This window comes from Pantherophis guttatus, chromosome 1 (genome assembly GCF_059756535.1).
Source record: "Pantherophis guttatus breed Tessera chromosome 1, ASM5975653v1, whole genome shotgun sequence".
NCBI classification, from domain to species: domain Eukaryota; kingdom Metazoa; phylum Chordata; class Lepidosauria; order Squamata; family Colubridae; genus Pantherophis; species Pantherophis guttatus.
Genome location: NC_142063.1, coordinates 317,723,070 through 317,776,391, shown reverse-complemented (window position 1 = coordinate 317,776,391; position 53,322 = coordinate 317,723,070). Strand labels below are relative to the sequence as shown.

The 53,322-nt window shown below is 40.1% G+C and overlaps 2 pseudogenes; both read right to left on the bottom strand.

The window, feature by feature from the left end:
- Positions 1 to 11,343: 11,343 nt before the first annotated feature.
- On the bottom strand, positions 11,344 to 17,040 carry LOC148116950 (uncharacterized; annotated as a pseudogene).
- Positions 17,041 to 19,250: 2,210 nt separating this feature from the next.
- Positions 19,251 to 32,497, bottom strand: LOC148116949 (uncharacterized; annotated as a pseudogene).
- Positions 32,498 to 53,322: the final 20,825 nt, after the last annotated feature.

Genomic DNA, 53,322 nt, shown 5'->3' with positions numbered 1-53,322 from the left:
TATAGGTGGTACCTGACTCAATAGTAGTAACCATGAGAGGGATCTTGGAGTCCTAGTAGATAATCATTTAAATATGAGCCAGCAATGTGCAGCAGCTGCCAAAAAAGCTATCACAGTTCTAGGCTGAATAAACAGAGAGATAAAATCAAGATCATGTGAAGTGTTAATACCAGTTTATAATGTCTTGGTAAGACCACATTTGGAATGCTGCATCCAGTTTTGGTTGCCATGATATAAAAAAAGATGTTGAGACCTAAAAAGAATGCAGAAAAGAGCAACAAAGATGATTAGGGCACTGGAGGCTAAACCATATAAAGAACAGTTGCTGGAATTGGGTATGCCTAGTCTGATGAAAAGAAGGACTAGGGGTGACATGATAGCAGTGTTCCAGTATCTCAGGGGTTGCCACAAAGAAGAGGGAGTCAAACTATTCTCCACAGCACCTGAAGGCAGGACAAGAAGTGATGGATGGAAGCTAATCAAGGAGAGAAGCAACCTAGAACTAAGGAGAAATGTCCTGACAGTTAGAACTATCACAAGTAATCAGTGGAACAAATTGCCTCCAGAAGTTGTGAATTCTCCAACACTAGAAGAAGAGATGAGGCAACCATTAGTCTGAAATGGTATAGGGTTCCCTGCCTAAGTAGGGAGTTGGACCAAAGACCTCTAAGGTTCCTTCAATCTATTCTATACTAAAACTGGGTACTTAATCCATTGAATGGATCTTGCATTTTTAATGTTGAGGGCAGATTATTGAGTTAATGGACCAGTGGTGGGTTTCAAATTTTTTTACTACCGGTTTTGTGAGTGTGGCTTGGTGGGTGTGGCTTGGTGGGCATGGCAGGGGAAGGTTACTGCAAAATCCCCATTTCCTCCCAATCAGCTGGGACTTGGGAGGGAGAGACTAGATTGGGGCACGGCCAGTCAGAATTTTTACTACCGGTTCTCCAAACTAGTCAAAATTTCTGCTACTGGTTCTCCAGAACTGGTCAGAACCTGCTGAAGCCCACCTCTGTAATGGACCATTGTTGGATCAATCATAGTAATATTTCTCTATGGTGAGTGGTCCATAGCAGAAAGTGAGAATCTGCTCAGAGCTTTTCACTAATGTATGATAGAAAATGCAATTGCCTAAGCTGAATTGATGTCAGCATGTCAAGATGCATTTATCCTAGTGCTGACATTAGAAGGAGAATGCAAGTGTCTGCAACGGCACGGTTGCCTTTCACCTACTTATTTTAGCTGGAGATAATGTCCCCTAGGAGATGGATGGGAGGGGGAAAATTCTTTGAATTGGAGCAGTAGATTAGGGGTGAATGATTGGGAAGATGGCCAATGAATGCAGAGGAGTGGGGGAAGGAAGAGGAGGGATTTTGGGTCAGCGTGTCAGTGCTGGCTGCATGGAGTCAGTGTAAAAGTTGCCGTGCTAAATAAAATGGAAGTTTGTTTCAAAAAAGACTTTGTTTGAGACACAATTTATTTGAAGACGGCCTGAAAACCTGACAATTGACAATTGCGATTGTAAGCTAAAAATGAGCCAAGGGTATCCATAGAGAGGAAGTAAGCCAGGAGTCCTGTAGATCAGGGCTGTCAAACACCTGGCACATGGGCTGAATGCCTCACATGCTGGGCACGCCCATGCCTGGTTTAGCGAAGGGGAAAAAAGTCCCAGTATGTCATGTGATGCCGCCATGATGATGTGAGTTTGACACCCCGTTGTAGATTTACTTCAGAAGATAAATGAAATGTACCAGGTTGTTGGGAATCAAAGGATATGTATAAGAAATATCAGAAAATGGATAAAAGTGGCACTTCTGAGAAAGCAATGACAGACTGAAATGACTCTACTCTTTGCAGAGCCTACAGGCAAAGGAAAAGATCGGGGATCACTCACAAGAGTTCCATACAAAGGGTTTCAGTTCTTACCTTAGATTAGTTTAAGAGACATGTTACACTTATAAAGGAGTTCCTTTAAAAAAGACAATGAAAAAATGAAAAGAAATAAACTTTTTGGACACTATTTAAAAGAATGAAAGAGCAACATTTTTAAAAGTAAAAAGAACAAATATAAAGTTGTCTTATTTGATCAAGTTTAAATTATAAGTGTAAAACTTAATTAATTTTTCTTAACAAAGACTAACTATCAAGGCTTTAAAGATTTATTTATAAAAAGAGATAAGATATGGAAAGCAGAGCACTTTTTATTGTATTTCCAGTGGAAGCAGTAAGCTATTGTGCTAAAAATAAAGGAATACAAATGTATTTCTAAATTTTAAGGTGCTTGATGAATTTATTTAGAGAGATCACCTTCCATTCACCTATAAGATTATGTAAAGAAAAAGAATTTAATTTGATGTTAGAAAAGGAAGTAAAAATATTCTTTCAGATAAATAAAATAGAGGAAACCTCTTTACAAAACACATGGGATACTTTAAAAGCATATATAAGGAGCCTAGTAATAGCATATACGAGGAAAAAGAATAAAGAGAAGAAAAAACAATTAGATAAATTAGAGAAAGACCTAAAACAAATAGAACAAAAACTCCAGGAAAAGCCCCAGAACAAAACAATAAGAGAAGAATGGGAAATGATTAAGCATAAATTGAATTTGATAAACCAAATAGAACTAGCCCAAAAAATAAAAATGGCGAAACAAAACTATTTCGAGCACACAAAAAAACGGGCAGATGGCTAGCCTATAAACTGAAAAAAGAACAGAAAAAAAGAATGATATACCAATTGAAAGATGATAAAGGAGAAATTTAATATAGTAAAGAGGCCAAAAAAGATATTATTAAGAAATTTTATGCGAATCTATATAATCAGGGGAAAATAGAGGAAGATAAAATAAAACAGTACATAGAGAAATCAGGAATGCCAAAAATCACAGAAGAACAAAGAATTACTCTCAATAGGCCAATAACCAAATTAGAACTAGATGAAGTACTGAAAAAGCAAAAAAACAATAAAACACTGGGTCCTGACGGGCTACCGGTAGAAATATATAAAACAATGCAAGAAGTATTGGGAGAGAATATGTTGCGATTATATAATGAAGCTATGGAGAAAGCCAAGATACCAAATTCATGGACAGAAGCCATAATAACAATCATTCCAAAAGAAGACACAGATCTCCAGTTAATACAAAACTATAGACCTATTTCATTATTGAATGCCAATTACAAAATATTTGCAGCAATCTTGGCAGAAAGAATTAAATTAGTATTAAATACATATATACACCCAGACCAAAATGGATTTCTGCCGGGACGCCAAATAAAGAACAACATGAGAATAATACTTAATGCTTTAGAATACTATGAATCACACCCGGAGAAGCAGGCAGTGTTGGTTTTTCTTGACGCCCAAAAGGCCTTCGATAACCAAAATTGGAAATTTATGATTGAACAACTACAAAATATGCAAATTGGGGAAAAATTTGGGAAAATTATAGCAGAAATCTATACCAAGCAATCAGCAAGGATAATTATGAATGATGACATAACAGACAAATTTAATATAACAAAAGGAGTTAGACAAGGCTGTCCACTTTCTCCCTTACTATATATTCTATCATTGGAAACCCTGTTGAAAAAAATTAGAGAAGATCAAGGAATTGAAGGTTTAAGGATTAATAGAGAAGAATACAAAGTTCAAGCCTTTGCTGATGACTTAGTGTTTTTGACAGAAAATCCTATGGAATCTATACCTAATTTGTTCCAAAAAATAGAAGAATTTGGAGAAGTGGCTGGACTAAAAATTAATAAAAGTAAATCGAAGCTAATTGTTAAAAACCTTACGGAAATCCAAACCAAAGATTTGATAGATAATATACAAATTCAAACAACAAAAAAAATAAAATATCTAGGAATCTGCTTATCTACAAGAACATCAGCAATTAAAGAAAACAATTATGATAAATTACTAGAACAAACAAAGAAAGACTTAGAAAAATGGGAAAATTTACACATTTCATTCCTAGGAAGAATTTCGGCCATCAAAATGATTATATTACCTAAATTTTTATATTTGTTTCAGGTCACCCCAATTAAAATAGATAAACCGTTTTTTGAAAAGCTGAATAAAATAACATCTAAATTTATTTGGCAAGGGAAAAGGCCACAAATAAAATTTAAACTGCTTCAGGATACAAAAGATAGAGGAGGAGCTGCACTCCCTGACTGGGAGATATACTACCAAGCAGTAGTACTATCGTGGGTTAAAGATTGGATAGAATTAAAGGACTCTAGAACTTTAACAATTGAGGGACACGAACTTCAAACTGGCTGGCACTCCTTTATGTGGGATGAGAAATACAAAACACATTCATATTTTAAAACACATACAATAAGGAACTCACTATTACAAATTTGGCTTAAAATTAAAAAACAACATTATATGAAGATACCAAATTGGCTAGCACCGGCTGAATCAATTAGACACCCAAATTTAACAGATAAGACAAAAATAATTAGATATAAAGATATAATTGACTATCAAGGCAAACTAAAGACAAAACAACAATTGGAGACAGATTTACACAGAGGAATAGACTGGTGGACTTACACTCAAATACAATCCAAATATAGAGAGCATATAAAAACATATGAAATTTATAATCAAAAACAAGAAATAGATAAAATTATATTAGATTCAGAAAATAAATTAATTAGTAGAATTTATAAATTTCTCCTACGCTATAAATTGGAAGAAGAGACAGTCAAAGTAACGATGATTAAGTGGGCTCAAATATCAAACACACAATACCTTTGGAAAAATGGGAAAAGTTCTGGCAGGTAAACCTAAAGTTAACGAAAGCAACGGCGTACAAGGAAAACCAACTGAAAATGTTTTATCAGTGGCATATGTCTCCAACCAGATTGGCAAAAATACAACCTAAAAATAGCCCAATTTGTTGGAAGTGCAAAAAGGCACAAGGGACTTTCTATCATTTATGGTAGACGTGCCTGGCAGCAAAGAAATTTTGGTCTAACATCAAAAAATGGTTGGAACAAATAACAAAAATACAGATTGAAAAAGAACCAGCAACATTTTTATTAGGAATATTTAACAAATCATACCCTAAGGATATCAAATATCTTACAATTCACATATTAACTGCTGCAAGAATAACCTACGCAAGAAATTGGAAGCAAGAAAAAATACCAAGTGAAACAGAAGTAATAGGGAAAATTTTAGAATGCGCTGAAATGGATAGGTTAACCAAAGAATTACAAAAAAAAGAAGAATCAGACTATTATAAAATATGGAATAATTGGTATAATTGGTTAAAAATTAGAAATATACAAAAAATATAGGGGATATATTACCGATTGATACATATATATGTAATAAAAATATTATTAGATTACAGAAAGGTGAAGGAATATATTATAAGTAGAATTGTAGAACGTCACTCTGAAAAAATGCTTAAGAAGAAATTATATTCTTTCTGTGTATATGTTGTATAAATATTCGTTGTGTATATGTTACGTATGTCTTTTTTAATATTTATGTTGCAATATTTTTAGGATCAGACTCAATAATGATAATAAAGATTAGAGGTTCAAATATATCTCTTTTTAATCTTAACAGGCATTCTATATTCACTGAATATTTACAGATAGAAGCGAGGGAAAAGGTGAGGGTGGCTCCTTATATATACAGGGGGCGGAGTCAAGGATGGGAGTGGTGAATTATGAATACATTAGGAAACAAAGAATAAGTTAACCCCTGATATCCCATATATACATTATTTACAGATTAGGGAATAAGGCATTTACATCTGACAAATCCCCCTCTAAATGCCGGTTCGCTATACAACACCAATTACATTCAGATTCAGGACAATATAATACATATAATTTTGAAGTTAAATATTTGTGCTGTTTAGAAGGTAAAGGCTTCGTTAATATGTCAGCTAATTGTTCAGAGGTATCACAATGCACTGCTTTGATAAATCCATCTTGAGACAATTGTCTCACATGTTTGAACTTTATATCTATATGCCTGGATCTTTGTCCAATGGCATCGGATCTGGATATTTCAATGGCTGCTTTATTATCTTCATGCATAACAAAAGGTAAAGCAGGTTTTTTCCAGACATCTGAAATCAAATCATTAAACCATACAAGGTTATTTGCAGCTTTGGATAAACAAACATATTCCGCTTCTGTGGTTGAAGTGGCTACCAGTTCTTGTTTACCAGTGTACCAGTAAACTGGACAGTTATTTAATAGAAAAATATAACCAGAAGTGCTCTTTCTGCATGATATATCTCCAGCCCAATCCGCATCTGCGTAACAAGTAAGTTTTGGCTCTTTGTCATTACTAGGTTCTAATACTAAACAAAAATCTAATGTACTTTTTAGATATCTTAGAATTCTTTTGACAGCTTCCCAATGATACATAGTTGGTTTACTAACATGTCTTGACAATAAATTGAGAGGTAATGCAATATCTGGCCTGGTCCAATTAGATATATAAAGAAGTGAACCTATGACTGACCTATAGAATGTATTATCTTTAAATTCAGGGGAAGACTCATCATTGTTTCTAAGGAAATCAGTTTGCATGGGAGTGTCACATGGTTTAGCGTTGTTTAAATTGCATTTGTTTAGAAGTTCAATAATCTTATCTTTCTGAGTGAGTTTGAATCCCCTTCTAGTTTTGTTAATTTGTACACCAAGGTATTTGTTTACTTTACCTAGAGATTTCAACGAAAAATGTTCGTTTAGCTTATTTACAAAGGTTTCTCTTCTCTCCTTGTGTTTTCCTATATATAAAATATCATCTACATAAATTAACACGAATTCAATGTGATCATCACTTTTTTTTACAAAGAAACAGTTATCAGCGGTGGTAGCGTTAAAATCCATGGTCTTAAGTACTTTTACCAAACAATCATACCATCTTTTGCCAGATTGTTTTAACCCATATAGACTTTTGTTCAATAGCCAGATTTCATTCTTATTAGTGTATTGACTGTGTGGTGCCCTTACATATATTTCCTTATCTAGTTTCGCGTGTAAGTACGCAGTCTGTATGTCATATTGGAATACATCAAGATTGAGTGCAGATGCCACTACCAGAGCTGTTTTAACACTCTCTGTTCTCACTGTGGGAGAGTATGTGTCAGTATAGTCCTCCGGATATTTTTGTGCATAACCTTGTGCAACTAATCTGGCTTTGTATAGAGTATTGCCTCCTTCTAGATTCTTAATTTTATAAATCCACCTAGTACCTATGATTGTTTTATCCTTAGGTGCGGTCGCAGGTGTGAATACATTTAATCCTTGCAAACTTTCCATCTCTTTTTTCATAGCTAGTTCCCATTTTTCTTTTTCTTCATAAGGGAGTTTTAATACTTCCTCATATGTATTAGGTGTTATTTGTTCACCATCCATATACATTATATAATCTCTGTATTTACCTGGTATTTGATTTCTATTGTTTCTAATAGCTCTTTTAGGTTTGCTATGGTTGTCATGCAAATATCTTGCTTCCTTTTTTGTTAATGTGTCTGTCTTTATTTTGTGCTGACTATTTGTCCAAGTTTTGGTTTTGTTTGTATTTTTGTTGATATTTTGATTCTCTATTGTTCCTTCCTCACGAGATTTCGTATCTTTGTATTTATCTGGAAATATTTCATTAAGATGTAATTTAGACCAATTTGCTTGTTCATGGAACACAGCTGTTCTGGAGACTATAAATTTGTTATTATTATCAATGAATCTGTACCCTTTGGTGCCAGTTTCATATCCCATAAATCTTAATCTTCTGGATACGTTTTCTCCCTTTCTTCTCAACTGCTTAGGTATATGTACGTCTGCAGTGACTCCAAATATGTGCATGTGTGTTAATTTAGGTTTCCTATTATACATCACCTCATATGGTGTTTTATTCACAATACTGGACCAGGTTCTATTTTGAGTGTAATTTGAATAATGTAAGGCTTCTGACCAAAATTGTTTGCCTAAACCAGCATCCTCTAATGTGCATCTAATCATGGTTTGCAGTGTGGAATTTTTTCTCTCTGCAACCCCATTTTGGAATGCAGAAAATGGACTAGACGTGAAATGTAGCATTCCTCTATTCTTTAACCATTGGGAGAATTCTTTAGACATGAATTCACATCCCCTATCTGTCATAATTTGTTTTATCCTGATATTATGTTGTGTTTCTATGCGTTTGTAGAATTCCTTAAATTTCTGAAAGGTTTCATCCTTGTGTTTTAATGTGTAAACAAAACCATAGCGACTATAGTCATCTACTATTGTTAGGAAGTAACGCTTTCTATAAGTGATTGATGGAGTTAATGGACCAACTAAGTCCATATGTACTAAGTCAAAGATTTTGTTAGTCGATCTGTTGGATTTTTTTGGTCTGGGACTAGTTTTTAGTTTAGTGGATTTACATACTGAGCATTCCAAATAATTTTCACAATTTTTTATTTTGACACCTTCTGCGTGTTCAGTCATTTTTTGTACTACAGGAAAACTTGCATGTCCTAACTTCCTATGTAAGATGTGAGCACACTCATCATGAATTGGTTTGCCTATTCTTGGTCTCTTCTCTTTGTGTGTATTTGTGTGATCATGAGATATTTCACATTCATCATTGTCACTGTTACTAACATTTTCATCATCTGCTTCAATACAATCCTCCATATTTGAGTCAATGTTATGTAACCATCTTTCTTTTGTTACTAGATAGGGTAGACCTCCTTTAATCATCACAGTACCTACATTTGTTTTGTTCTTCTCTAAAGTTGCTTTCCCCTTTGAGAAAACTACATTGATATCAGAATCTCTACTTAATTTTATGACACTTAGTATGTTATGAGGTATTTCAGGGATTAACAATACCCCCTCTATTTTTCCTAGACCAGGCAATGTTATGTTTCCTCTGCCTAATACTTGAACTTTTTCTTGATTAGCCACCTTTATTACAAACTTATCTTCTGTAAATGAAGATAGAATATTTTTGTTATTAGTGGTGTGATTGGTTGCCCCAGAATCGATAAGCCAATTATTGTTCTCATTTTGTTGTGTTTTAATGTTGTCTTGTTTATTTAGTCCATTCAGTGAACCAGATTTTCTCTCTTTTGAATTTTCTCTACCCCCTCTACTCTCTCTGTAGTTTGGTGGGCTTCTATATTTATATCTATCTGTGGAAGACTGTCTATAATTGTATCTGCTTCTATATTCTGGTCTATGTCTCTCCTTTGATATTTTGGGACAGTCTCTTCTATTGTGTTCCCTGGACCCACAATTGTGGCATTTAAAAGTTTCATTGTATTTTTCTTGGAAAGCTACCTTCCTAAAAGATTTGTGTTCTGTGTGATTGCTAGAACGATTTTTTCTTGAATTGTCTTCAGCTATCAATTTGTTAGATAGACTCTCTATGGATAAATATCCAAGATTGATGGTGTCTAAGTGTGACATAAAACTATCCCATGATGAATCAAGTGAATTGATAATAACACTTTTCATTGTTTGATCTGAAATCACTTCCCCCCTCAGATGCAGTTCAGCTCTTATTTTGTTTAGAGATATCAAATGCTCACTTATGGAAACCCCTGGTTTTACTCTAGAAGAAAAGAAATCCTTAGACATTCTCGTAGTGGTAGCTACACTGTCGCTGTGGAATAGATTAAACATGCATTGAATTATTTCTGAGACAGTTAGGTTTGGTTTGATACTATGATACATTGCAGGAGATACGCTAGATATTATTAAGAAGAATGCTCTATGATGTAAACAATCTATTTTTAAAGTCCAAGGTCTTCTTGGAGGACTAGTGATAAAGAATAGTAAATTTTCTTTCATAAAGACAACCTGGAGCTGTTGATACCACTCTTGCAAATTAATGCCATCAACTCTAAGTTTTGGGAAGTCACTGGGTAAGTTTCCCACATTATTTTGTCCATTACTTACAACCTGAGGTAGTCCGTGATCTCGCAAGTGCAGGAAATTGCAAAACGGCATAGGGATGCTCGCAACGAGTCTGCGCGGTTCTCTGGCCAGTTCAAGTCTTTCCGGACCGTCTGCGTGGTTTCGCACATGCGCGCTGCTCATTTCTTCTTTGGCATCGTCGTGGAAGGTTCTCTCCATTTCAGCTCGTTCGCTCTGCTCCTCTTCAGACGAGTCGGTCTCTGGCTCGGTTTTAGGAGTTCTGATGGCAGCGGCTGTTCTTCTCTTTCTCCTGTGTGCGTTGATGTTTGATCCGGTCTGCGGCGTGGGGCGGAATCGGCATGGCTCTCTGGGCTCGGGCGTCGTCGCTCTCGAAGTCAGGATGGGAGCGTGTAGGTCTTGAGGTATCGGCTTGTTCTTTTGCTTCTTCGTTGGCGCTTTGGAGATTTTTAATTTTGGCCCAAATGCAGCAAAAAGCGTCTTCATTGCTGATTTTATTTGGGATTTGGCAAAATCGTCTTCGCTATCTGATTCGGGTTCTTCTGGAGATTTCGAATCTTCCTTTTCGCTTTCGTTGTCTGATAACGTTTTTCGCGCCAGAAATTTTGAACTGAGCATTTTGATTGGCTCTGCTTCGCTCCCTTTGGAGGCTTGTTGAAACCAAGATGGCTGCCATTCAAAATTTCGCGCGGCATCACATCTTTTCTTTTTCATAACGACTTTCTCTGTAGTCATTTCACTCACAGTTTTTTGGTCTTTGGGTTTCTCTTTGACGATGTTTTTCTCTCTCGCTGCTCCGCTGTTTTTCAGTATTTCTTGGAGATTCGCGATGAGACTTTCATCATTCTTCTGGCTTTTTAATATCTTTAATATTTCTGACCTGAGTTCGTTATTTTCTATTTCGATTTCCTCCTGGTCATTATTTTCATTTATTAGTTCTTCTTCTTCTGTGGTGTACTCTTCGGATTCTCTCGAAATCGCGTTTGTGGATTCGTTGATTATTTCTTGTTCAGTTTCTATTTCTTTGCTGTAGGCCCTGGTGTTGGGCCTATCTTTCTTAGACATTTTTAATTATTTATTGAGTCAATTAACCATCCTCTGCTACCAGTTTGTTGCAATATTTTTAGGATCAGACTCAATAATGATAATAAAGATTAGAGGTTCAAATATATCTCTTTTTAATCTTAACAGGCATTCTATATTCACTGAATATTTACAGATAGAAGCGAGGGAAAAGGTGAGGGTGGCTCCTTATATATACAGGGGGCGGAGTCAAGGATGGGAGTGGTGAATTATGAATACATTAGGAAACAAAGAATAAGTTAACCCCTGATATCCCATATATACATTATTTACAGATTAGGGAATAAGGCATTTACATCTGACAATTTATATTCAATAAAAACTATTTTAAAAAAAAAGAAATGCTTTAAACTGAAGAAAGGGAAACAGAAGAATGAAGCAGGACTTCTATATTGAATACTACTCTACTATATTTCCTCCTATTCATATTAGAGAAACAGTAAGTAATCTTCGGCCTAAAATATGCATTTGTTAAATGAAAAAGATTAAAAGAGTTGGAGATCAGAGAGAAAGTTCATTCTAATGTTATAGTATTTAAATAACCAAATGGTATTGTATGTGAGGGAAAATTTGAACTTTTTAGTATTAGCTTTACAGCATTAAAACTATTAAAATTAGATTATAATTATTCATGGTAACTGAGCATTTTTTATGTTATTATGCTTTTTATGCTGAAGCTCCCTCTTGTGGCTGAGAGAGAAAAAAAAATCAAAATAAACAATAACTGCTTTAGCTAGGCTAAATTACTTATCTGATTAGCCGAAAAAAGATGCAGCTATTTTTAGTTGCTTACTACCTTTCCTCCTTTCCTAGAATTCTTGCTGGCTTCCACGTCATTCCTCCAGGTTGCCAAAAATTAAGCCACCTTTGACATCTTGTGCTTCTTAAAGCTTCATAAATAGCTGCAGCAAAGAACTGCTCAGTACCACTTGGCCCAACTTAGAGACTCCTGCCTCTTGAACTGGTTGCTCTGAGCTTCAGCCATGAAGGCTTTTCTCCTCCTTTTTGCCATCTTCTTGTTTTCCCACCAGGCAGTCACAGGTAAGGAGAGAACTAAAATGATCCAGATGGTCTAGAGGAGAAGTATACTTGAGACTAATCTCAAATGTTTTTCACAATGATTCTTTACATATTTTATTTTTGGTATTGACCACCAGTCAAAGAGCGTTAAGGGTATTTCAATCTACAAAAGTTAAGAGGGCTGTTCCCACCTTATTTTTCCAACAAGAAATGTCTCAGGGGGATCATATCTACCTATCTTCTATAATAATGCTGTGCCTTGTTTAGAGTTTGCCGTTTCTTTAAAAAAAAATCCCTTTTCTTTTTTTTCCCATCATGTCTGAGAGAGATACTGTTGGAAACAGAATAAATAAGATAAAATAATATCTTATTTTGTGAATGTATCTTCAGACTTTAATCCTGAGGCTGGTCTCTAAACAAAGATTTTTTTCTGGTTAATGACAAAATGGGCCTAATTTATTGGATGTGCCAAATCCATTAGAATAAAGCATTGATATCTCCTGAAAAGTAGAAAAATTGTATTGTTAAACATTATTATATCTATGGGAAGACTCATTTGCAAGTCTTTCAAGATGAATGTCTGAAGATACACTCACAAAATATTATTTTATGTTATTGTTATTGTTTTGTGGTACTGAACTGCATTTTTACCTACATGCTGGTCTGGATATAGGGGATATAGTTATTGAACCCCTGTCATGGTCGGACCATTCTCTCCTGAGACTGGACCTTTCGACCGCTGCACCCCACTGCAGGGAGGCGGAACCGACCAGGTGGTTCCGCCCCAGGCGCCTGATGGATCCTGATAGGTTCCAGAGGGAGCTTGGGCCAGTTCCTGAAACTCTGGCACACGACTCGGCTGAAGATCTGGTGGCTGCCTGGGATAGGACAGTCGCCGGTGCTCTGGACCGAGTCGTGCCTTTGCGGCCTCTGACCCGACGCCGAACCTGCCCGGCCCCTTGGTTTTCCGAGGAGCTGAGGGAGATGAAGCGCCGGAAAAGACGCCTAGAGAGTGGTTGGAGGGTGAGTCGCTCCGAATCCGACCGAACACTAGTTAGGTCTCATATTAAGACCTATCTAGTGGCGATAAAAGCGGCAAAACGTAACTACTTTTCCGCTCTTATTGCATCGGCAGATAACCGCCCAGCCGCCTTGTTTAGGGTGACCTGCTCCCTCCTACATCAGGGAGCACGGGAGGACCCCTTGCAAGGGCAGGCTGAGGATTTTGCACAGTATCTGCACGATAAAATCGCTCAGATTCGGGAAGGCTTGGACTCTGACTGGGTAGATCCCGGCGGGGTGACTGAGGCTGGTCTTGAGAATGTTACCTGGGATGAGTTCGACCCTGTGACTCCTGAGGACGTGGACAGGATCCTGGGGAGATTAAACGCAACCACATGTTTATTGGACCCCTGCCCCTCCTGGCTGGTACTGGCCACCCGGGAGGTAACACGAGGCTGGCTCCAGAGGATCATAAATGCTTCTCTGAGAGAGGGTTTCTTGCCTCCCGCCTTGAAAGAGGCGGTGGTGAGGCCCCTCCTCAAGAAGCCTTCTCTGGACCCGGCCGTTTTGGCAAACTATTGTCCGGTCTCCAACCTTCGCTTTGTTGCGAAGGTTGTGGAGAGTGTGGTTGCGCGACAGCTCCCACAGTTCCTGGATGAAACCGTCTAACTAGATCCGTGCCAGTCCGGCTTCAGGCCTGGGTACAGCACGGAGACGGCATTGGTCGCATTGGTGGATGATCTCTGGAGGGCTCAGGACAGGGGTTGTTCCTCTGTTCTGGTCCTGTTAGACCTCTCAGCGGCTTTTGATACCATCGACCATGGTATCATGCTGCGCCGGCTGGAGGGACTGGGGGTGGGAGGCACCGTGTTGCGGTGGTTCTCCTCCTATCTCTCTGACCGGTGGCAGGGGGGCACAGGTCGACCTCGAGGCGCCTTGCTTGCGGGGTGCCGCAAGGGTCGGTCCTCTCGCCGCTCCTGTTCAACATTTATGTGAAGCCGCTGGGTGAGATCATCCGTGGTTTTGGGGTGCGATGCCATCTGTACGCTGATGACACTCAGCTGTACATTTCCACCCCAGACCACCCCAATGATGCCCTCGAAGTGATGTCCCAGTGTCTGGAGGCCGTGCGGGTCTGGATGGGGAGGAACAGGCTTCGGCTCAACCCTTCCAAGACCGAGTGGCTGTGGATGCCGGCGTCCCGGTATAGCCAGCTGGTGCCATCGCTGGCTATTGGGGGCGAGTCACTGACCCCCACAGAGGGGGCTCGCAACTTGGGCGTCCTCCTGGACACACGGCTGTCTTTAGAAGAGCATATGACGGCCGTGGCCAGGGGGGCTTTTTATCAGGTTCGCCTGATACGCCAGTTGCGCCCCTTTCTGGATCGGGACTCCTTGTGCACAGTCACTCATGCCTTGGTTACGTCACGCCTGGACTACTGTAACGCTTTCTACATGGGGCTCCCCCTGAGGAGCACCCGGAGGCTCCAGCTGGTGCAGAATGCGGCCGCACAGGTGATTATGGGAGCGACGTGGCGCTCCCACGTAACACCTCTCCTGCGCGAGCTGCATTGGCTCCCGGTGGTCTTCCGGGTGCGCTTTAAGGTGTTGGTTCTCATCTTTAAAGCGCTCCATGGCTTAGGGCCAGGGTATTTGCGAGACCGCCTGCTGCTACTGATAACCTCCCACCGGCCAATACGCTCTCACAGAGAGGGCCTCCTCGGGGTGCCGTCGGTCACGCAATGTCGGCTGGCGGCCCCCAGGGGGCGAGCCTTCTCTGTGGGGGCACCCGCCCTGTGGAATGAGCTGCCTCCTGGAATACGATTGATCCCGGATCTCCGGACCTTCCGTAAAGCCCTGAAGACGTTTTTATTTCATCAAGCCGGCCTAGCCTAAATGGTTTTTAATTGGGATTTTAAATTTTATGGATTTGGGGTTTTAAATTTGGGTAGCCAATGATTTAATTCTTTTAATTATCTTAACTTTTGCATTTGTATGTTTTTTAATTTTGGCTGTTCACCGCCCTGAGTCCCTTCTGGGAGAAGGGCGGTATACAAATTAAATAAATAAATAAATAAATAAATAAATAAATAAATAAATGCTATACACTTGTTAGGCAATACTGTTCAAATTATGAAGTTTCTTGAAGTTGTAAGCATTCTCTCAGGTGATCCTATTTTAAATTAATCAAATAAATATAGAGCCTACAGCAATGTTTCTTCTTCTTGTTGTTCTGTTGCTAAATTTTGTCCAACCCCATGGATGTTAATTCACCAGGTCACCCTGTCCTCCATTATATCACAGAGTTTGCCCAAATTCATGTTCATTATGTCAATGACACTATCTAAATGTGTCATCCTCTGCTGTCTCCTTCTCCTTTTGCCTGCCATCTTTCCCAACATCAAGGTCTTTTCAATTAGTCCACTCTTCTCATTTGGTGGCCAAAGTATTTGAGCTTCAGATTCAGTATCTGTCCTTCCAAAGAACAATGAGGGTTGATTTCCTTTAGGATTGACTGATTTGATCTCCTTACAATCCAAGAGACTTCTCCAACACCACAATTTGAAAGCAAAAATTCTTTGGTGCTCTACCTGTCCACTAGTCCAACTCTCATAGCCATATATTACTGCTTTGAAAACTATAGCTTAGACTCTGCAAACCTTTGTTGGCAATGTGATATCTATGCTTTTTAATATGCTGCCTAGATTTGCCATAGCTTTCCTCCCAAGGAACAAGAGTTTTTTAATTTCATGGCTGTGGCTGCCATTGGAAGTGATCTTGGAGCCCAAGAAAATAAAATGGTCACTGCTTCCATTTCTTCCCCTTATATTTACCAGGCAATGATAGAAGTGGATTCTATGATCTTAGTTTCTAATGTTAATTTCAAACCAACTATGCACTCTTCTCTTTCACACTCATCAAGAAGCTCTTTAGTTCCTCTTCACTTTCTGCCTTTAGAGTAGGATCATCTGCATATCTGAGATTGTTGATATTTCTCTTGGCAATATTAATTGTGGTTTGTGAGTAATTCAGCCCAGCATTTTGCATGATGTACTCTGCATATAAGTTAAATAAACAGAGTGACAATATATAGCCTTTTAGTACTGCTTTCCCTACTTTGAACCAATTGATTGGTCCATGTCCAGTTCTAACTGTTGCTTCTTAACCTGCATAAAGGTTTCCAAGGAGATAGGTAAGATGGTCTGGCACTTCTGTCTCTAAGAACTTGCCATGCTTTTGCAATCCATACGATCAAAGGCTTTAGCATAGTCAAACAGAAGTAGATGTTTTTCTGGAATTCCCTTGCTTTCTCCATAATCTAGTGAATGTTATTAATTTGATCTCTAGTTCCTCTGCTCTTCAAAACCCAATTTATACTTCTGGTAAGTGGTCAGTTCACATGTTGTTGAAGTTTAGCTTATGGGACCTTGCTAGCTTGTCAAATGAGCACTATTGCCCAGTAGTTTGAATATTCTTTGACATTGTTCTTCTTTGGGATTGGAATGTAAACTGACCTTTTCCAATCCTTTGCCCATTGTTAAGTATTCCAAATTTGCTGGAATACTGGAGTGCTGTAGTGCAGCACTTTAACAGCATAATCTTTTAGGATTTTAAATATATACTATCATCTCCACTAGCAATTTCTATATAACCATCCAATTTCCATAGGTGAGTATGGGCTTGAATCTAGGTCATAGATCCTCAAATTATGTTCCGCAGGACCAATATAGCCCACCGACTCAATCTATCCAGCCCATTCATAGTGGTGCTTCAGCCCCGCCCCCTCTCCTCCCAGCCACTCCTTGCATGGCTGCCTGCGCTGCCTGCATATCCCCTCCTCCAGCCTTCACCCTTATCTTCCAGCCTGCGGAGATCTGCTCACTGCAAATGTAAGGGCAAAGGGCGAGGTTAAAGTCTGTTTTCCGCAAAAGTAAGGCTAAAGGGTGCAGGCTGGCGGGTGGGCAGATGGGCGGCTGATTTAGGGGCAGTGCTGGCAGCACAACCACGTGGTCCCTGGCCATCCCCAGCAGTTGCGTTGTGGAGAGTTCAGGTGGATATGCAAGCTGGCAAGCAGGCTGAGAGCCATCAGTCTTACCTTCCAGCCTGCAGGGCTTGCAAAGTTCACCCCGGCTGTCCGCGAATGTAAGGCTGATGGGTGAGGGAAGGAGACACGCTCTATGACCTCTGCGCTTGGCCAAAGGGTATGGGCTGGCAGGTGGGCAGGGACCAGAGAACTGCACAGAGATGACTCGTCCAAAAGAACTAGGGCAGAGCCTTGCAGCTTTTATCTGCTGGCTGGCCTTTGGGTAAGGTCCCTCCTCCTCTTCCTCTCCCTTTCCCCTTTCCGCACTGTCCTGTTTTTTCTAAACACCTGGGCTGGACCAGGCAGCAATTCCCAGGGAGGCACCCTGACCGAAGAGGCTCAGACTGTATCCCGTGGCTTGCCCATCGCATAAACTGCTCCCGCCCCTTTTGAAACAGCCACCTGGTGCTTCCCTCGGGCACTCAGGGCTGGCAAGTGGTTCTTCCAAGAACTGAGGGAGGGGAGGGAGGCACTCCGGCAGAGGAGCCTGGCGTTGGTTGCCTGAGTGACTGGCCTCGGCTGTGGTTCATGGGCACTCTGTCCACCAGTGGAACCAAAGGCAGCCACTGCGAATTGGGAAAAGCTCGATCCCCACTGGCGCCTTGGCCACCCAAGCACAGCTGCCTCCCATCTCTGCTTAGCCAGGGAGAGCCGAGACCCACCCTGCCCTGAGAGGAAGCTCCAGAGCGCTTCTGGGGCACTGCCCAACTGACATAGCCCTTGCCTGGACTGAAGGCAGCCTTCTGCCTTGCAGCCCCCCCCCCCAACATCTCTGTTCTGAGCTGAGGGTTGCAGCCAAATTTCCCACTGGAAATTTGTTCTGGGAATGAGTGGCTCGAGGATAAAGGGGCTTCCCTCCATGTAAGCAGGTGAGTCGGTATGGGGCTGCCTGAACTGATGCCCAAGGTTCAAAGGCCCTCTTCCTCCAGCCTTGGGAGGGGCGTCGCTTCCTACCCCACCCCCCTTTGGGTAAGCCCAGCTGGGCGCCATGTGTTGGCTCTGGTAGCAGGTGGGAAAATGCTGCGCCCTCATCCACTTCCTGCAGACCTGCTGGTGAACCGCCCCTCTCATGCACCCACCATTGCATCAGGTGCGTGAGGGGAACTTGCTCCATGCGGGGGAGGGAGACATGCTCCACACCTATTGTGCTCGGCCAAAGGGCACGGGTAGGCAGGGAAGTAGCTGCAACCAGCTGGCAGAGGGGTGATGCTGGTGGGTGGACTGATGCATGAAGGGAGGGGAGTGTGTGGGAGATGACAGTGTCAGAACCCGCCCTGGCTCTTCCCCAAAGTGCCTCGCATCAGCTGAATCCCCTGCCCTATATGTCACTGCTGCTGCCACTTCACACCTTGCTTGAGATGCTTGTGGCGGCACTTTGGACAGGATGGTGGCAGCAGTGGGAGGCTTCCTGGAACACTCCCTGGCTCTTCCCCAAAGTGCCTCACACCAGCTGAATCCCCTGCCCTGAATGCAGCCACCACTGCTTCTCACCTTGCTCAGGGCGCTCACCCTTCACTGCCCAGTTCCGGTGGGGCAGACAGAGTTTAATATCTGTTCCTGGGGAGTCTGCTGAAGGGGAACTGGAGTGGCCAGTTCCCTTCCAGAAGGCTCTTGTGATAAAGATGGCCCATCACCCCACTTCGCCTGTCAGGTGGCAGCAAGGTAACGTCTCTGGCGGGAAACCTGCCCAACCTCTGGCTCTGTAGATGTCACCTCTGCTGTGGACAGTCTTGCACGGGAGCAGGAGCTCTCCAGTAAAGGTGGTTTTCCTCCTCCCCACTCAAGAAAAGGGTTTTGGTGCAACACGCACCAAAAAAAGGCAGCATTGTACATTTTAAGTTTTCTTAAAATGTGTTCCCCTATCCCTCTTTGTAGGTTTCAGATTGAGCTATGGGCTCCATGATCAAGAGTGGGGCTGAGAGAAGCCAGACTTAATTTCAATAGACAAATTGGGGGTGGGGAGGGGGAGAGAGAGGCAGCACTTTCTGGGAAGAGAGTCGGTGTAAGGTCTCCTGCTTGGGCAGGGGGTTGGACTAGATTATCTACAAGGTTCCTTCCAACTCTGATAATCTGTTAAAGTGTAGTAATTCCTCATCTTCCTTTCCCTCACCAATTAAGCAGGCAGGCTATTATACTTGGTAGTCTAGCTCAGCCCAGGAAGGCAGAGGAGGCCCTTGTGCCAGAAGGGGCTTGTCTGGGTCTCATGGTTGCTGCTTCAGCCACAATGAAACATGTTATCTTGGCAAAGGAGCTATTGGGGAGGGGGCAGAGGAATCAAGCCCAGAGGAGAAGCACTCCTTTTCCTTCTTGTCTGTTCTGGCATTGAGCAGCAGTGGAGGGAGAGCAAAAGGAGACCGTGCTGGTTGGGGGACTTGGCCGGGGAATGTCCCAAGTATGTGGGAGGTTGCTGCTGAGGGGTGACTGTTTCCAGGTTCTGGAGTAGACATAAGGTCTCTAAGGAGGGCCAGTTCTTGGGCCCCTTGACCTTTGAGTCCCTTGCCTCCCACCCACCCAAAACAAGGAGAGGCAATGCTTTCCCTGGTTTGTTCTACTTGTTGATTGTTAGCTCCTTGGGGTTGAGAAGAATTGCTGCAAAACTGAGTTTCCTGAAATGGACCACTAGACTCCTAAATAACTCAAAAAACGATCTAGTAAAAATAAAAGTCAATCAAAAGAGCAACATGCAAACAAAAGCAAATAAAACACACCCAAATTAAATGAAAGTTTAATTTGCGTATATTGTTTAATGGACTGCTAAATTGGCCACACCCACATGACCACCTAGCCACGCCTACCCAGTCACATGACCACCTACCCGCACTCACCCAGCTAGTCTGGCCCCCCAACAATCTGAGGGACCGTGAATTGGCCCCGTTTAAAAAGTTTGAGGGCCTCTCATCTAGCTCATATCACTTCTTAGTACAGCATTAATACCATCATCAACATCTTATTATTATTGGTTTGTTGGATAGTCAGCCAAACGTTTAGACTAGATTTGGCACTTTTATCTACCTATCAAGTCTTTCCCAATGAATGGGGGTAGGCAGATATTGTTTGATGTTATTAAAGGTTTGTCACAAGATTTAAGCTGTTCCAAGTAAAGCTGCCTTCTCCTATAACTATTGAATGATCGGGATTTTGTCAATGCCAACAGTGTTCAAATAGCGTTCCTAATATTTTGGGATTCTTATTATTATTATTTGTAAAATGAATGTAAATCATGAAACATGTAAGGTTTATGAAAAGAATAAAATATAATTAGTAATAATAAATAAATACAGATACTAAAATGCCCATGGTATTTCCCCCCATTTTTTTACACAGCAACTGATCTAACTGACCCTCTTGACATTGCTTGTGACAAAAAGGCTGGCTCTTGTTGGTCGGGATGTCCACGCCCTAGCGTAGTTGCAGGAAGGTGTTCCCGTCGTCAGGTTTGCTGTACATGATAAATCAACATTTTATACCTGACTCTCTTAATCTGCTCTAAACAAATCCAGCAGTGTCTTTTTATATACGATTTTTTATTGAGGAAATGTTTTTGTGCAGGATTAAAAACTACGGAAACATAGAGCTAGGAAAGATTTAAAAAATCATGAAAAATTAAAAGAAAATATTTAAAGAAGTAATTTTTGATCTTCCTTGCAGGAGTACAAATGCAATAGTTTTAATTGCCAGGAAACATTTTTAATTTAAACACTACTAAAATCACTTTGGATTTTTCTTTTTCTTAAAATGCATATCTCTCTAATGTAATGGTGTTGAGGAAGTCTTTAAGAACCTAGTTATTTTCCCAGGCTTCTGAGTAGGGGGCTCTACAGCCCTTTGGGTTTTATGTTTTGTAATTTGTTGTTAGTTGCACAGTCGTGTCCAACCCATTGCGACCCCATGGATAACATTCCTCCAGGCCTTCCTGTCCTCTACCATCCTCTGGAGTCCATTGAAGCTCACGTCTACTGCTTCAGTGACTCCATCCAATCACCTCATTCTCTGTCGTCCCCTTCTTCTTTTGCCCTCAATCTTTTCCAGCATTAGGCTCTTCTCCAGTGAGTCCTTCCTTCTCACTAGGTGGTCAAACTATTTGAGTTTCATCTTCAGGATCTGGCCTTCTAAAGAGTTGTCAGGGTTGATCTCCTCTAGGACTTACCAGTTTGAGCACCTTGCAGTCCAGGGGACTTGCAGGAGTCTTCTCCAGCACCATAGTTCAAAGGCCTCAATTCTTTGGTGCTCAGCCTTTCTTATGGTCCAACTTTCACAGCCATACATTGCAACTGAGAAAACCATAGACTTGACTATACACACTTTTGTTGGCAGGGTGATGTCTCTACTTTTTAGTATGCTGTCTAGATTTGCCATAGCTTTCCTCCCCAGGATCAAGTGTCTTTTAATTTCTTGGCTGCAGTCCCCATCTGCGGTGATCTTGGAGCCCAGGAAAATAAAATCTGTCACTATCTCCATTTCTTCCCCACCTATTTGCCAAGAATTGAGAGGGCCAGATACCAGATCTTAGTTTTCTTAATGTTGAGTTTCAAGCCAACTTTTGCACTCTCCTCTTTCACCCGCATCAAGAAGCTCTTTAGTTCCTCTTCGCTTTCTGCCATTAGAGTGGTATCATCTGTATATCTGAGGTTGTTGATATTTCTCCCGGAAATCTTAACTCCAATTTTTGATTCATGTAGCCCCAACTTTCTCATGATGTACTCTGCATATAAGTCAAATAGGCAGGGTGACAGTATACAGCCTTGCCAGACTCCTTTCCCAATTTTCCACCACTCAGTGGTTCCATGTCCAATTCTCACTGTTGCTTCTTGACCCGCATATAGGTTTCTCAAGAGACAAATGAGATGGTCTGGTACTCCCATCTCTTTAAGAACTTGCCACAATTTGTTGTGATCTACACAATCAAAAGTTTTAGCATAGTCAATGAAACAGAAGTAGATTTTTTTCTGGAACTCCCTAGCTTTCTCCATGATCCAGCATATGTTGGCTGTCAGTGTTGGAATCCATATTAGGCCGGAAGGATTTAGGGGGATTTAGAAGGATTTAGGGGGATTTAGTTTTACTAAATTAGGGGGATTTAGTAGAGGGGTTGGTTGTAGACATAATAGCATTCTTCCTGTCGGTCAAGGTCAGGGTGAACCAGCATCTGGAGAAGGAGTGGTCGGAGTGCTGAGTCGAGATGGGACAGATGTTGATTGGAGCATGTGATGACTGAGGAGTGAGGGGATGGTTTTGGGGGGTTTGATTTACTGAGGGAAAACCCGGACATTTCAGATTCGGGTTTTCCCAGACATGCCAGTTTACCTATTCTAGTAAAGAGAACTTTGGAAAATGCTTTCTTCCATGTCTTTACTCGGAGTTGAGGTTTTCTGGAACGTTGACACTGGCAATTTGATCTCTAGTTCCTCTGCCTCTTCGAAATCCTGCCTGTACTTTTGGTAGTTCTTGATCCACATACTGCTGGAGGCTAGCTTGTAGGATTTTAAGCATAACTTTACTAGCATGTGAAATGAGTGCAATGGTGCGATAGTTTGAACATTCTTTGGCACTGCCTTTCTTTAGAATTGGAATGTAAACTGACCTTTTCCAATCCTGTGGCCACTGTTGAGTTTTCCAAATTTGCTGGCAAACTGAGTGTAGCACTTTTACTGCATTGTCTTTTAAGATTTTGAATAGCTCAACTGGAATACTGTCTCCTCCACTAGCTTTGTTGTTGCTCAGATTTCCTAAGGCCCATTTGACATCATTTTCTAGGATATCTGGTTCAAGGTCAGTGACCACCCCATCATGGTTCTCAGGGATGTTAAGATTGTTCTTGTATAGTTCTTCTGTGTAATTTTGCCACCCCTTCTTAATCTCTTCTGCCTCTGTTAGGTACCTGACATTTTGGTCCTTTATCATGCCCACTTTGCATGAAATGTTCCCTTCATATCTCCAATTTTCTTGAAGAGATCTCTGGTCCTCCCTATTCTATTGTTTTCTTCTCTTTCTTTGCACTGTTCATTTAAGAAGGCATTCTTATCTTTTCTAGCTATTCTTTGGAATTCTGCATTCAATTGGGTGTATCTTTCTCTTTCTCCCTTGCCTTTCGCTTCCCTTCTTTCCTCAGCTATTTGTAAAGCTTCCTCAGACAGCCATTTTGCTTTCTTGCATTTCTTTTTCTTTGGGATGGTTTTAATTGCTACCTCTTGTACAATGTTGTGAACCTCCGTCCATAGTTCTTCAGACACTCTATCTATCAGATCTAATTTCTTAAATCTATTTGTCACCTCTACTGTATATTCATCAGGGATATGATTTAGTTCATGCCTGAGTGGCCTAGTGCTTTCCTCTACTTTCTTCAATTTAAGCCTAAATTTTGCAACGAGAAGCTCATGATCTGAGCCACAGTCAGTTCCTGGTCTTGTTTTTACTGACTGTATAGAGCTTCTCCATCTTTGGCTGCAGAGCACATAGTCAATCTGATTTCTGTGTTGACTGTCTAGTGATGTCCATGTATAGAGTTGTCTCGTGGGTTGTTGGAAAAGAGTGCTTGCTATGACCATCGTATTCTCTTGACAAAATTCTATCAGCCTGTGCCCTGTTTCATTTTGTACTCCAAGGCCAAACTTGCCTGTTATTCCAGTTATCTTTTGGCTTCCTATTTTAACATTCCAATCCCTCATGATGATAAGGACATCATTTCTTGGTGTTAATTCTATAAGGTGCTGTAGGGCTTCATAGAACCAGTCAATTTCATCCTCTTCAGCACCAGTGTTTGGGTTATAGACTTGGACTACTGTGATATTGAATGGTTTGCCTTGGATTCTAACTGAGATCATTTTGTCATTTTGGGGATTGTATCCCAGTATTGCTTTTCCTACTCTTTTATTGAGTATGAAGGCTACTCCATTTCTTCTGAGGGATTCTTGCCCACAGTAGTATACCTGATGGTCATCTGAATTAAATTCACCCATTTCTGTCCATTTTATTTTGCTGATTCCTAAGATGTCGATGTTCAGTCTTTTCATCTCTTGTTTGACCACGTCCAGCTTGCCTTGATTCATAGATCTTATATTCCAGGTTCCTATGGAGAATAGATCTTTATAGCATTGGACTTTCCTTTCACCACCAGATACATCCACAGCTGAGTGTCGTTTCAGCTTTGGCCCAGTCGCTTCACTTTTTCTGGTGCTACTAGTACTAGCCCTCTGCTCTTCCCTAGTATCATATTGAACACCTTCCAACTTGAGGGGCTCATCTTCCAGCGTCATACCTTTTTGCCTTTTGGTACTGTCCATGGGGTTTTCATGGCAAAGATACTGGAGTGGGTTGCCATTTCCTTCTCCAATGGATCACGTTTTGTCAGAACCCTCTGCTATGACCTATCCATCTTAGGTGGCCCTGCACAGTATAGCTCATAGCTTCATTGAGCTATGCAAGCCCCTTCGCCATGACAAGGCAGTAATCCATGAAGGGGTTTGTACTTAGTATCTCCCTAAATATGTAGTCTCTTTATTATTGTTTTTATTCTGAGTAATGTAAACCACCCACAGCCTTATAATTATACCAATACCTATATCCAGGGGTGGTTCTACTTACCTTTACTACTGGTTCACAACAGGATCAAATAACTCTTATTCTTCTCTTCATATTTTTCTAAGAGCTTGTTCTCCTTTTTAGAATATTTTTTATTTCCCGCTTAGACACTATTAGAGATCCCGGATCTGCGCACCTTCCACTGTGCCTTAAAGACCTTACTATTTCACCAGGCCGGCCTGGCCTAATTTTCCCCCTCTTTTATAAAAGATTTTTAAAATTTTAAATATCTTTTAGTATTTTATATATTCAATTTTAAATTGGTTTTAAAAGTTTGGGGTTTTAAATTTGTCGGGGCCAAAATTATTTAATTTGATTTTATTCTATTTTTTAAATTTTGTATTGTATGTGTTTTTATTGTTTGGCTGTGCACTGCCCTGAGTCCTTCAGGAGTAGGGCGGTATAGAAATCTAATAAAATGAAATGAAAAAAATGAAAGAGAGCAGAAGTGTCTTCAGAATCTGATGATTTCATCGAAGTGACAACGTAAACATGACAACAGAGCAATGTGAATGCCACCAATGTCATGATTCCTGTACAATAGGGGAATAGCTGTTATCATAATATGATGCTCTTGATATCATTTTCCCTTCTTTTACCCCAACCCAACAGAGAACATCTCCAATAAAACAAAAAACTGTATTGCCTTTTTGGTTGATTCTTTCTTACATTCCTGTTGAGCATTATTTTTTATAGTTTGAAATCACTTTGAAATATTAGAATGAGATTTGTCCTTCTTGACCATTAAGACTTTTTCTCATACTCCCTTCTTTAGTTGCCCTGTGTGTTTTCCCATAGAGTTCTTTTAAAATAATTGATCAATGAATGGTTTCTCTCCCTCTCTTCCTTTATCTTTCTACCATGAACTTTTTTTTCAATCAGCTGCACTATTTCCCATAGTAATGGTAATTGTCTTGGATATCAGAACAAATTCTGAACAAATGCTGCTTTTAAGGATGGGGTACCTGAATCAATAAAATATATAACAAATGAAAAAAATACACAAATAAGTTAATAACTCTAGAACAGTGATGGTTAACCTTTTTGCCATCGCTTGCTAGGAGAGAGGGGACGGGGGAGGTTCACATGCGTGCCCATACCCATAATTCTATGTGCCCTGTCCTGCGCACACAACCCCCCTCCCCACCCCGCTCCTGGCACGCGATGGCCCAGTAGGCCCGTTTTTCTTTCTTACCTGGCTCCAGATCCTCTCTATGCATCTGGGAAGGGTGAAAACAGCCTTTCCCACTCTCTCAGAGGCCCTCTGGAGGCCTGAAACGGCCCATTTCCCAACTTCTGGTGAGACAGAAAGTGACATTTTTTGCTGGCCCCAGCCTCCAGAGCCTCTCTGGGAGTCTCTGGAGGCTGGGGACAGCAAAAAATGTCATTTCCTGTCCCACCGGAAATTGGGAAATGGGCCCTTTCAGGCCTCCGGAGGGCCTCCTAGGGAGTGGGAAAGGCTGTTTTCACCCTCCACAGATACAAGAGAGGATCTGGAGCCAGGTAAGAAAGAAAAATGGGCTCCCCCCCCCCCCGGCCCTCCGGAGGCAGGAAACAGCCTGTTTCCCTACTTCTGATGGGCCCAGAAGGCCCGAAAATCAGCTGGCTGGCATGTGCATGCACACCAACCTGAGCTGGTGCGCCCACTGATATGGCTATACATGCCACCTGTGGCACACATGCCATAGGTTCGCCATCACAGCTCTAGAACAATATGCTGATGTAGGCTTTTATAGAACATTGTCTATTAATACTTAATTTAAATTTTTTAAATTTTGTATTGTATGTGTTTTTATTGTTTGGCTGTGCACCGCCCTGAGTCCTTCGGGAGTAGGGCGGTATAGAAATCTAATGAATAAATAAATAAATAAATAAATAAATAATACAAGTATTTTCAAAATTGATTTGCTGCTGACTTATGGCTCTCTTTCATTTCTAAATCTGCAATCCTTGTTTCTTTTTTGAAAAAAATGTCTATAGGCCTCCCTGGGGTATAGCATAAATTTGAAGAGTCTGAAGAGTCCTGAAGAAGATATTGAAACACGGTGGTTGGAAGGTGTGCAAGCAATCTTCCTGAGATACAAATATTTTGATTAAATGTATAATCTGGAAAAAGATAACTGTTGATTTGTATATTAAAACTCTATAATATAAGTGACGGGAGCAGCCTGGCGCTCCCATGTAACACCGCTCCTGCGCGAGCTGCACTGGCTCCCAGTGGTCTTCCGGGTGCGCTTCAAGGTGTTGGTTATCACCTTTAAAGTGCTCCATGGCATAGGGCCTAGCTATCTTCGAGACCGCCTGCTGCCACCGACGATCTCCCATCGACCCGTGCGCTCCCACAGAGAGGGCCTCTTCGGGGTGCCATCAGCCAAACAGTGCAGGCTGGTGACCCCCAGGGGGAGGGCCTTCTCTGTGGGGGCACCTACCCTCTGGAATCAATTGCCTCCAGAGATAAGGAGAATCCAAGACCTCAGTGCCTTCCGCCGTGCCCTTAAAACCTTCCTTTTCCAGCAAGCCGGGCTGGCCTAATTTTTTAAGTGTTTTTAAGTGTTTTGTTTATTGTTTTTAATTAATGGGGCCAAATTTATATATGTATATTTTAACTGTATTTTAATATTTGTATTTGATGTTTTTACTTGGCTGTTCACCGCCCTGAGTCCTTAGGGAGAAGGGCGGTATACAAATTCAAAATAAAATAAAAAATAAATAAAATAATAGCAATTGGTAATTGGTAATTATTATACTCCTTTACTGTATCAAACTGGGATTAAATACTAATTAGAAAAGGTTGACCAAGCTGAGATTAATAACATGACAAATGTATAATTTCAATGTGACTAGGTGGAAATTACCTAGAAATTACTTAGTATTACCTTGAGTACTGCATGTGCTTCACACTCTTTTTGTTTAACTTTGAGTTGGACACAATTTTACAAAATTTGAGATAATGAATATCTCAGAGTTCTGTAGGGGGAAATGATCATTCTCATGTGAATAGCAGATGAATTTTCTAAGTGCATAGAGGGGCATTTCTAGTTTTCAAGTCTAGAAACTGAGAACAAAAAAGTTATTTACATGCTTATTAATATTCATTGGTTAATCTATTCAGATATTGTCACATACAAGCTAACATGTATGAGAATGCTGGCATTCCAAGTCATTCAGTGTAAGATGCATGTGTACAACTAAAGATAACACAAAACACTTAAAAATCAAATGTAAATGATATTTGGGTTAAACTTTTCAAAAATTACTCTTTAAATAAAAACTGGATCCATTTGTGATGCCACATGAGATACTTTGAAAGCATTGCTAGGTCAAAAAGTATGGAAATTTCCATAGGAATCCATAGGAATTCCATAGGAGGATTCTGAGCCTGGTTGATTGCTATCCTAGTCCATTAAATGTTCAGCCTATTCAAAAACCTTATGATAACACTTTGGTTCTCTGATTATATAAAGTTTTGCTTGTTTAGACATCATAGCTGCTGATTCCAGGCCCAAATGATTTTCCAGTTTTCTCTAGGGAAAAGTGATATTCACCAATGATTTCTTCAGCAAATTTTGAAAATTGAAAATTTTTTAGATGAGAAACCCATATGATTTCTCTTATGATGTAATATCTACAGTATCTATCTACCTATCTATCTATCTATCTATCTATCTATCTATCTATCTATCTATCTATCTATCTATCTATCTATCTAATGTGTGTGTGTTACAATTATATCCCATCTTTAACTAGGGGCTCAAGGCAGCATACATAGCATTTCCTTTTCTAAATCTTCATAGTAGCAATCCTGTGAGGTAAATTGGATTGAAATATTTCTTTGATACAATACACAGGACATATTCCATGAAACATTTAAGGCTCAGGCACATGTTTTGTTCCATTGTCAATTCAGTATTCTAGCTTGTAGACCCTGACCAGAAACATCTAATAGACTTTAGTAACAAACAAACCAGGAAAGCTAATCAAGAAGAAGACTTTTGTTTTGAATTAAAACAATACAATTGGATCAGAACCTGGATAGGCTGTCTACTACTGTTTTTCAAAAAAAAAAAATTCTAAATAGACAAACAAATTTGATTTTATGGACAAGTTCAATCTGAATTTGTAAGAATATACTAGCAAGATTGACAAACTTGGAAAGAGAAAGAAAACATAGAAACAGAAGAAACAGAAATGAAGCAGTAGAATGACCTGTCAATTTTTGCCAATTTAAACGTTTCTTGGTTACCAGTTGAAGATTTATTTATTTATTTATTTATTTATTTATTTATTTATTTATTTATTTATTTATTTATTTATTTATTTATTTATTTATTTATTTATTTAGTTAGTTAGTTAGTTATTGGTTCGATTTATATGCCACCCTTTTCCGGAGACTCAGGGCAGCTTAAAATGCGTTAAGCAATAGCCTTCATACTTTTATAGATGGCATTTACCACCTACAAGAATCGCAAAGATGTTCCCAAATAATGACCCAACATGTTGGAAGTGTAAGAAAACCCACAGAACCTATTACCATCTATGTTGGACATGCCCAGCGGCGAAAAAATTCTGGACAAATATAAAGAAATGGTTAGAAAAAATAACAGATCAACAGATCTACCAGAAGAAAACCAGAAACATTTCTACTAGGAATATTTACAAGAACATATACCAAAGAAATAAAATATCTGATCTTACGCATCATAACAGTGGCCCGAATAACATATGCACAAAAATGGAAACAGGAAGAAACACTGACAGATGAAGAAATGATAAAAAAAGTTTTAGAATGTGCTGAGATGGACAAGTTAACGAAAGAAATTAAAGAAAAAGAGCCAGATTACTATACAATTTGGAACAAATGGTATGAATGGCTTGAGAGCAGAAATAAAGAACAACACAAATAGGGGAGAATATAAAATGTAAAATATGTATGCAAGAAATATATGGGATGCAGTATCCTCCCTCCTAAATGCTGCGGTAGACCAAGTGTCTGGATAGAAAAACACTTAATCTCTCCCCTGGCTCAAACTGATGAAGGGAGGAGAACTTGTGGCTCAGAGGTTAATACAACTGCATAACATGCAGGTAGCCCAAGTTCGAATCCAAGTAAGGGTATGGCTAGCTGATGAAAGCTAAATAGCTTGAAATAGATCTATACTAGTCTCCTTTTATTTCTTTATCAGCGAAATATAAATTTATATATATTAGCTCAATTGTTTTAAGGGAAAAAAAGTTAAGCATTAATGGGTTTTTCAGGCATCTGAAACAAATATATAGACATGTATAAAATGAAGGCTATTAGGATTAGAAAATACATTGTAATCAATCAAAAAGGGGACAATGAAGAAAACAAAACAATATGAGAGACATGGGGGGGGGAAGGAGGGGGAAGTCACAGTGGAAAGCAACCACAAAGAAACACTTGTTAAAAAGAGAATATCTTCTTATATTGTATGTTATGTGTTTGTCATAATGTGTAGTAATAAAACAGTAAAACTTTTTTTTAAAAAAAATAAACGTTTCTTGGTTGCTGACACATTTTTTCATATAACCAAAAACAACACCTATGTGCATGAATATCACCAATTAAGCATACAGAAATCAAATTGATTATATTTTTGGTATAAGAAGGTATAAGAGTCCAGTTACAACAGGAAAGATGTCATGATCTGGTCATAGTTAAGTTACAAATCAAGCTAGAACAGAACAAAGCCAACCAGTGTTTATATACAACCCGGTGTGTACAATATATCCACCATTTTCAAAGCATCCATTAGGAATTGCTTTGGAATCAGTCTTCCAGTAAAAAAAACTGAAGACAAGTCCACTAAAAATAGTAAGGTTATACATTTAGGCAAGAAAAACCAAATGCACAGGTTTAAAAATCGGTGGTACTTGTCTCAATAGTAGTAACTATTAAAGGGATCTTGGAATCCTAATGAACAATCACTTAAATATGAGCTAGCAGTGTGCTGCAGCTGTCAAAAAAGCCATCACAGTTCTAGGCTGAATGGAGAGAGAGAGAGAATCAGGATCATTTGAAGTGTTAAGTGCACCAGTTTATAATGTCTTAGTAAGGCCATACTTGGAATACTGAATCCAGTTTTGGTTGCCATGATATATAAAAAATGTTGAGACTCTAGAAAGAGTGCAGAGAAGAGCAACAAAGATGATTAGGGGACTGGAGGCTAAAACATAAAGAATGGTCGCTGAAATTGGGTATGTCTAGTTTAATGAAAAGAAGGACTAGGGGAGACAGGACAGCAGTGTACCAATATCTCAGGGGTTGCCACAAAGAAGAGGGAATCAAGCTATTCTCCAAAGCACCTGAGGTCAGGACAAGAAGCAATGAGTGAAAACTAATCAAAGAGAGAAGTAATCAAGAACTAAGGAGAAATTTCCTGACAGTTAGAACAATTAATCAGTGGAACAAATTGCTTCCAGAAGTTGTGAATTGTGTAACACTGGAAGTTGTTAAGAAGAGATGGGACAACCAGTTGTCTGAAATGGTATAGAGTTCCCTGCCTGAGCAGGGGGTTTGACTAGACGACCTCCAAGGTCCCTTCTTAATCCATTGAATAGATCTTGCTGTCAGGGTTCCAAATAACAGCCCATATGAAATCAAAACTCCAAGGCCAGAGGCTTCCTCAAAGTATAGATTTATTAGGCATGTCGTATTGGCACAGCTGGTGAAAACCCAACTCTGAATGTCCCCGAGTTTTTCCCACCCAACTCAAAAGCTCTTTTCCCCACTACACACAACCATCAGATACCCTAATCAGATCACAGTCTCAAACCCAGATAACTCCCATCCACACCCCGCCAGGTGCTGGTGAGAGTGTCCTTGGTTCCCAGAAGGAAGAATGTTATTTTGGCTACATGTTTCCCCAGCTATCTCTACTTTCCCCTCCCTTTCCCACAGCTCTATCCAGTCTCACTTTGGCAACCCTGAAGACATTCCAAGATGGCTCCAGTGTTGACAGGTTGCCTGTTCTCAAGCGAAAAAGACATCCTGTAAAAGGGAAGAGAAAACCACAAAGAGTTAAGCTACGCCTGCTTCAGCCTCCCCGACCTCCCCCCCAGTGGCTCCTTGGGCTTCCCAGGATACTTGTCGTGAAATTGCTTGACTAATCTGTCAGCTTTCACACCCCAACTTTTCACCCAGATGGCTTCAGACAGGGGGTAGCCCTTCCAGTGGACTAACTACTGCAGTTGATCCTGATGCAAGCATGAATCCAAAATTTTCCTCACTTCATAGTGGGTCTCTCCCTGCACTACCATAGGCTTTGGGGCTGCCCAGTCAACCAGCCTTAGCTGGGAGCCTACCGCCGGCTTTAACAAGCTGCTATGAAAGACCGGATGCACTTTCCCTAGCAAGCATGGGAGTCTTAAGCTGAACGGTTACAGGGTTTATCACTTTCACTATTGTAAATCACTTTCATTATCCAGAAATTTAGGCCCTAGCTTTTGATTTGGTAACTTCAATTTCAAGTACTTTGTTGACAGATATGTTCAAGTACTTTGTTGACAGTCCTCAGAAAGGAGTTTGGAAGAGTGGCGCTTGTCATCTTGTGCTTTATACATTCTCACCACTTCCACCAGGGCTTGTTTGGTATTTTCCCACCCCGCTTCAGGGATTCCATCCAGTCGGTTAGGGACATGGATGATGGGGGCTCCATGGGCAGTTCCGGCATGGGGACAAATTCCATGCCACTGGTAATCTGGAATGGGGTCAGGCCGGTGCTACTATGCACTGCATTGTTGTAGGCTACCTCTGCAAAAGGCAGCAGTCCAGTTGGACTGCTGATAGTCCACATAGCACGTCAAGTACTATTCCACCATGGTGTTTGCTTGTTCCGCTGCCCCATTTGTACTTGGATGAAAAGCTGAGCTGAGGCCCTGGGTGGACCCTATGGCCCCCAGGAACTCCCTCCAGAACTTTGCTGTAAATTGGACCCCCCTATTGAAGGTAATCCTGCAAGGGACCCCATGCAGCCTATAGACTTGTTTTATAGGCATCCTGGCCAACGTCCTGGCAGAGGGCAGACCCATGCAGGCAGTGAAATGGGCTTGCTTCAACAATAAGTCAATCATGATTCAAAATGATGATGTTCCCACCACTTTCCAGGAGCTCGGCTATGAAATCCATGGCAATTTCCTCCCATGGATGAGTTGGTTCTGTCACTTGGTGAAGGAATCCAGAGGATTTCCCTAGTCTCTTTTTCATGGCTGTGCAGGTAGTGCAACTTTTTACATAATCTTCCACATCCTTCTTCATTTTTGGCCACCAGAATTGTCATCTGGCTAGGTGCAGAGTTTTTAAGTAGCCAAAATGATCAACCAAATTAGTGGTTGTGGTGTAGGACCTGGAGTCTCAGGGTGGTAGGGACATACAATTTGGTCCCTTTCCATGCCAGTCCATCCTTGAAGATCAAGGCTTCTTTGTTGTCATTGAACCAGGGGTCTGTGGAGAGGGCTGTTTTTAACACCATTGTCATTTGGTTGTCTCCAGTGGGTGGTTGTCGTTGGGCTTGGCCTTGGGTGGTGACTTGGGCCGTCAGCTGGGAGGTGAGATGATAGCATGGATGATCTCCTCTTGGCGATTGTTGAATTGTGGCTTTCTGGACAAAGCATCAGCAAGCAGGTTCTTTCCCCCAGGATGTATTTTAATTCAAAGTTGAACCATTTGAAATATTGTGCCCACCTGACTTGCTTGGGGGAGAGTTTTCAGGGCATTTTCAGTGCCTCTAGGTTTTTGTGATCAGTCCAGACTTCAAAGGACACTTTACTCCCCTCTAAATGTGTCGCCAGGTGAGGAGAGCCCAGCGGACAGCGCAAGTCTCCCACACCGTCCAGCATCTTTTGGTGTCAGTGAGTTTCTTGGAGGTATAGGTGCAGGGTTGGTTGCAGCTGGTCTTGGGTTGGGGATTTGCTTATAGCAGTACCACCACTAAGGCCATGTCACTGGCATGTGCTTGAATCATGAACGAGGAAAATATAACCCAGATTGAGACTGTTGAATGTGGATTTTAAAATGACAAGTCACAATACGTAATGATATCAAAAAAGATATCACACAGGATTTACAAATGAAACTGGCTGATGTCTTAATAACTAAAAGGCACAGACAAATAATAAACCATAAGAGTGGCTCAGGTAACTTTCTTACCTTATGTAGATTAACATAGAAGATTAGCAGAAGAGATTAAAAAGAGGTGGCAATAGAATAGGGAGGACCAGAGATCTCTTCAAGAAAATTGGAGATATGAAGGGAACATTTCATGCAAAGTGGGCATGATAAAGGACCAAAATGTCAGGTACCTAACAGAGGCAGAAGAGATTAAGAAGGGGTGGCAAAATTACACAGAAGAACTATACAAGAACAATCTTAACATCCCTGAGAACCATGATGGGGTGGTCACTGACCTCGAACCAGATATCCTAGAAAATGATGTCAAATGGGCCTTAGGAAATCTGAGCAACAACAAAGCTAGTGGAGGAGACAGTATTCCAGTTGAGCTATTCAAAATCTTAAAAGACAATGCAGTAAAAGTGCTACACTCAGTTTGCCAGCAAATTTGGAAAACTCAACAGTGGCCACAGGATTGGAAAAGGTCAGTTTACATTCCAATTCCAAAGAAAGGCAGTGCCAAAGAATGTTCAAACTATCGCACCATTGCACTAATTTCACATGCTACTAAAGTTATGCTTAAAATCTATAAGCTAGGCTCCAGCAGTATGTGGACAGAGAACTACCAGAAGTACATGCAGGATTTCGAAGAGGCAGAGGAACTAGAGATCAAATTGCCAACATACACTGGATCATGGAGAAAGCTAGGGAGTTCCAGAAAAACATCTACTTCTGCTTCATTGACTATGCTAAAGCCTTTGATTGTGTGGATCACAACAAATTGTGGCAAGTTCTTAAAGAGATGGGAGTACCAGACCATCTTATTTGTCTCTTGAGAAACCTATATGCGGGTCAAGAAGCAACAGTGAGAACTGGACATGGAACCACTGATTGGTTCAAAATTGGAAATTAGTCCAGGAAGGCGGGACTAACATAACCTTAACAGCCTTGATGTCAACGCTGAAAGCAACCTGGGAGAATGTCAAGAAAGCAGCGCAAACCTATAAGAAACAGGCAGACAAACACCGAGCCCCGCAATGGCCATTCCAGGTGGGGGAGAAGGTCTACCTTTCTACAAAATACCTGAAGTTAAAATCCCCAGCAAGAAACTGGGGCCAAAGTTTATGGGACCATTCCCCATAGTAAAGATCATCAACCCAGTCTCGATGTAATTAAGATTGCCTTGACTGCTAGGGAAAATACACCCAGTATTCCATAGTAGCCTCTTAAAACCCATGGTCAGTTAGACCCTGAGGCCACTATCTCGTGAGCACCCGGACCCCTGGGTCATAGGGGGCCAAACCTATTACAAGGTACAGCAAATCCTCGACTTGAGGTGGCACAGGAGAGAACTCCAATACTTAATCAAGTGGAAGGGCTACCCCTTATCAGAAGCATCCTGGGTAAAGAGTAGGAACATTCAAGATGACCACCTCATAGCAAAATTCCATGCAGGCAACTCAAACTATTGCAGCAACTATTGCAGCAACAATAGCAGCAACTATTGCTGAGCATATTGTAAGCCGCCCTGAGTCTTCGGAGAAGGGCGGCATATAAATCAAATTAAAAAAAAAAAACAAGCCTGTGGGAGTGTCTTGATTGCTCTTAATTGCCCCTCACTGATATCAAGGTCCTCATAAATTTCATGCAGAAATTAAGGCTTGATGCATTTCCAAATTGCATCTTAGATATACTGCTCATATTTGTGGCAAGTTGGACAATAGCACATCAAGTTTGATGTCTGATGCAACAGCATTTGAATTTGTATGGAAGGCAATGCTCATCTAGTGGACCCACAAAGGCTTGCTTAGTGTAGTCTGATAGATGCTTCTGTTACATGGACTTTGCAGAGGCTGCTCCAAGAAAGTGGAGCTTATTTTAGCCATTTGCATGATGAATTTGATTCTGAAGAGGTATAAGTTTACCAGGAGAACTGGCATGGACAGAACATGGAAAGATTTGTCTGATTCTAATTATGAGACAAAATGAAATAAATGCTATGAATATTTCAGTTTCTGCATCTTACACTTCGCAGCAAGGCACGTTGATGTGACATACTCCTATCTCCTGGTGATTGGGAGGACATTGTGCTTTGCAAACTCCTTTATTTTTATCACATTTTTCTGAATTCCTTTTCTTTAAATTAAGTTTTTTTTTATTTTTTCCAATATAAACATACATGTTTTGTGGACAGTGCATTGATTGGGTCAGGTCTTTTTTATACAACATTAACAATAATAATACAAATAGTATGTAGAATTCTAATCTTTCAACTTCAAACAATACTAATCTCATTTCATATTCCTTTTACATTTTCCCTTTAATTCATTTAAGCATAAATAACGTTTCTTCGCACCCTGTGTTTATTATCCCTTAGTAAATGTTGTCATTCAATATTTTAAAAATCACTCATTATTCCACCATAACATCAATATTCCAAATGTGTAGGATTACTAATAACACTAATTATTAACAATATTCAATCCATCACGGGACTACATCTCAAAGTCCCCACCATTTCTAATCCTTAATATTTTAAATTCACAATATCTTTTAACACACTGTTAATATTAGTATTTCAGTTAAATTGTCTAGCCTTAAATTACCATCTACTAACCTAAACTTATTAGGGTTGTGGTGTTTTCCCATTTTATTAATATATTTTCTCATTATCCATCATCTCTTAGTCTTTCTAAAATTCCATCGTTTATTGATTTTTTTGGTCAGCATTTTTATCTCTTTCTCTTGGAATCTTGTATCTCTTTTTAAATTTTTTGTGTCTACTAAACTTTCCCTTCAGGGTGCCTTTTGACTCTTTCTGCTGTTTTTTTTTTTTTTTTTTTTGAATACCCATCCACAAAACGTCCTTTTGTTTTTGTTTTTTTTTTAAGTGGGGGGGTTTCTCTATTCTCTCTGTACCCTTATAAATTGTGATGTTATGTATTTGTCTTCTACTTATTAGTCTCTTCTCCTCTTTGTCCCTAACTTCTTGCTTCTCATTTTTATTCTCCTCTTCCCCTTCTAGTTTCTCATCTATTTCTTGAATATCATGTTCCTCTTCCCCCCAGTTGTTGAGTAGCTTCTACATTCATTTCTGTATCTTTAAACAATTCCTTTGTCTCTTTGTCATTTCTTAAGGATTCACGCAGACTTTTTAACATGCACAATATTTCCTCATACATCTCTAGATCCATTTTATACTGATTTGATACAATATGAAAAGTATATTTCTATTATTCCAATATCTCAATATTTAGGAAGCTTTTATTTAATCAAGTTACATCAATCCCATAGTTATGCCTCTAAAACCCCACATTTTATTTCATAATAATTTACAGCCTTATAGTTCCCCAATTGTCCACATTTTAAAGTCTTATTTCCTTCTTCTCTCTTTTATTCTGACCTTTTCTTCTTTTGACTCTTAGAATATTCTATTAAATAACATTAATAGTCCAAGTCCAAATATGTCCAGGTTACTCCACTAAGTTTTTCCAGCCTTTCCAATCCATAATCCAATAGTCAATTTTAGTAAGATTTAGTTATTTGCAAATTAGTTTCTTTTGTAACTCTTTAAAAGGAAAAAAACAAAAAACCCACTATTGAATGTTCTCAAATTTTCCCAGTCATCTTCTAACAACAGAATCAAGGTCAGGCCATTCACCAGATGTTGTTTCTTCTGTTCGGTGTATTAGACTTTGTGTGTATTAGATTAGCTTTCATTAAATATACTGCAGCTATAGTGTTGTAGTACTTCCCTTTCTCCAGTAGATGGCTCTCTTATGCCCCACCCAAAGTAAGCAATCTATCAAAAACAGCTGATTCTCGGATAAATCCAAGGGGTTTAGAAATTCAAATAAACAAATAATTTCTCTCTAAAGTCGCTTTCAAATTAGTTGGGCTTTTTTCCACGCTGTTTGTATTTTTATAGCTTCTCTTGTGCTTTTTTTTTGCCTTTTTGTTTTTTTCTCTCCATGTGTCAATTTACCGCTATTTTAAGCTTAGGAGTTTTGTTTTCATATTCTTTTTGTTATTGCAAGTCATTAAAGTAAAAGTTGATAAATATCTCACCCAATTTCAATGTTCTGTCCATATACCGGTCCTGCACAATCTTGATTCCCAATTGTCCCAGCTTCGTAGCTGCCAGCAATGGCAGCCATGCCTGCTGCCATTCAGGAAGAGCTTGCTTTGGACCTAATGAGGAATTTGCGGATTCCTCAAGGTCAGTGAAGCGCCTCTCCTTCCTTCACCGCTCCTACAAGGTGGCTGTGACCCCGAAGGGTCTCCTGGCAGTGGTTACCAGCTGGATTTTTGCGGGACTCAGCAGAGCTCGCTATTTTCCCGTTTTCTCACCATGATTGCAACCAGATGTCTGGAATTCTTTTGAATTCCTTAACTCTTGTTTTTGGCTGGAGATGGAAGAGAAAGAGAAACTGATCATACACCAAAACAACCATTTTCAGAATTTGTAGTTCTGTATTCCTAGAAAAAGGAATGTGGTGGCTCAGTGGCCAAGATACTGAGCTTGTCTATAGAAAGATCTGCAGTTCAGCGGTTTGAATCCCTAGTGCCGTGTAATGGGGTGAGCTCCCATTATTTGTCCCAGCTTCTCTCAACCTAGCAGTTCGAAAGCATGTAAAAAATGCAAGTAGAAAAATATGGACCACCTTTGGGGGGAAGATAAAAGCATTCTGTGTGCCTTTGGCATTTAGTCATGCTGGCCACATGACCACGGAGACATCTTCAGACAGTGTTAGCTCTTCGGCTTTGAAACGGAGATGAGCACCTTCCCGTAGAGTTGGGAACGACTAGCACATATGTGCAAGGGGAACCTTTAGCTTTTTATTCCTAGAAAAAGTGTACAGGTAGTCCTCAAGTTACGACCCCAAGTGAGCCCAAAATTTCTGTTGCTAAGTGAGACAGTTGTTAAATGTATTTTAGGTTCTTTCTTGACACAGTTGTTAAGTGAATCACTGCAGTGATTAGGTTAAGTGAAGGTGGCTTCCCCATTGTCTTTGCTTGCCAGAAGGCTGCAAAAGATAATCACATGATCCCAGGACACTGAAAACTTCATAAATATGAGTCAGTTGCTGAGCATCTAAATTGTGATCATGAAATCATGAGGATTCTGCAACAGTCATAAGTTTGAAAAATGACCATAAGTCACTCTTTTCAATGTCATTGTAACTTTGAATGGTCATTAAATGAACTGTTGTAAATCGAGGTGTACCTTTACATACCAAAATGTATTATTTTAGGAAGAACACTTATAAAAAAAGAGTCCCTTAGGGAAAAAATTGAAGATATCCTTTTTTCTAGACAAAACTTTAATTAGAACCTTAGATTATTTAGATGAGATTTAAGGAGTTTGATTATTTATTTACTTTCTGGTTTAAATGATTTGGGTATTGCTTCCCAGTCTTGAAAAGGTTACAGAATATTTCCAAGAAGGTACTAGATCAAAGCAGTTTATTAAAGCAATCCTGGAATATTGAATCAAGTATGCAAAATAACATTTCTGACTGCTTGTTCAGTTTGGTAGTAGGTCTATATAGATTTATTTCTGAACTGCCTGATGTTTCATCCTGAGTGTTAGTATAAAGATTTCACCAGAATTGACTTACTCTAATCAGAAAGAACCACAATGGTGATGAAAAGGAGGACACACCAAGGCTTCATAGTTATGGCAAGTTCAAAGCAACTACTTAAGTTTTCTCTAGTCCAGTCACCAAAAGTAGCCTAGAAGGTATGTTCCATTCCGCCTTTTAAATCATCATCATGGGATGTACCTTTAATTACAAATGTAAATATTAATGACATGAAGACAGAGGAACAATTGGATTGGTTGTTTCTTTCTCTGTATCTTGATGTTAATTTGAAGCATTTTCTTTTTCCTTAAATGGCAAGTTTCCATGACTGGGGAACTTATTCCATGACTTATTGGCTCATTTCTGCTGTTAAAAGAAAGAGTGATATACTAGCCAAGTAAATTCCAATTGTTCCGTAAGATTTTCTGGTTGCCTTTCTTTATGACCAGGATATTTCCAGGTTAGATTATGATATTCATTGTAAGGAGGTTGCCACTGAAGATTATTTTCATTTTTTTAGTTTATTAATTAGATATCTGGAACACAGAACACTGAAAACTAACTGTGGGATAAAGAGGAAAGAAATCAACACTTCTATTTTAACCAATCAATCAGAATAGAGTTGGAAGGGACCTTGGAGGTCTTCTAGTCCAACCCTCTGCTCAAACAGGAGACCTATACCATTCAGATATGTGGCTGCCCAGTCTTTTCTTAAAAACCTCCAATGATGAAGCACCCAATGATAAGCAAAGGGAGAGAAAATTAATTTGACCAGTTCTCATCTGTTACCCTTTGACTTCTAAAACAACCATGAATTCCCTTCCCTTCCCTCCTCTTCCCTCCCCTACCCACTCCTCCCCTCCTCTCCCCTCCCTTCCCTCTTTTGTATGAGGAACATGGCTTCATTAATTCTTTTTCCATTATGGGAGGTGGAAGATAGTAAGATGGTTTGTGTTGTTCCAAAGATGTTTCTTTCCTTGGCACCGTACTGAACCTCATTTCTGGCCATGATTCTGTAGCTCTTATTAAACATGAAAGTCCCCTTCTCCTCCATGCCATTTTAACACCAAGAACCACATATAAGAATGGTTTCTGTTACTGAAATAAGCATTGGATTACAAAAACACCAGTACATATGTTTTCCCATTATTATTATTAATGATACACATTATTCTAAAATTGAACTTGAAAACTGACACTAATCTAAAAGACAATATAGCAAACAAACAAAATAATTCATCGTGTATCCAGATCTAACTACAGTATACAGTAACGGTCAAAATTGTGAAAATCTTTTGGGAAAAGTGTACAGTATTTTTGAGGTTTGATGGCTAATAACACTACTTTTTTTTGAAGTACTAACATAAAATTATATAACCTCTGTCCAGGTAACATGGGTTTTAGCCCAGTTTAGTCTTTTCAACCTTTGTCTGAGAGATAAAAGTGGCTCCTTTGGTGGAATTCTAGATTTTAGGCCAAATTCCTACAGTCTGCACCAATTCTTGCACTCAACTTCACATTGCATTTCACCATTTTATCTTGTATACATCCAGATGATTTTCTTCTGTCATGTAGGCACGGTCTCTTAATTCTTCTATCATCGCTTGCTGTTGTACACCTTTTCCTGCCTTTACCAGTGTGGTTTTGTAGTGACTGAGTCTCCTTATACTTCTTCAAAAACTTAGAAATGCCACCTTTGGTTAAGTTTCCACCAATTTTTCTTCTAATTTCTTTAGAATTGTAGCCTTGTTCTCTTAATAATATTATTTTACATCACTTTCTGGGCAACCACTCAACTCTTTGCACCATTACTTTAATTTTATTACATTTTACAAGTTCACTAAATGAAAGAACACAAAAAAACCCCCAACCAACTTGATAGCGATCACATAACACACTGACAATGTCCTCTTCTCAGCTTCAATACATGACATCAATAACTGAATCCTACTGTGATCTGATTGGCTCATTGCCAAGACAAGATGACACCTGATTGGCTCTTTAAACACTCATGTTCATTGGCTACAATCAGATGAAGGAAAGCTACCTGATATCAACCTAAGCAAGTTGTGCTTCCTTTTTCTGGTTATTTGGCTATAACTTTTCATAGAATAGAGATAATGGAACAAACTTTGTTGCATTACATTCTTGATGAAATTAACGTTCCATTGAGATATATATATATATATATATATATGGTACTGCTCCAAAAGAGAGTGGTGTTATTAGCCCTCAAACCTCAAAAATACACTTTTCCCAAAAGGTTTCCACAATTTTGGCCACTACTTTACATTGGGATAAGATCTTGGATTATCAAAAAGGCCGTCATCTCACCCACAACAGAGATAATTCAAAGTGTGACCAATGCTATTTCCATCACATACCAAAGTCCCGCTGAAGGGGATCCAGATAATTTATTTCATCTCAGGTTCTTTGCAACCATTTCTCAGTCACTTTCCCCAAAAGATGTTAGATACTGGATGAAAATGTCCCAGTACAGTGTGGTCCAGGATTCAAAGTCAATTTGACAAAGGCTGAAAAGATTCTTTTACATGCCCCTGCAGGAGACTCTCAGATCCCCCCTTCACCTAAAACAGCATGTGTCACCTGAAACAAGACCATGGGACAACTATCTGCAGATGCAATGAGCGTGCAGAAATACTGACACTTTGCCACCCTTATGGGCAAAGTGCCTTAAGGTAGGCTTAATAGTGGTTCTAACCAATGTTTAGTTGGGTTCAGTCTTTATTAAGCACCAGCAATGCTCTAGACATCTCTTTTCAACAGCCTCAATTCACAATGAACCCTGAGGAGTGAATGGTCCACATGGGTATGATCTGATCCAAATCCTTGAGTGCTCTCCCCCCCCCACATTTGAAGCAGTGACCAAGGCTACTTGGTCTGTGCAGCAAGAGGTGGAATAAACTGTGCAGCAAGAGGTGGAATAATTCTCAGCTCTGCCTGCAACCCATCCAGGTCCATCAGTCACCAGGACAGACTAATCTAATGGGTCAAGCCTCATTGCATCAGATAATGGCAACAGAGCACCTCATGATAATTTAGGTATGATCTGACATTGATAAGGGAGACACCAAGACTCCCCCAATTTCAGATCACATAGCCACTCTTCTGACAGGAAAAAGCACTATCCAGGATGAGATCCCATTCCTAAGGGGGCAAGTTCCCCAGACAATATGTCTGAGAAATTTCACTGCCAACTGAGAGATGGAGTCAAGGACATCAAGCAGAGAGGTTGCTTTGTAGCAGGGATCCCAACTGATCCCTAAAGGCATCTTAATGAACAAGGTGTCACATCCAGTGATCTGTGGTGCACCACCCCATAAGTTGTAAATGATCCTTAGATGACAATCACCCCCACCTACAATCCATAGTCTTAGCTGATGCCATACTGGAAACCCTGTTGGGCATATTTCTAAAAGTATCATCCTCACATCAGAGCTCAGATAGGTCTCAGCCATACATCAAAGGATTAGTTATTCGATGAGAGAGGCCTATTGCAAACCAACATGACATTTAAAAGCAACAGCTGGAAATTGGTGCCACTAACTGGATATAAGGACTGTGACCAGATTCCTGAATATGGAACCAGAATAAGACAACGGTTCTGCTTCCCCCAGGGAACCAATATCACCCCATGCCTGTCAGCACTATAACACTTTGACCTCCCCCTACCACCCATCAAAGGCAGTCTCAACTCATAGTCTAGGTCTCCAGTTTCAACTGTCTTCCATTCATACCCAGGACAGGTGTCACTAGTTCTTAGCACAATCAGGATATCCAGAGCAGTGGTTGGTTTCAAATTTTTTTACTACTGGTTCTTAGGCTTGGTGGGCAGGGGAAGGATATTGTAAAATCTCCATTTCCTCCTGATCAACTGGGACTCGGGGGGGGGGGGCAGAGAATACATGGGGGCGGGACCAGTCAGAGGTGGTATTTTCCGGTTCTCCGAACTACTCAAAATTTCCACTACTGGTTCTCCAGAACTGGTCAGAACCTGCTGAAACCCACTTCTGATCTAGAGACTATTTCCTCACTTCAGCCACAAAATGCACTCATAACAATCATACTCACACTAAACCCCTGCCTCATTCTTAAATCCTAGTCTATCATAGGTTCTTGCTATAAGACCATTGTTTCCTAATAATTTCAGGTAATAGAAATATATTGGAAATTGATGAGCTCTTGTAGACTGCTGGATAATGTTGGTTACTAAGTAAGTGCGCAAAACTGGTAGTGCACAATTTGGAATCCCACCACTTGTTTAGAGTCTTCCCTGTTTTCTGCATTCGTAGTTAAGTGTACCAAGTTGGTGATGTATTTCCTTCAGAATTTTTTTTCAAATATTAGTGTAGGAAGATTGTGGCTTGGAAACCTTCCCAAAAAACATATCCTAGTCATTTTGACTGTAGCTGATGATTGCAGGCAGCATCCAAAATGTTTATAAACTCCTCAGTGATCTGCTTGTCTAATAGCCCATCCAAACTGGTTCAACATAAAAGCTAAATGGAGCATATAGGCGCATACGCTTCTGAACATGAGTGGTTAGGAGAAGAGTAATTGTTCCCACCCATTCCACAGCTCATATATCTCAAAACATTCATTTGGTCCCATGTGAAATTGTCTTCAGGATTAGAGCAGCCCTTCATCCCATTCTCTAGTATAAGTTATGATTCACTGAACAATTGTGAGGAAGACTTCTCCTCTAGCAGCTGATAAGAGGTAATGATTTTTGAATGAAGTAAAAGTATATGGAGTGCATTGGTCTGAAAACAATGGGAACATTGTGCCTGGGATCACTGTCTTCTCAGAAAAATAAGGTCTGGAAGGCAAGATGTTGCCTTGTGAAGGAAAGAAAATGCTACAACCACACAGTACTTTCTGTGATTTTCTAAATGAGGCATTGCAACATGTCTTGACAATCACATACACAGTACATATACTGTGTATGTGATTGTCAAGACATGTTGCAATGCCTCATTTAGAAAATTTAAAGAAGGAATTGGGCTAAGCTGCCTTTGACCTTGGCAATGTCAAGGCTTTCCAAATTTGCTGAATGAAAGATCAGGGCCCACTGACACAAAATGGGCCATAGGAATGAACAGTCACAGAGTCCTGTGAAGGGAGGAATCAGTTGGAAGGAGAATCCATAATTAAGGTGCATGATCACTTTATTTTTCTCAGCTTCCATTCTAAGAAGATTTAAGTAGTATTCTGACTTTCTTGTCAGCCTTGCTGCCTCAAAGAATATGCTTTATGTTTACATTAATTCCTTATATTTTTCCTCAACTTTAAATCCTGACAGTCAATTTATCTATTCACAAAGGGTCATCCCTCATTAAGATAAGGCCTTCTTTGTATTCAACTAAAATGTGAGTGAGGATGTTTATTAACAGAAAGGAAAGGCTTATAGCTGTTAAAGCATTGCAAAGCTACGTGGTGATTTTGTTTTCCTCAACTTCCATTCTAAGATATAAAGGAGCATTCTGATTTTCTTGTCTACCTTGCTGCCTTAAAGAATACACTTAATGTTTACATCAGGGGTGAAATGCTCTCCGTTCAGACTGGATCGCCCGATCTGGTAGCGATGGCGGCGGGTATTTCGGAGAACCGGTAGCAAAAATACCTGCACCCCCACCATGCCCAGCTGAGCCGTGCAATCATCAGAGGCTTTTTAAAATTATTTTTAAAAGCATTTTTTCTACAACCTCTTCGACCGAAAAAATACTTTTAAAAGTTAAAAAAAAAAAAAAGCCTCTGATGATTGAGCGGTTCAGCTGGGATCATCAGAGGCTTTTAAAAGCATTTTTGGCCAACCTCTTTGGCCAAAGAGGTTGTAGAAAAAATGTTTTCAAAAACAAAAAAAGGCTCTGCCGATCAGGCAACTCAGCTGGAACTGTCAAAGGCTTTTAAAAGCATTTTTTTTACATCCTTTTCAGCCAAAGGGGTTGTAGAAAAAATGCTTTTAAAAGTTTTTTTTAAAAAGTTGGCCACTCCCACCCAGTCACATTACCCCCCCCCAAGCTACGCCCACAGAACCGGTAGTAACAAATTTTACATTTCACCACTGGTTTACATTAATCCCTTATACTTTTCCTCAACTTTAACAAGTTCTTAAAGAGATGGGAGTACCAGACCATCTTATTTGTCTCTTGAGAAACCTATATGTGAGTCAAGAAGCAAAGTGAGAACTGGAGATGTAACCACAGATTGGTTCAAAATTGGGAAACGAGTCCGGCAAGACTGTATACTGTCACCCTGCCTATTTAACTTATATGCAGAGTACATCATGAGAAAGGCAGGGTTAGTTGAATCAAAAGTTGGAATTAAGATTGCCAGGAGAAATATCAACAACCTCAGATATACAGATGATACCACTCTAATGGCAGAAAGGAAGAGGAACTAAAGAGCTTCTTGATGCGGGTGAAGGAGGAGAGTGCAAAAGTTGGCTTGAAACTCAACATTAAGAAAACTAAGATCATGGCATCCAGCCCTCTCTATTCCAGGCAAATAGATCGGAGAAAATGGAGGTAGTGACAGATTTGATTTTCCTGGGCTCCAAGATCACCACAGATGGGGACTGCAGCCAAGAAATTAAAAGACGCTTGCTCCTGGGGAGGAAAGCTATCCAAAACTAGACAGCATACTAAAAAGCAGAGACATCACCCTGCCAACAAAAGTGCGTATAGTCAAGGCTATGGTTTTCCCAGTTGCAATGTATGGCTGTGAAAGTTGGACCATAAGAAAGGCTGAGCTCCAAAGAATTGAGGCCTTTGAACTATGGTGCTGGAGAAGACTCCTGTGAGTCCCTTGGACTGCAAGGCGATCAAACTGGTCAGTCCTAGAGGAGATCAACCCTGACTGCTCTTTAGAAGGCCAAATCCTGAAGATGAAACTCAAATACTTTGGCCATCTAATGAGAAGGAAGGACTCACTGGAGAAGAGCCTAATGCTGGGAAAGATTGAGGGCAAAAGAAGAAGGGGACGATAGAGAACAAGGTGGCTGGATGGAGTCACTGAAGCAGTAGGCGTGAGCTTCAATGGAGTCCAGAGGATGGTAGAGGACAGGAAGGCCCGGAGGAACATTGTCCATTGGGTTGTGATGGGTCGGACACGACTTTTCCACTAACAACAACAAATATATGTGTGTGTGTGTGTGTGTGTGTGTACAGTATATACTGTATATATACATAGACACACATATATATACTTATATACATACATACATACATACATACATACATACGTATGTATGTACTTGCATACATACATACATACATACATACATACATACCTCTTAGCTTAGAGGTTAATACATCAGCCTAATATGCAAGTAAACCCAGGTTCGAATCCCAGAAGGGTATGGCTAGCTGATGAGAGCTAAATAGTTTGAAATAGATCTATAGTAGTTTCCCTTTATTTCTTTGTCAGTAAATATATATTTAACACAAAATAGTTTGTCGAGAAAGCGACTGCCTGAGAGGATTTGGATCAAAATTGCCACTAGAAAAGAAATATTAAAGTCACCTTGTGAAGAATTGCACAAAACCACACTTGTGACATCCCAGTAAATGAGGCACCCACTCGTGCAGTGAAGTTATCTAAATTGAAAAGGCCTTCTCAAGTTTGATATCTGAAGTGACAGGATTTGAATTTGTACAGAAGGCAATGCTCATCTAGTGGACCCACAAAGGCTTGCTTAGTGTAATAGTCCGGTAGATGCTTCTGTTACATGGACTTTGCAGAGGCTGCTCCAAGAAAGTGGAGCTTATTTTAGCCACTTGCATGATGAATTTGATTCTGAGGAGATATGAGTTTACAAGGAGAACTGGAATGGTCAGAAAATGGAAAGATTTGTCCGATCCTAATTATGAGACGAAATAAATGCTATGAATATTTCAGTTTCTGCATCTTACACTTCGCAGCAAGACATGTTGATGTGACATGTTTCTATCACTTGATGATTGACAGGATATTCTGTTTTGCAAACTCCTTTATTTTTATTGCGTTCTTTACCATTTCTTATGTCTGATGCATTCTCTGGAGATGGAAGAGAAAGAGTAACTGATCATACCATCAATAGCCTCCCACCGACCAGTACGCTCCCACAGAGAGGGGCTCCTCCAGGTGCCGTCGGCCAAACAATGTTGGCTGTCGGCCCCTAGGGGGAGAGCCTTCTCTGTGGGGGCACCGACGATCTGGAACGAGCTCCCCCCCGAGATACGGAGGATTCCGGATCTGCGCACCTTCCGCCGCGAGCTGAAGACTCTGTTATTTCATCAAGCTGGCCTCGCCTAAATCTTCTCCCTTTTAAGTGCAAATTTTAAATTTTAATGTATTTTAAAATATGGGTATTTCAAATTATAGGTATTAATTCAGCCAAATTTATTTAATTCATTTTATTCGATTTTAAATTTTGTATATGTATGTGTTTTATTTTATGGCTGTTCACCGTCCTGAGTCCTTCGGGAGTAGGGCGGTATAGAAATTCAATAAAATAAAATAAAATAAATAAATAAATACACCAAAACAGCCCTTTTCATAATTTGTAGATCTGTATTCCTAGGAAAAGTGTACAGGTAGTCCTCAAGTTATGACCACAAGTGAACCCAAAATTTCTGTTGCTAAGTGAGACAGTTGTTAAGTGAATTTTATATTCTTTTTTGCCACAGTTGTTAACGGAATCACTGCAGTGATTAGATTAAGTGAACCTGGTTTCCCCATTGTTTTTGCTTGCCAGAAGTTTACAAAAGATGATCATGTGACCCCAGGACACTGCAACCATCATAAATATGAGTCAGTTGCCAACAGTTGTGGGCTGCAAATTTTTTAACAACTGGTTCTCTGTTCGGGTAGGCGTGGCTAGTTGGTCATGTGACTGGGTGGGTGACCCAGCCCCACCTCCTAGCCACTCACCTGAAAGGCAGAGGTAGGATTCAGCCAGTTGGGTCTAATCCCACCACTTGCTGGCTCCGCCTCCACCTGTTTATCGGCCTGTATTTTGGCCATTTTTTGGAATGTTTTTCGAGATGTTTTCAGGCCATTTTCCAGGCTATTTTCAGGGCATTTTGGGGCCATTTTTGGACTGAAAAACAGCCTGAAAACAGCCTGAAAACCAGGCCAAAAAACGAGCAGGGTGGGCCAGCCAGTGGTGGGATTTGCTGATTCGCCGAACTGCACAGAATCTTAACTACTGGTGTGAACCAATAGCAGCCCACCTCTGGGTGCCGAGCATCTGAATTGTGATCCTGAAATCATGAGGATTCTGCAAAAATGATCAGTTTTAGGAAGAACACTTATAAAATAGAGCCCCTTTGGGAAAAAATTGAATATTTTTTTTCTAGACAAAACTTTAATCAGAATCTTAGATTATTTAGATGAAGTCTAAGGAGTTACAGGTTGCTTCTCTCCTTGATTAGTTTCCATCCATTGTTTTCTTGTCCTGCCTTCTGTTGCTTTGGAAAATAAGTTGACCCTCTCTTCTTTGGGGCAACCCCTCAAATTCTGGAATACTGCTATCATGTCATCCTTAATCCTTCTTTTCTCTAGATTAGCCAGATCCAAATCCTGCAACCATTCTTCATATGTTTTAATCTCCAGACCTTGATTTAGTTGCTCTTCTTTGCACTTTTTCCAAAGTCTCAACATCTTTATTGTAATGTGGTGACCAAAACTGGATGCAGTATTCCAGGTGTGGCCTAACTAAGGCTTTATAGAGTGGTACTAATACTTCACATAATTTTGATTCTATGCTTCTGTTTTATACAACCAAGGGTTGTATTAGCTTTTTTGGCTGCTGTCACACACTACTAGCTCATATTTAAGTGATCGTCCACTAGGACACCAAGGTCCCTCTCATAGTTACTGTTTTTGTACCAGTTTCTCCTAATCTGTGCTTGTACCTTTGGTTTTTCCTGCCTAGATGTAGAACCTTGCTGTTCTCCATATTAAATTTCATTTTGTTGGCTTATTCAAGTCATTTTGGAACCTGAACTTTTCTTGTGCGGTGTTGGCTATTCCTGGCAGTTTAGTGCCATCTGCAAATTTGATACGGTCCTCTTGTGTTCCCTCATCTCAGTGAAAACATTGAAGAGTACTGGGTCTAAGACCGAACCTTGTGGTACCTCACTGCTTACTTCCCTCAATGTAAATGTAGTACCATTAAGGACTACTCATTCAATACGGTTTGTCAACCAGTTACAAATCTATTGGTGGTGATGCTATCTATCCTACATTTTTCTAGTTTACCAAGAAGTAGGTTGTGGTCTATTTGTGGTCTCATCTGCTTCTTTTCCATTGTTGTCTATAAAAAAATTCTTGTACTTCTATTCAAAGTCTTAAATACAGACAGAATTGCTCTCAGATGTGTTTATAAATTAACCAACTGTTCTCTTGTATACACTACCCTAGGCAAAGGGAGAGAAAATCAATTTGATCAGTTTTCATCTGTTACCCTTTGGCTTCTAAAACCACCGTGAATTCCCTTCCCTCCCCTCCCCTCCCTTCCCTCTTGTGTATGAGGAACATGACTTCATTAATTCATTTTCATTATGGGAGGTGAAAGATAGTAAGATGGTTTGTGTTGTTCCAAAGATGTTTCTTTCCTTGGCACCGTACTGAACCTCATTTCTGGCCATGATTCTGTAGTTCTTATTAAACATGAAACTCCCCTTCTCCTCCATGCCATTTCAACACCAAGAACCACATATAAGAATGGTTTCAGTTAGTGAAATAAGCATCAGATTACAAAAATGCCAGTACATATGTTTTCCCATTATTATTAATAAGTATATTTAATGTGGAATTAGAATAATTTCATTATGTCTTTGCTGCCTGCTGCCCATGAGATCCATTCACTTTTTTATATTTGGGAAACATAAGACAAAAACAACTGTAATATATAAATGCATGGGAGGGTGGTGTGCAGTTTAATTTATTTATGTTTTGCATGGCTAGGCTGTTACCGGTGGGATGGTACCATGTTTCCCCAAAAATAAGACCAGGTCTTATTTTCTTTTGGGCCACAAAATAAGCATTAGGGCTTATTTTCAGGAAATGTCTTATTTTTCCTCCTTGTACGGGAGGCACACTTCTGCTTGCAAGCCACAAGGTGGAGGAGTAGAGCTTGCCCACAGGCCTAGGACAGCTTTACTTCAGGGCCCTCGCAGCCAAGCCATCCACGTACCTACACCTGCCTTATCTTGCAGTGGTGGTTCCAACAGCCCAATTCTCTTTTGTTTCTGATAACCTTTTTGGTCTTTTTTTTTTATAAAGTACCAAGCAGCTAAGTATAACTTATGACGAGGTCATGGTTTTGGAAGGAACTGAAACACTACAGAGGGTAATAATCTGGAGAGAACAATATGAGTACCCATAAGTCTTGAACAGTAAGATCTGGAAAAGAGACAGTTCCCTTGTAATGGAGATAAAAGTTGCAATTATTATTGTATCTTTCTTATAATTAACTTATGGCACATAGGCTTCTGAACATGAGTAGTTAAGAGAAGAGTAATTGTTCCCACCCATTCCACAGCTCATATATCTCAAAACATTCATTTGGTCCCATGTGAAATTGTCTTCAGGATTAGAGCAGCCCTTCATCCCATTCTCTAGTATAAGTTATGATTCACTGAACAATTGTGAGGAAGACTTCTCCTCTAGCAGCTGATAAGAGGTAATGATTTTTGAATGAAGTAAAAGTATATGGAGTGCATTGGTCTGAAAACAATGGGAACATTGTGCCTGGGATCACTGTCTTCTCAGAAAAATAAGGTCTGGAAGGCAAGATGTTGCCTTGTGAAGGAAAGAAAATGCTACAACCACACAGTACTTTCTGTGATTTTCTAAATGAGGCATTGCAACATGTCTTGACAATCACATACACAGTATATGCATTTAAAGAAGGAATTGGGCTAAGATGCCTTTGACCTTGGCAATGTCAAGGCTTTCCAAATTTGCTGAATAAAAGATCAGGGCCCACTGACACAAAATGGGCCATAGGAATGAACAGTCACAGAGTCCTGTGAAGGGAGGAATCAGTTGGAAGGAGAATCCATAATTAAGGTGCATGATCACTTTATTTTTCTCAGCTTCCATTCTAAGAAGATTTAAGTAGTATTCTGACTTTCTTGTCTGCCTTGCTGCCTTTCAGAATATGCTTTATGTTTACATTAATTCCTTATATTTTTCCTCAACTTTAAATCCTGACAGTCAATTTATCTATTCACAAAGGGTCATCCCTCATTAAGACAAGGCCTTCTTTGTATTCAACTAAAATGTGTGTGAGGATGTTTATTAATAGAAAGGAAAGGATGATAACTCTGAAAGCATTGCAATAATTTCCAACAATTTGCAATTTCATTCCATTCTAATGAACAGCAAAAACAAATGTGGTCATGGGTTTATTATTATTTTTTCCAATTACAGATGGGAAGAAGGTATTGTCCTGTTTTCTTCTGATTCATTAAGCAGAACTGGAAAGATTCAGGACCTCGACCTCCAGAGTGACTCAAGGACTTTTAAAGCTGAAGATCTGATTGTCTGAAGTGGGTTGAGGATTCATTGCACAGCTCTCCCTTTCAAAAATAAATCTTTTTGATCTATCCAGGGCACTGAGCACTTGTGAACTATATATGTGCATGAATTTCATGAATTTTATGTTCGTGGATTTAATTTTTTCCAAGATACTTGCTTGTCTACGACAAAATTACTCAGGTTGTAATTCATCAACAGAATGAAGCCATCATCCTTTTTTGCATCAGGACTGAGCACTGCAAGCAGATACAATCAAATTAACTCAAAAACACAAGAATACATACAGCATTTGTTTTATTTTTGCTGTATATTAGACGGTATGTTTGCATTTTGATAATGAGTCTGAGTATGGTAAGACTTTCAACACAAAACACACTGCAATTAAATATTTAAAAGGTCACTTCATATATTTTTGGGGAGATGGTTAAATGCATAGACATTATAAACCTTCTCTCAGGGGTGAAATCTAAAAATTTTCGCTACCGGTTGGTCAGGTGGGCGTGGCCAAGTTGACGTCACTTCTTTGCTCTTTTTTAACCTACAAAACACAACACAACACAACTGGCTCACCCACAATGTAAAAGCAGCTGTGCTAGACCCATTTTGGGTCTAGCACAGCCACAAAAAGCCCCAAAAACCAAATTTCACACTTTACACACATACAACACAACACAACACAACTGGCTCATCCACAATGTAAAAGCAGCTGTGCTAGACCCAAAATGGCCCCTGCAACAAGCAGGAACCTCACACGGGCACAAAAAGTCCAAAAAACCCAACTTTTTAATTAATTTATTTATGTCGGAAACCACAGCCACTCGGCCTTGGATGGGTTGAGCCTGAGTCTGTTCCTCCCCATTCAGATCCGTACAGCCTCCAGGCACCGGGACATCACTTCAAGGTCATCATTGGGGTCGTCCGGGGTGGAGATGTACAGCTGGGTGTCATCAGCGTACTGATGGTACTTCACCCCGAAACCATGGATTATCTCACCCAGCGGCTTCACATAAATGTTGAACAGAAGGGGCAAGAGGACTGACCCTTGTGGCACCCCACATACAAGGGGCCTCGGGGTCGACCTCTGCCCCCTTGCCAACTCTGACTGTGACCAGTCGGAGAGGAAGGAGGAGAACCACGGTGCCTCCCACCCCTAACTCTTCCAGCCGGTGCAGCATGATACCATGGTCGATGGTATCAAAAGCCGCTGAGAGGTCTAATAGGACCAGAACTTTCACACTTTACACACACAAAATTCCACATACAGCTTTGTGAGATTTTGTGTGTTTGTGTAGTTAGAGTGAAACACTACAGAAACACACAAAATCTCAGAAAGCTGCACAAATATTATTTTATTTTATTTTTATATAAAAGCAGC